Raw genomic sequence first — 60948 nt, 5'->3', positions numbered from 1 at the left:
GGGATTTGCAGTCATTGTTGCTCAATTTACGACACCCGTTTATAAGCTCCCCTGCAATTTGTCTGCTTGGATAAATACATTTAGGTCCAAAAGAGTCTCAGTTGTACAGTTGTCCTCTCCGTTGCAGTCTTTTGGATCATGAAACTCTTTGTGAACAGCCCAAGATACTTATCCAACCAAACTTAAGTAGTCAGGCGTTTTCACTACTTCATTGAATAGAAAATGTATTTTCTGATTTATGTAATGATTCTTTATTAGCTTGAAGTGTCTTCTTCCAGGATGAATTTCCTGAATCTCTGCAACAGAGGTAGCAAGCACAGTTAGCACTGTCAGAACACTGGCTAAAAAAATATTCCAATTTTCCTTCGCTGGGTATTTATGTGTCCCTGGGGGCGATGTGAACACACAGAAGAGGCAGAAAAAGTGTGACAATAATACACGGTGCTATTAACATGATGAGAGTGAAGAGTGGGGGGTCACGAACGTATCCACATAGCGAAAAGTACGTCTGGTGGACCTCCAAGTAAATCTCATCTACCAAAAATCCATAACCCCAACACAGAGTTTTCTTAGCCCAGTCTTCCACACATGTCATCAATTTGTTGTAGTTGCTGCAGAGAAAGAGAGTGAGACTAAAGTCAAGGTGACCCAAAATTACTCAGGCGGTAAAGAATTTCACTTGTAACATTTTTAGGGTGTGTGAAATATGTGCAGCATGAATCTGTAGGCTGAGAATCAGATTCCACGTCAGCACATTCGACATTATTCATACATGTAGCTTTAAGAGTTGGGCCTTAGTCTGCTCGGTGAATCCTTGGAAACCACAAGTCACTAGGGAAAAAGTTATTTTCCACGATTGCAGATTGCTGCAGTCGCCTGTAGCTTTCATAAAACACGCCACCTTTTCATAAAAAGGTTCACTGCTGCTCAGTAGTTGGTAAGTATTTGCACACAAGTCTGTGTCTTCCATGCAAACGGCAGGCAATGGCAACAATCTGCTAGTGACCAAAGTAATCACATGGAAGTTTTTGGTGCAGTAGCATTTTTGCAACCATTTTCACCTAGCGACTAGCAGAGGGATACACATTGTGGTTGTCAGAGGGTCACCGATCAGTCTCTCCACCTGGGTGACTGAGGCCTTAACATTTCAGCTTCCTGTTTCCCGTTTAGCTAACAGTATTGCCAGGCAACAGAGCTGTTATGTGTGTTCTACTGACCACAACACACCCAACTGTCTGCAAACAGACCTTCATTTCATGGGATAACTGAGTAAAGACTTATTAATAAATTAAAAGATCAGGTATGCATGAATTATTTATTTGGCATCATCAGGACAGACCAACCCTCTTTCAGAACCCACCATTAATGCATTTTAAATGGGTCATCAGCACATTTTCATTTATCATTAGGGGAAAATCAGCCATAAGATACCAAATAATATAAACATTGTTTATTTCTTGCAAATGCACTATTAAAATATCCTGATGTCAGTGAAATGTACAGGTGCACTGGTTCAAAAAATGGGAACACATGACTGTGCTGAGTAGGATGTAGCATGAACAAACAACAGCAGATGAATAGAAGCCATGCTTTTTGCCTCAGTTCACCTGGCATGATCATAGATCCATGTCACACAGTTGCATTGCACTTATAGGCGCCTTGTTTATAGGCGCACAAAGCCAAAAACATCAACAGCCTGAGTGTCTTCAAGATTTTTATAAATGGAGAAATCACCCGCTGATGTTTAGGCAGCAGCTTACATTTCAAGTTTAAGCATTAATTTGTCACGTCCTCGGGGCAGAGAAGCAACCGTAGCCTCTCTAAACAAACATAAATCTCGCAACCAGATGTCGCTGCAAAATTTTAGTGTGGAAAAATTCCACCGAGGCTCAATTGAACCTGACAGCCAGAAGCCTGCTCAACAAGCAAGGCTCCTTGTGACGATGGACACTCCACCCTTACACACCATTTAAACTCTACGGTACCTCATCTCCCAAATTATGCTGACAGTAAAATATGGATTATTACAGTCATAATTAAAGTCCACTACCATCCACTCCAGGTAGCATGGCAAAGACTAAAGTCTCCAGAAACAACTGCTGTCTGGAAATATGAGCCCAAGAGCAATGGTCTCACATGTTTTCATTAGAATATGAGTAATTAAAACTTCGACCGGCATCAAATGTAATGAGGAGACTGGAAAGCATCTGATTTTCCCATGACTAAAGGTTATTATACGTCTTTACTGAAAAGGCAGTAAAAAGAAGTGTCTGTATTTCATTGTAGAGTTCAATGAGTGAAAACACAGGAAGGCTGGATCTTTATCCAGCCTTCCTGTGTTTTCACTCATGTTGAGCTCAGCACAGACTCATGCATTAATGCTTGGTTAATCACACACCACTCATTCAAGTCTTGGAAACTCATGGGAGCCTCTTGTCCAGTTAAATATAACTCATTTGTCTCTCTTATATAAACACACAGAAAAAAACCCCCGACAACTTTATATTAGCTAAATTTAAAAAATAAACAAATGAAGAAGAAAAGAAGAGCCTAACATTTACCTTTGAACCATAGGCCACGGGCACATGTTCTGATAGTCACTTGTCTCCATGCTTTTGTTGAAATCCAACAGGCAGTTGTCAACATTGATGTCAAACAGGTCCTCGTTGCATGGTGGACGGACAGCTTCTGCTGTGATTCCTGAAGAAAATGACATTGCACAACATAGGTGAGAGTCAGCACTGCTGACTCAATTCAGGATAGCGCATATTAATGTTAGAAACACCACTGTTTGCCTGTTCATTTTTTTTGTAATAATTTGGATTCAAATTGGCTTTCAGTTAAATGTAATGAAGGGTTCTTGTGAATTAGAAGATGTATCAGGCCTGGATATATCTTGTAATTCCCCAATTTGAAAACATAAACGTAAAAATCTTCCATCTTCAGCTTTTCAGGGTCTCTATATTTATATTTATTTATTTAAATTATATTTATAGTTCATGTGGTGTCCATAAAGGAAACTTCATTCACACCCCTTTTTTATATGACAAATAATTCTGTCTTCACTGAATCTTGCAAATATATGCATGCAGATGAAATGAATGAAATATTCTAGCTGAAAATCTTTTCTGATGTTGTGTAATTTGTTGAAAATCACACAAAACGAAAGGTACAACTGCCATATGAGTATAATGATAAATAATATTGCATGCAGTGAATGCTGCTGGTTTAATTGTGCCCCCTTTACTCTTTCACTTTGCAAACTGTAGCCAAATATGTGTTGATAGACCATGCAGTAAAACTGAAATATATTATTAGCTCCATTAGCTCCCTTTGCCCTTCAGTGTGACTCCAACATTGCTACAAGCAGCTACATCTAATGCATGTTTGTGGAGCATATTAACATTATTAGAACTCATTGAACTTCCAGATGCTTTTATTTGTCCCTGTGAGACATCTCCACCCCCAACCCAGCCACCCGAGGTTCTCCTTTGCCGGCCCATTTAAAAAAAAAACCTGGAAACGCTCCCATTTTCCTGTTGTGAATAACTGCTGTTTTGTCTGTCTTGATACATTTAGCTATAAAAACTTAAAAAAAAAAGATTCCTCTAACCCAAATATACCTTTTAAGTTCTCATTTTTGGTCTGCAATGATTGTGTGATTGACTACACTTACCTGCGCAGATGAAGAAGATTGCCAGCAGGTAAGCAGTCAGCATGATCTATTAAAAGATTGTTATGAGAATTCATTAATACACCGAACAACCACTGGTTTACATCCTCAGCATGCACAGAGTGCAGGTGTTTTCAAACTTCCTTGATGGAGCCATCTGCACCAGCGTGACACTTCTCACTTTTTTTGCAGCAAAGTCTCCGACCACCTTGGCTCCTTCACGTTATCAGGCACCTTTACACAGACCAACAGTCTTGTTGTCTCTGGCTCGTATCGAGTCCCCTGAGGAAGTCCAAGTTGTGAAAGAAGAGGTATTTGGTTACACGGTTCCTGTGTAGCTTACTTGCAGCTTCTGAAGATCACACAGTGGCTTAAGGGCTGTTGACAGCACTCATAAGACAGGTAGTGTTCCTGACACTGCAGTGGTTTTGACATTTTTTAGGTGGTGGGTCATCTACACTTGTTAGTTGTGGTTTGCTTCTGATAAGTGATCCATTTCCTTTCTCCCACATTTTGTTTTCCTCCCCGCTGTCTGTCAGGGCCTTGGGGTCACGGTCCCATAAATCCCACCATTCAGCAACTGTGCAAACAGACTGGGTTTTCCTTTTCAACGTTTTTTACGAGATTATTTTTTAGGACCAATTTGCTTCATGCAGTTGAAATGACTGCTGACAAAGTAGTGATAAGCTAAAATAACATTAATAATGCAAGATGGTTTTCAAATGGGGATTTTGTAACAATGTGCCTACTGTGCATGTGTGTTTTTGCTAGTAGGGATAGTCAGATCACTCCTCAGCTCCCTACAAACCTAAATTCTCCATTCTGTTTTTATTCTGTTAATTTGTCTTGTTGAGCTTTACAAAATGACACTTTCTCCAGTTTTGTTTTCTCTGCTTCCTCCCCTCACTGGAGTGTTAATTCCTTGAAATGCACATAATGGTTTCCACATTTGACATTTCTTGTATTTTCTAGTTATGATGCACAATAACAAAGACAAAGAAAAGAGACCCTTTCCTATTTTGTCAGTCTGCATTTAAAAGGTAGATATACATTTAACATTTAAGGTTCCAACTTTCACCTCAATCCCAAGCATACACCTTGAAAGAAAAAAGGATGTGTATGAAGACATGATGTCCATCTGCTTCCTGGACATTCCCACAAACTAATGAATTTATCTCGTGGGAGGAAAAAGTGAAAACAGATGTTGCCATGGAATGTTGAAAAGCATTTTCTTCTCTTTGTATTTTCCTCTCTTATGTGCACATGTGATGTTTGTCCCTCTATAAAAGCACATATACTGTCAGTGATGTAAATGCACGAATTGTTATATTGCAGTTGGTTTTACAACCTATGCGGCGATCCATCCAGCCAACACTTGTAAATCATTTTACGAAACCCAAAACCTATAAAGATAAAAAGTTCTACAGTCACGTACCTCTGTTGTTAACCAGCTGTCGTAGATCCCTGGTGAAAGCGGAACCTGTTGAAGATGCTGCCGATTGTTTACCAGCCAGCTATTAGACGCACGACTTCTCACACAAAGCTTCTGTAGTGATCTGGTGCTGTTTCTTATCGGTGGAACTCGGAGCTAATTGGATTGTGCAACAGAAATGAACAGCCTGCTCCCTTTCCCAGACCAAGCCTGCCTGTTCCCATGCTACCCAAAGGCGTGTTCCAGTCAGAGCCCCCCTAGAGAGACTTTAGCAAAACTCTAAGAGTCAAGAAGCCAGCGCACAGGCACCACAGACACATATTTAACGTAAATGTTTATGCTTTGTGTTAAATCATATTCTTATCCAGCTTCCCAGCAGTGGAAGATGGGGTGGGGTAGGAATTAAGGGGTGGGTTTGTGTGTGCAAAGTCAGCACACACAAACTGAAAGAGACTCACAATCAGAGGAAATTTGTTATTTCCAACTCCAACACACCCCAAGCTTTATGCTTGGGATCTGTTAGTTTTAACTCTGCTTAGAGCTGCCTTTAGATCCCCAATCTAGAGCCAAATTTATAGTTTACCTCTGCTATTTCAAAATGGTTCCTACATTATGTTTTTATGAAGACCCTGATGAAGGCCACAATGCTCAACGCTTCAGTAAAACAGTAACGCTGCTTTATATACCACTAAGTGTTCTACACTCTTCAGACTTTCCTCTCCTTGGCATCTTGGAAGCAGGTGAAGTTCATCCCTGCACTGTCTCTGTTTTTTTTTATTTTTCTTCCCATAAAATTACCCCAACTTTTCCAGCATAATGCTACGTAACGTGTTCAGTGCTCAAACCTGTTGAAATATAAGCTGGTTCTCAAAAGGCAGCAAGACAGAACTGGCTGCACACCACGTGATGATTAAATGGAAAAGAAGTATGAGAACCCTGCACTGGCAAGACATACATCTTCACAGATGCAACCAGAAACTTGGCTTTGCTTATATAGAGCATTTACTGGAGGCCTGTCTTAAAATCAAAGTTTCTTGGATGAGAGGTGAAACATCTTTAAGTAACTTAAAGAAGTCCAGACGCTTTTCTTTCCAAGCTCCTTAGACTGTCTTAAACGTAGCTACTTTTCTCCCAAATTCAAGGATGGCTGTTAGCTTTGATCCCTGGATCCTCCAGCCTGTGTGTCAAAGGGTCTTGAGGCTACTGTCGTTTTGGTTGTTTGTATACAAATAAAAGTTAATTGAGTAAGATTGTGAAATTCAATATGCATTCACTGCTTCCATTAGCGAGCAATCAATAAAAACGGTATTAACAGCATGAAGTACCTTGCTTTGGGCTTTGAGTAATGATGAAAAAGGCTTCATAAATTCCAGTCCATTTACAAAGATATTGGTTGTATCATATAACCGACAATATCAAAACGACAGTGGCAGGTAATTTTGTGTTGCTTTTGCACACAGAACTGTCTTCTGTACTGCGTGGTGCTGTAGACTCTAGAAACCCCCATACATCAAAAAATTGTTAAATGCATGATTAGTGGGATTCAATAAATGTGGTACAAAAGTTAAACAGAATTTCATTGCATATATAACAATCATATTTAAAGTGAAATATAACTATTGTGTCAATAATGAGAATAAATTGTAGTAATTTTGTCAATAATACTTTTGGAATGAAGGGGTGGAATGGTGGCCATCATCTGATATTTTGAGAACAACTTTTCACGACCTAATTTTTGGCAGAATTGATTTTGATACTATCTTAGTAGACTGTTGTTATCAGGCTACTAGATGCTATGGAGAATTCAGCTGTATGGCAAATCCTTTACCTGCATCTGGAGGATGATTTTTGCAAGAGAATCCTCTAAATCTGATCAAGGGTAAGGCATAGATGGCGCCAGTGACCATCTTTCTCTTGGAAGGAGGCCGCTAGCAGGCATGGCTAATCTTGCCCCTTGGAGCAACTTACCCCAGTCTCTCCCTTCTTCTCCCAGGACTGCCTGGGGAATGTAACAATGCCCCAAAACAGAGTCCACTAAATCCAAAGGATCAACTGCCAGCATCCCAGTGCTCGACACCATGCGACACCCCCAGAGATCTTGGGTCCTGTCCATGACCTGAAGAACTCAGAGATGTTTTGGCAGCACAAAACGGCCCAACACATTAGGGTTTTAATGTTTTGGCTGATGAAAATTTGCAGCATATAAAAAGATCATTAAAAGTGATGTTAACATGTTTAGCTTTGCTAGAATAATTGAAAAAGGAGGATTGTAGGATTTTATTGTCAGTACTGGAGCAAAAGTGTATGAATGCCTATTACACAGTCACACATGATGTAATGGTGGCTTAACACACTGTCATGTGTGGAGCGTATGTTGCACCTCTTGGAGACAGGGCATGGGAAATTTCTCGCCTATGACATGAGAAAGATATTTCCTCTTCTTTGACTGACCCAAGGATGCTAGTTAGGGCTTCCAGGCCTGCGTTGCAGCTCCAGCGTGACGTCAGTGTCGCTCCTTGTGTAACATGCTTCAACTTAGCTGGTCTGGGTGTATGAAGTAATGTCTGTCAGGGCCTTCTATCCTGGAACAAAGCATTCACTGTCGGACCAGTAGTTGAAAGAAATGCTACTGCACTGAAAAAAATGTTTTGTTCAATTTACTCAATTTTTTTATGACAAGTGGTTGCACGAAATAAATTTGTTTGAATCCAGAAATATTTTTTAAGTACACTGAATTTAATTTAAGCGAGTAAAACCAACATATATTTTTAAGCTACTTTAACTTAACTGTTGTGGATACGTCTTAGTCAAATATTATTAGTAAGTCCAACTAAGGTCGTGTTAAATGTACCAGAATAATTTGTTTCCTTTACACTTATGTCCCAAACTTATATTCAAATCAATCAAATTGTTAATTTCTCTCTATTTCAATTAAGTTAAGTTTACTTAAAAAATATTGCTTACCCTGATTTGTAGTTTTTAAAAACGTCAATAATGAAAACTACAACATTCTTTCACATCATTTATTAATGCAAAATTTGTTGCAAACAGAATAAGAATCCACATCTCTAAGGGAAATTGCTGCAATTTGTATAATACAAATTACAAAACTTTTGCCTATGAACTAGTAGCTTTAAAAAGCTGTATTCAAACAAAACAGAAACAACAGACAAGAGAAATGTTAACCAATGTTTCTCTTCCTCTAAAAAAAAAAAAAAAACTCCTTACATAAAAGAATAAAACACTACCAGCAGTATAATGTATCACAATTAGAAACTGATGCATCCACAAACTAACCAGTTTCAGACTTGCTGTTCTGCGATCCATATTTAGAAATTGCATTTTAATAAGGTAATTAGACTTAAAATTAAACTTGTGTTTTCCTTACTGCTTATTGACCACTGTCTTTCCATTCTAGTCCTTCCTTGAAGATTCTGAATGTTTTACATATTTTCTGACCTAACATACTCGCTTCAAAACAATTAATAGTCTTTAAAGTGTTACCAGTGTGCTGCAGTGTGGTAATCATGAATGGTTTTTTTTGTTTTTTTTATCCGGTTGAGTTAACACTGATTATACGCAGGGCAGCAGCTATAACTGAATAATTACAAAGTTGCTCTTCAAGTTACTCAAATGTACCACACGTGAAACATTCATTATTGAAAGTTAAAATGTTCAATCGAAACATAACACAGAACAAATGATGGTTGTACAAGAGTTTCACTCCTATTCACAAGAGCACCAGTCATTGGTAATTTACATAACAGCATTCTCTTGATGTGTTATTTTAGAAATCTTCCTATCCAGTAGCAATTTTGTTCTTCAGCCCAAAGACTTTGGGGGAGAGCTTTTCACCATCGAATCCCATCAACACTTTCTAAATGAATTCATAATAGTCCTTCAATTCCTTGGGGAAGGCTAGGTTTAGTGCATAGATTACTCCAAGCATCAATGCACAAGCTTGCGCCAGAGATCCAATGTTGTCCATGACTATCTCCCCTTCAACAAATATTCCAATGTCATCATAATGTCCATTTTGTCCATCCTCCCTGTTGATGACATAAATGCCCATGGTGTGCTTCTTCAGGTCTCTCTGGATATCATCTCCTTCAATGTCCTAAACATTTAATAAAAAGGTAAAAGAAAAAACAATTAACTCTACAATTAAATTCCAATCTAGTCGTTTGTGTGTGTGTGTGTAATACACACACACACAGATATCTATCTAAAAAGTGTGTGTATAGATGACTTGCTTACAATGACTTAAATGACTTACAAAGAACTCCCGAATAAGGCTTCCGTCCTCTTCACCAAGGTAGAGGCAAAGTGCCCTGAGAACTGCTTCCCTTTTCACTTTAACATCACTTTCAGCCTGTTTAAAGAGAGTTGCTGATTAAACTAATTTGGAAAAAAGAACAATGTCTGACATTCGCAATAAGTAAATTTTATCATATGTCAGTTCAAACATAGTAAATAAAATTTATATATGAAATCTCAAAATTTAGATTGCTTGGCTGGTCACCTAAAACGGCTTATTGGACTCACCAGTGACCTGCCACTTAAGACAAAAGAAATCCAAATAGAATTTGCAATATTCAGATTTACCTCTTGCATGATCTGCAAGTGGTGGGCAAGTTTCTGCCCAGAAACACCGCCCTTCTTCTGGAAAACTGTCATCAACTGAGGTGTAATTCTGCCTAACTGTGCCGCGAAGGTCATCTCCAGTTGAAGTGTTGTAATACACTGGAATTCAGCATTTACCTGTATCACACACACACACACACACACACACACACACACACACACACACACACACACACACACACACACACACACACACACACACACACACACACACAGAAAAAAAGAAGACTGGTGCTTAATCATTGGTATGATTATTTTGTTATTTCTTCATTAAATGCTACAATGCAATTGCCATCACTTCATAAAGCATGATTATCATATGGGTTAGTATACAGTGCATGAAGGATGTTACTACTGTTAATCAAAGAAGAAATGAATGGCATCAGTCCATTTAACGGGTTTAAAGGGTTTTAAAAAGCAGATATTTGTCTGTTTCAGGTGGTTGGCAACACATTTTCCTGTGCTCTTTGTCCACTGGTGGGAGTGTCTCACCTGTGAGGTCAGCGGGGCAGAACTCTGCCATCAGCAACAGAGAGCAGAGAAAATTTAGATGTGCAACTAAAAACATGCTTGCCATGTAAGCCCCAAACATCTCTGAAATTGCTCTGCAAACTTCAGAGTACTTATACTTCAGGAGTCCTGTGGGTACCGTAAAGACTCATGTATGCAAACAAACCACATTTTTTTTTGCAATCTGATCCTTTTTCTCTTGGCTGTTTCCTTCAGGGATCACCACAGTGAATGATCCACCTCCATCTAACCCTATGCTCTGCATCCTCTTAACTCACAAGAACTAAATTCCTGTTTTTCATTTCACTTTCGCAAGTTTTTTTTTCTTTTGTCCTGGATAAAAGAAATTTAATCATATATATTAATTGATATTAATTAATATCAATATTAATAATCACAAGAACCCTTAAGATGAGATAGATAAACTTGTCCCTGCAATACTGTGACAAATACTGTTGTGATAAATATGTAAGGAATTTGCATGTACTTACCAAAATAACACCATCTTCTTGAATAAACAGTAACACATAAGGGGAAGAAAATCTGCCAGAAAAGGAAGACAAATAAAAAAAAAAAAAAAAAAACTTTAGAAAGACAAACAATTACCATTTCCAAGCCATTAGTGCATTACTTCATGATACTCCCTTGTAACAAAACAAATCTTACTTGTGCCTCTGTGCAAACTACAGATGGCACGATACCACTTTTTTATGTCCGATACCGATATCATAAATTTGATTATCTGCCGATGCCGATATGAATCCGATATAGTGTATTTTATAATAAATAAAACTGTTTTTATAAATATTTTGCTGCATTTTGTATAAGTTCATACTCAGTTTTAAAAACAAAACATTAAAGCTATTCTGTTATACCTGTATGCAAAAAATACACTGCACCCAAAATATTTTATACTTCAGCAATACTGATCAACCTAAAAAACTTACACCATCCTCCTTATTCAGGTATTCTAAACAGTACATAGAAATATTAAACTAACTAATAGGACTGCCAACTCCCAGCAAAAATATTAGGAAACCACCCCGCACCCTTCGCCTGATAATGCTTAATTGACGTAATCTACTTTAATGCACAGAAATCAATTATTTTTCTATAATAATTTGATTCAACATTTTTCTTCAATACAGTTGCAGACAGCGCAGACAGCGTACCTTCCCAAAGGAAAAAGTGCTATATGTACTACTATTACTAGGGCATATATTAGACTTAATATTTACTACATACAATAATGGATCTCTATACATTTAACCAGATCACCACTTTGGTAGTAAGATTTAGAATAATTATTTATTAAAAGCTAGACATTTTAAATGAGAATAAGAAAGAAAATTATGTCTTTGTGTCTCCCTTTCCCTGTTAATGCCCTACCTGGCCCCCTGGCAAAACTTTGCTAGATCCGCCCCTGCACAGTTACCAGATGTCAGCTACATAAGAATTTCACTCGCATGTGCTGTGCCAGTGTGCCTGCACATGTGATGTGACAATAAAAGTGATTTGATTTGATTTGATAGAAAAGGATCCTGGTGTTATTTGTCTCTCAGAAACAGTTCATAACTTCCCTTCAACTCATTCATGTGACCTAAAATGTAAACCTGTTTCTTCATTACCTGTTCAGCTCTAATGATTCAGTAAAAACTTCTCCTGGTTTCACCTTCATGTTTCCTTCTCACCACATATCCAAACTATCATGACCAGCAGCTATTACGGCTGTGGCTCCAGAAAACATAAGCGGATACTAGAAGTAATATTAAAAAAATTCTAGCAACAGCTTATCAAGCTTAAACGTGCTGCTGTTGTTTATCTGCCGTTTTCCTCTTTCTAGCGCAAACTGGGTGACTAACAAATGAGAGAGACTTGCAACAGAAAAGCCGATCACCTGATAATCGATCAGTTTCATGATTGAAGTAGCAACAGGAGAGGGAGGGGGGAGAATGAGGGAAGAAGTTTTAGCTGTTCAGCATGAAGACACCGAATAACTCCAGCTTTGTGTCTTTTTTCATTCTAGCTGAAGTATAAAACAAATCGCTTCCTTTCCCCCTCAATACAAAACTCCGACAGCCAGTCCAGCTGTGGCTCCATACATCGGTTGTTAAGCTCAACATGGAAATACTATGCAAACATAAAGAGATGAACTTACACACTTGCTTTACTTCTCTGTGTTAGTTTTCTCTGAGATTAAATGCAGCGGTTTGGAAGCACGTAGCGAGGCTTTAAATGCTAAACCAGACCGCTGACAGGTCTTGCACTCAACAGCTCTATCAAGTGAAGCAACTTCTTTTCTGAGTTAATTTCAGTTCTGACAAACATCACTCTCAGTGCCTTTTGATCTCACATTTTTGGCAACCACTGAGTTATTCTCCTCCACAGTTTACAACCATTATTTTTTTCTGCACAAAAGACGTTGTGCAACGCCAATCCTACTTATTTCCTACTACACCCCTGACTGTGCAGGTGCGTTCAGAAGCCCCCTCCCCCGCCCGACTATTCCTTAATGCCAATGTTGTGGCGGGAGGGACGATTTCTCAACTTAAAACTGCAGGCGACTGTACAGTGAACTTTACAGCTAACTACAGAGAAATTGCCTCGTTCCATAATTTGTTAGTACAAAGTGTGCCACAAGAACTAAGCTAAAAACATATGACATTTTAACGCATCAATACAATTACTCTTTTAATAGAGCAGTAGCTAATAGAGCACATAGCTAGCTTAAGTCAAATTCATGACAAAGTTCAGAGGTGTACAACTACTTAGACTTCTTTCTCCATGTGCACACGTCTTAAAGAGTCAACATGCTTTGACTGAGGTAAAAAAAAATAAAACAAAAACGACCGTAAAAGGTTTACTTACCGAAGCTAGACCACCTTTATATGAAGTTGTGCGATTAACTTGAGCCCGCTTGCAGCACACAAAGAGTCCGCTTCTTCAGTCCGCGTGCAAAATGGTGGCCTGTCCTAACGCATGCGCAAAATGGCCCAGCAGGAGGCTATGAAAAACATACTTAAGCATTTTGAGCTACATTTAATTAACTAAAATTAATTGGATTAAAACGCAGGGAATGTATTCTGGAGTTACTCGAATTATATATGTAGACAGGAATTACTCATTTGAATTGAAAAGATATACCAAAATATAATATGCTATATTTAAAAGGAGACAATATCACTTTTTTCAGTGTGGCCTGTCAAATAGATCATGTAAGTTGAGAGATAAGATATGAAATATCAAACTGAAATATTTTGGTGTCTAGGTTACAGAAAGTCTAATGTCACTACGTCATCACCGGCTTGTATGTAAAACACATTTGAGCTTCATATTAACACTATTGGTAATAAAATAGTTTGGCTTTTGATTAAAGCCACAAAGTGTGGAATAGCTTTGACTTTGAAGCCCCTCTGAGGTAATGTAACAGAACCTTCGTGGCAAACAATGCAGGGAATTACTCTGAAACCCTGATGAGAACATTTCCAATTTTATGGCCTGAATTACAATATGAAGAGGGACAACCACACCCCGCTTGCATTACAAGGGTCTTGCGATTTCTTTTTCAACCATCGTGCATGCTGCATGGTGGCAAAAGTACTAGGTTTCACTTAACAGCTGGTATATCAAATATTCTTTGTTTGAAATTGCCAGCCACTCTGTCCAAGTACATTTTAGTACTGATATTTTCTAATTCACTTTAAAGTAGAGATGGCACGATACCACTTTTTTATGTCCGATACCGATATCATAAATTTGGATATCTGCCGATACCGATATGAATCCGATATAGTGTTTTTTAATCAACAAAACAGTTTTTTAAAATATCTTGCTGCATTTTGTATAAATTCATACTCAAGTTTAAAACAACAACTACACTAAAGCTATTCTGTTATACCTATATGCAAAAAAAAAAAATTTCATAGTTCAGCAATACTGATCAATCTAATAAACTTAAACCTACACCATCCTCCCTATTCTGGTATTTTAAAGAGTACTTAGCGTAAATATTAAGCAACCTAACTAATAGGGTTCCAACTCCCAGCAACAACAAAAATAAATAAATAAAAAATAGGGAACCACCCCTCACACTCCACCTCATGATGCTTAATCAACGTAATCAACCTTAATTTGATGCAGTGTGAAAAACAATGCACAGAAATCAATTATTTTTCAAGAATAATTAAATAGATTCAACATATTTCTTCAACAAAATTGCAGACTGCACAGATGGTACCTTCCCAAAGGAAAAAGTACTATAGCTTACTAGGGTATATTAGACTTACTAGTTACTATATACAGTAATGGACTTCTATTCATTTTACATCAAATTAAAACTTTGGGTGTCAGATAATTATTTATTAAAAGCTCGACATTTTAAATGAGAATAAGAAAGAAAAGTATGTCTTTGTGCCCCCTTTTCCCTGTTCATGCCCTATTGGCCCCCCTGGCTAAACTTTGCTAGATGCGCCCCTGCACAGTTACCAGCGTCAGCTACGTAGAAAAAGATCCTGGAGTAGAAAGTAATAATAAATAAATTCTAACAACAGCTGATCAAGCTTAAACGTGCTGCTGTTGTCTATCCGCTGGTTTCCTCTTTCTGGTGCAAAGTGGGCCAAAAACAAACAAGAGAGACGGACTCGCGACAGAAAAGCCGATCAGCTGATCATTAATCAGTTTCATGATTGAAGTAGCAGTCGCTTGTTAAGCTTAACGCAGGAATGCTTTACAAACATTCAGAGATGGACTTACACACTTGCTTTACTTCTCTCGGGGATAACTTTGTCGGAGATGAAATGCCGGGTTGCTAGCGAAGCTCCAAATGCTATCCAGACCACCGACAGGTCCCGCACGCCACAGCCGCTCTATCACGTGATGCATACTGCTCCGACGTGCTAAAGTTCTGAGGTGAGTTACGGCGTGTTGCAAGTTTTGTGAGGTGCTTTCGTGATATTTAATGGATCGGATTACATTTTTTATTTTTCTCCGATATCCGATCCAGTAATTTAGGTCAGTATCGGACCGATACCGATATGTAATATCGGATCGGTCCATCTCTACTTTAAAGCACATCTGAGCAAATATCTTAGAGCTGCACATCCATGATGTGAATCTACACGTTCTACGACATCCCAAAGTTTCTCTGTTGGACTCATTACAGTGAAGATGACTTGAGTTCAGTGAACTCATTGTCATGTTCAAGCAACCAGTTTGAGCTCTGGTGCATTATCCTGGAAGCAGCCATCAGAAGATGGTAGTGTCTGGGATTTAACTGATGCTAGTACTTCATTACACATCACTCTGAACTCTTGATAAAAGGCAAAGTCGATCCATGTTTTGATCTGTTTACATGAATTCTGCCCTGCCATCCAAATGTTGCAGAAGAAACTGAGACTACTCAGACCAGGCAACATTTTTTCCAATCTCATGTTGTCCAATTTTAGTTAGGCAGTGTGAATTGTAACCTCAGTTTCCTGTTCTTAGCTGACCAAAGTGCCGCCCGGTGTGGTTTCCTGCTGTTTTTCTGCGAGATAGGAAGGCAGCTGGGTGAAATTACTTTTCTGGCATCAACAAGTCATTTCACCCAGAGAAATACCTCTCACTGGTATTTTCTCTTTTTCAGAGAGTTTCTGAAATACTCTGACTGTCCCGTCTGGCCACATTTAAAGTCACTTAAATCACCTTTCTTTGCCATTGCTCAATTTTAACTTCAGCAGGTGGTCTTAAACACATCTACATGCCTAAATACTAGGGGTGCAACGATACTCGTATTGATATTGAACCGTTCGATACAGTGCTTTCGGTACATATATGTATCGAACAATACAAAATTTTTAATTTATTTTATCAACTTTTCTTCTGGCAATGCTGTCTGTGTTGAGTGCTCAGTGGATCTGCGTTCAACTACTCCGCCTAGGCTGCACTGTCGAGCGCAGATCCACTGAGCGCAGCGCAAGCTAGCAAGACAGAAGCTAAGCTCCTTGCAACATGGCAAATTGAACTTCCCCCACCCTCATTCAGATCTGGCCTTTGGAACTATTTTGGTCTTCATGTGAAGTATGACCCTGAAGGTAAGCACGTCATGGACAAAAGTAAAACAGTATGTCGGATGTGCCACGCAATGCTCAGTTACATGGGTGGGAACTACTGCGTTAGCGCAGTTAGCTCGGTAACGTGTTGGCCGTCCAGCCCCAGGCACGGGGCGATCCGCGGTAGCTCGTTAACAGAGATTTGCCCTGTTGTGGCGTTAACGTCATTTCAAATTTAACGCTGACAGCACTAGTGGGAACGCAACGAATATGACTGCACATTTACGCCGACATCATCCTAATGCAAAGGCAAGTGGAAGCAGACAAAAACAACAAGCACGCATGCTACAAACTTTACCCGAGTCATTTAGACAGCCGTTAGCACATGATTCTCCTCATGGGGACCTGATATGTTTAATATGCTGCTGAGAGTATACCCCAGAAGAGGTGTATAGTATAGCTTTTATTTTGGAAAGAGCCATTTCTCTGTAATAAACTCTCTTTTCCAAAGATGAGTGATTTCTCGATCAGATAGATTAATTTTTTTATTACTTTGTTGTTTCAGCAACATTAACCTTTTGAGTTAAAATATTATATATTTATAATTTTAATAAATGATAAATTAAAAAAGCATGATCATTTTTTTGTATCGAAAAAATATCGAACCGTATCGTTGCACCCCTACTAAATACATTCAGCTGTTTCCATCTGACTGGCTCATTTGATATTTGTATATAACAACACTTACTATGCGGCTGTGGCTTAGGAGCAGGTCATCTACTGAGTGACCTAACTGGAGGGTCAGCAGTTTGATCCGTGTGTGTTGGCTTGCCTGTAGGGAAGATATTCCCGGCAGTGAAGCCATCAGATGTACATGTGACAGGCAAAAAACAACACAGAATAAATCGTCAATGAATATGTGTGTCAGTAAGTGTAAATGGGGACTCTACAGTGTGCCTTGTAGGATTCAATTACTATTAGAAATCTTTGAATTTATCTGATAAAATAAGAGTCACATTTATTTAAAAGTAAATGTTAAGTGATAACAGTATAGCAAACTGCTAAACGGGTCTTTAATGTACACAATTTTTCCTACACCATTACCATTTGGGTGATGACATCCTTTTCATTGTCTGTGTCTGTAAATCATCACATTTCCTCCCATACAGCTTTCAAAGCAACTTAACACAAATACCAGTTTGTCACAGAACCTTAAAAAAAATATAAGAGTGTTGGTTATGTACATAACAAATGTGTGGAAAAAGTGTTTTGTCAACTTCTGTCTCCCGAACCTCCCACCTCTCTCATCATCATTCTTCTGCTGGGTTTATCTGTGAAAACATTTTCCACTCCGTTTCATGAGAGACGCTATCCAAACAGCACGTGCGCCGTCTTTAAAAGACGCACAACGTTAACTAAACCGTGTCTACCTGCTGTGTACTCTGTTTGCTCGGTAAACTGTTCCTGAAATGGAAATGTTTTCTTACGACCACTCCTCAATACGATGATATTCTGTGTGTACGTGCTGCTTAGCAACTCTGAATGAATGGGCGACGGCTGAACAATGTCGGGATGTCTAATTTTTTAAGCGGAACAACCTGATATTACGGCGCTGAGAGATATTTTAACTGGGCTCCTGAAAGATCCATCTCCCAAAGAGTCATTTAGCTGAGACAAATGGAATATTACAGAAGGTGGTCACATTTTCCAGAGTCGGTTATTTCCCTCAGTCATGGATAAATTCAAAGGACAGAACTGAAAAGGAGGCTGATATTTAGGAGGATACTGATAGAAAACTATACACACGAGGCTGATGACAATGCAGAATTTAGAATTAGTTTCAGAAAAAGAAAGCATAAAAATCCAACAAAATGTACTGTATTAATATTCTGCACATGAATCTCTAGAAGGAACACACACACACACACACACACCTACATCATCGCAAGTGAAGGTTTATGAAATAAATGGCTATCTGCAATGTTCTCTGTGGGTTTGGAGAAGCAGGCTCTGCAGCAGATCCGTGGAGCAGATTATTATTTGATTACTCCAGAGAGCACCAAATAGGCCCGAAGCAAAACCCAGGACTCTGTTCAACCTTAATTTTATCAAACAGTGGCTGCGCATGAAGCTCTGGGACTGATTATGAATCCGGTGTCCAGCGGTCACATTAATCAGTGTGTAATTAAATGCATGGCGTCCCAGTCATGTCTGTGAATACCTGCCACTGACCGGTGTGGTGCTACAATTACACTCATAGTTTTACTTTTAATAGCAGAGGACTTGTCCTGTTTAAACTGCAAATGCTCAAGTTTACATTAATTATTGCATTTTTAGATTCAATCAGCAGCTTAAATCACTCTTCTTTGTGAAAAGGAATCACATCATTTTCACCTGAATCTGCAATTCTTTGTATTCCTACAGGGTATTTCGCTGGCTTTCAGCCAACTGCATTAGTTTTTACAGCCCTGTTATTTGCTACTCACACCAGCCTCATTTCCAAGCACGGGGTGGATATTTTCTGTGGAAAAAAGCTCTAAAAACCACCTGTACACCCTCAGCACCATCTGCTGGGGGTGGAAAAAGGAAGGTGACTAGGAAGGTGCTTATCAGTATCCTAACATTTGCTTCACTTCCCATCTCTTCCCAACGAAAGTAATAATGGGAGGGAGTGGACACCTTTATACATTCAGATAAATTGATTAACATATTATATATCCTAATTTGTTCAACTGATCACTCAGTGTGATGGTACATTATAGTGAATCAGCTCTACCGCTTGCTTGTTAAATCTTACTTTAAAAATCAAAAATTGCAATGGTCAAAATGTTCAACTAGACGTCAGCCTTTGGGTGGAGTTCTGGAGTGTAAGACAGCAAGATGACTTTACCTCCTTCCTAGCCTGCGTAGTTTCTGTTTGAAGGGTCTGACTTCTGGCTAGATCCTGTGCATGCGGTTTGCCCCTTTTCATATGAATTTGTGGGAGGAGACAAATAAAAGGGTGGTCCCTACTCATCCTGTCCAATACTTAGACAGTCCTTTCCTCACCAACATGGTGGTAATTGTTTAAATTATGGTTCCCATTAAAATGCAAAGAAAAAAAGCAGGATACACTTTAAAGCAAGATTATCATGTCAGTTGGAGTTCATGAGCATGGGATGTTCGGCTTCAGTGTCAAAAACATTCAACATATTCAACTCAAAGCTGATGTTGTGGACCAATGGTGTCACATTGACTGTGTCCACTTTAGCTACATACCTGTTAAAACATCCTTTGAGTAATTCTGCAGTAGATGTCAGAAGGGCTGCTTTCTGCCCTGATGACACACACACACTGAAAATAATGCAAGCTGTGCTGTGTGCAGGTAAAATGGTTGAGCTACTGAGGGGGAAAAAAGAGCACTTTTGGCTCCTTAGTCTTACCTTTAACTGAGTGCTAACTGACACGCAGCAAGTGAGGGAGCCAAATCACAGAAAGAGCACTGACTTTAACATTTCCCAGGAAACATCTGGTTGGACTTTGCTAGTAAGGACATGTAGATGGTGCAATTGGAGTGAAATGGAAAAACACAAATGTTGAAAAATTTCCTCTCTGGTAATCTTGTACTGAGTGACATTATAGCACCTGAAAGCAACAGTTTCAGTTTCTGAACCTTCTTATCAACAGGGATTTATATTTTGATACTTTCAGGGGGGAAAAAAGACTTCTTTCTCCTCAGTCAGTTGGTAATATGAGAGCAGATAGGACCCTGTCAGCGGCACCACAGTGTTTACCCAAACACAGAGGACTGTCAGAGAATCCAGAGGTTCATGCTGTAGGGTCATTTTACCTTTAGTGGTCACTAACAAACCTAGCAAGCGTTATAATGGGCATGTACTTCTTATACGGTTTGCTTTTTGCATATGTTGGGCTGCCTGGACTCTTACTCTGTGATTTAGCTTTCCGATGCCCAAGCTGCACCGCAGAGGATATGATGGCATGCACCAAAGTCGATCCGCTATGTGCAGAGATTGTGAGGGAGCCAGGCTGCGGCTGCTGTCCGGTGTGTGCCCGGCAGGTGGGAGAGCTCTGTGGGGTTTATCTGCCAAGGTGCTCCACCGGTCTGAGGTGCTACCCAAGTATGGATGCTGACTTCCCTTTACAGCAGCTCATTCAGGGTTTGGGACAATGTGGACAAAGAATAGATGTGGATGTCTGGGAACATTTGAACCTGTCGGGGTATGGTAAGTTCTATGAAAAAACTGCTGCAAAGTAGTAGAATAAAGAAAGACCATTAAAGCTGCATTAATCTGTAGTTGCTGTTTTCAATCACTAAATCGCTTTTTATATTTAAATTGAATAAACTGAACAGAGAATAATCCCCCAAGGCTACATTGGCCTTACTTTTTAGACCTGGAGGAGACATGGATCTCTTCCAAACCATTCTACAGGGTAGGGGTTTTACTTTTTAGAACTCCTAGTGTTAAGACTTAAAGTTAGCTCCATGGCTACTTTGACAGGTACCTGGCAGCTACAGCCCATCACTGTCTGGGCTTTACCTCCACTAGTGGGAGCCTCTAATCCGGACTTCTTTTTTCTGCTGTTGGTGCCTTTTTGAACATTTTAACTAAATTATCTAACAGATAATCTGTGGAACTAACCATCTCGGCAATTTGTGCTTTGGCGAGGTATATTCAGTGTTTTGTCTGTTAAATGTTTCTGTGTTTGTGTAATTTAACTGTAAAGTTAATGAACACAGCTCATTAACCAAATTTGCTAGCTTTGCCTTATAGTGCTGCCATCCAAATACGTTCACTTCTTTCTCCAATAAGCCAACACAGTGGTAGCCAAAATGGTGGTGAAACTTCAAAATTCCGAAATCAAAACTAAAGGCTAAGATCAAGTCAAGGGTGATGTCACATCCATCTTTTAAATACAGTACATGATATATTGTTATATATTGAGGGGTCAAAACTAGGGATGGGTACCGGTATCATTATGGCACCGGTTCTGACATAAACGGTAGTAACCAGACCGAAAAGCAGCGCTTTTTTTTCCCCTGAGATGTCATACACTTTGGATTCCAGCCAATCATTTTATCTTTGCGAGCGTAGTAGGCGGGCCCAGGTACGTACATTCTTTTAGAGCAGAGCTACAGATTAAAAATGCCCAAGGCGAAGCTGTCAAAGTCTGGCTGTACTTCTGAGCAAATGATGCAAACTCAGCAGCCTGCAACAAGTGCTTTAAGGTGATACTGTGAAAAGGAGGTAACTCCTCGAATCTGATGAAACACCTAGCGATGTATAGCATTTTGTTAAAAGCCGAGAAATGCGCTGTATTTGATAGCTTGCTGCGAGACCTCACACCGTGCACATCTACTGCGCGTGGTTTGCCTGTTATCTGCAGTGTTGCCAACTCCTCAGTAAGGAAAATCGCTATCGGTTGTCCTAGAAGTCGCTAGAAGTCGCCAAATGACGTCATCGCCTAATTTGCATAATTGGTCATGCTAATGTAATTGTAACCTACGCTGTTGGAGAGAGAAATAACATCGTAGAAGAGACATAAAGTGAGTAAAAAACGTCCTAAATGCAGTTAGAATTTATTTAGAACTACAAATTAAATTTATTTTAGCAATTGTTGTTTTTTAATGTCACAATTCCAACCCTGCTCCTTTATCCAGTCCTGGACCAGCAAAAGTGACCTGAAATGGGCACTCTGGTGGAGTTACTTTGTGTGTGAGAGTGTGTGTTTATAAGTAGTTTTAAACCTTGTGATCCACAAAACAGCATAACATTAAAAGAAGAACTGACTGCGTTACAGTCAGTGCGGGAGCAGCGGCTTCGCTCATGCGCTATTCATTTGCTGTTCGGACGCACAGGTGTGAACGTCTCCTGCTCTGATAGCAGCTGGGGAGGACTATCCTCCGCCTGTGTGCGCTTTGGCACGGGTGAGGTGCCCAAGGCAGCACCCGCTGCTTGTTGAGAGTAAGAGCGATACGCGTTTGCACGTCAAAAAGTCGTCATAAATAAGTCTCCAATAATATCAGAAAAGTCGCCAGATTTGTTGCTAGTCGCTTTTTAGAAAAAAAGTCACTAAGGGGGTCTGAAAACTCGCTAAATATAGAGCGACAAAATTGCTAAGTTGGCAACACTGGTTATCTGACCCGGAGTTAGCAACATTCCCCAAGAACCCGAAGAGGAGAGTTCTGGCCCCTAGCCCTGCCAGTGTAGCAGAAATGATGACGGATGATGATGGCAGCAGCAGCCGTTCTTCTCTGCGTGAGTAGCTTAATGTTGTTCGTGTGTAATTTATGTTGCTAACCACGTTATTAACTTAATGCATGTAAGGTGAACTAGCAAACATCATCATAGCTACATGCGGCTGTCCTCTTGTTTGATGGCAGATACTCCCTTCACCCTGGCCAAAAAGGCTAAAATGACCAAAGAAAAAGTGGAAAACAGCTAAACATGAGAGGTTTTTGGACAAAGTTTGTGTTTTCCATTGTTTAAGCCCTGCTTCCAGCCAAGAGTGATGTCACAAATCCCCTATAGCTGCAGAAAAGGCTAACATTGTTATCTTTTTACAAAAAAACAGCTGAACACGAGAGGTTTTTGGACCAATTTTGTGTTCTCCATTCTTTAAGCACCATTTAAAAAGTACCGGTTTGGTACTGGTATCGGATAAAACCTAAACCATACCCATCCCTATTCAAAACCTGGCATTAAGGGTACAGGGGAGGTCATTGCATATAGTCTTTACAGAGTTAGTACTCATGAGAAGTACTCATGAATCCAGACTAGATTTCTTCTGTCTGTCATGTTGGAGAGAGGACCTAAAAGCAGACGCGTACAATCAGGACTAGACAGTTTATTTAGGCCGGGAGAAAAACAAAAGAAGAATACAAAACAAAAGGGGACTCAGACTTTACTAATCAAACTGGGCAAAGCTAAACATTAAGATCATAGACTGTGAAACCCGGAAAGACACATGGAGGGAGGTGAACTGACATTCCAGTGAGGATGAAGGGGAACTCACACAATTTATACACATGAGGATGATTAGGGAAAGTGGAGGCCCACAGGAGGGACTAATCGGGCATAATAAGTCAGGAGAAATGAAGCTGAACACAATCCACATGAGACAAGGGACTGTCAAAATAAAACAGGAAGTGTCATGCATACCAAGACTCAGAGTAGGACTTGCAGGCAGGGATAAACAGACAGACTGGGGGTGACAAAGGATGAAACACAAAAAGAAGAACATGGAGACAGAGCACAGATACAAGGACAAGTGAGAGAGAGAGAGGGAGGGCGAGAGACATGACAGACAGGAGGGGACACCAAGTAGAAAACAAAGAGACCAGACCAAGGGAGCAGGAACTGAAACTGATAACACTTAAATAACTTGAAAATAAACTAGACACCTCTAACAATATAGCAGGGAAATTACCAGGGATTACCAAGCTCTACTATTTCTAGTCACAGGAACTAAACAAGAAAACAAAACAATATAAAATCCAGGTAATATGATCATTTCTCAAAATCAAAAATGAATTTAACAATATTCAAAAGGTCCAAAACACAGAGAAGTATATTAATTTCCTAGGAGTGGAAATCTAATTCATTATGATGTTAAATCACCTACGTCTGCATCACCACAGCTTAAACTGACACAGTGCTATATGTGATGGTCTGTGTACATCTGTTTTGTACATCCAAAGATTTGTCCTCTGTCAAGTATCTTCTGTACTGTGCTTTAACTGAGACTTCTCCTATATTCTCTTATACCTCAGCATGAAGTTATAACACAGAAGGAAAAACTTCACTGAGAATTAGCAGAGTCGAGACTACAGTTTCACTGCAGAACTCTTTTAATGTCAGAAAAACCACCATCTACATCAAACATATTTGTAACTATCCCAAAAGAAACAACCCAGAAATCCTGCTGGGACAGAGAAATGTTAAGCTTTGCTATCCCACATTACAGTTATTAGGGACAAAGGGTCACTATTGATTCCTGAAAATGAATGTTGACATATGCAATGTGTTTGGCAGGCAGTGGCAGACCCACATCTGTGAGCGCAAACCAGCAGTATCCCTCCAATGAACTCTAACATGTCTATAACCCACGTAGCCTCAAAGCTCTCGTATTGGGAATGCCTTATTTTGATGTAGGCTATTGTATTAAGGAGGAAATTTAATACACATTGAAACTTTTAAGGCTAGCATTCAATCATAAATGTCTCAGTGTCTGTTGTGAGCATCAGTGTCAGTTTGTTATTGGAAAAGAGTTTCTCTGAAGAAGAAGAAGAAGAAGGTGGTGTGACCTATTTATATAAACTGCTTAGAGCTAAATATTTATTTGTTTATCTTGCGTCTCATGGCTACTGACTTAAATGGGAGAGGATAATGAAAACAAACCCATTTCCAATCCTGCAATTTTATCTGAGCACAGTGCACTCGGGATGGGCTCTATGCTGTGATTTATCACCTTTGGTGTTCAGATCAGTTAAAATACAAACAAGCATTGTTTTATAGGGCAGGTTGCACTCTGTTAAGCTTGACTTTTCAAGCATGGCAGCTATTTAATATCAACATCTGTCTTTCTTTGTACCCTTCAACATCCACATTTCGTTAACTGCAGGAAAGATCCTGAAGTTTACACTCTCACTTTTCAGTTCAACAAAAAAACAGTGTTGCTTTTTAGGATATTGTGCTTATTTGATGTGATCCTGGGTTCACGTGGGTCCTTTGGGTCACTGAAATGAGCAGCACATCAGCCTGAGTAAACAGTCTAGAGTTCATAACCTCCTTGAGCTTTGCTGAGACTTGGTGCTTTCAGCAGACAAACATCTGTGTATAAATATGTAAAATGTGTTGACTAGGGACAAGATTTTTCAGTTTCCCAGTTTCAATTTGTTGTCCAAGTAGTACTGATTAATCAACTGAGCACTTTGGTTGCATACAGGTAGGCGCTCCCTGTGAGACGGGAGTATGCTTGCCAAAGTGTTGTCTTTTTATTAACTTATCTAAATGGATAGACAGTAACCAGTGCATGGAATAGGAAGTCTCTGCCAAGATATCCTGTACTACACTGTGGAAACCCTGGAAGTCCACTCCAGGGCGTCAACTTGTGCTGTTTTGTCAAAGCCACTGGGATGGCTCATTTAGGTAGAGTTTGTTCCTCGTCCTTATAATCTATATGACAAGGTGGGTTATAGCATTGGTGAGAGGTACTTTTCACTCCAAAATCATCATTTTTTGAAGTGCACTATAGTTGCACTGGGGTGTTTTGGTTTTTTTTTGTTTTTTTTTAACCAGAACCACAATCCCTTTTTAAATCAAATTAAAGTAGCTTTCACTTCCTAAACCCAACCAGTGAGTGAATGCAGGGTTTAAAAATGACTAAGAAACACGAAGTTAAAAAATTGTGGAAAACAAAGGTCACAACTGGATGGAAACCATAACCTTCTGACTCATAAACCGGTGAGACCCCATGCCATAGACACCTCAAAATATGGATATAGCTTTGGATTTTGAAAACTAAAGCCAGTGCAGAAGTGCCTTTACCATGCCTTTTAAAGTGTCTCTTTAATTGCCACCAGGAGGGTATCTCCTGTGGTTGCAAAAAGACTCATAGACTTCATATCCGTAGAAGTCTGTGAGAAAACCAGTCTTCCCTCACCTCTGCACAAACTGTCCTGATGAGTTTACGGGCTCGGTCATTTAAGCTATAAATCCAAGAAAGGAGGTCTAATCAGACTATGTTCATTAATGACTGAATGAGGAATTAGCCAATCAGTGAGGAGTTTTAAGCCCATTTCCATCACCCAAAAGGAAAATAAGAGAGATGGCAGAGGCTTCAGAAGAGAACTTCATAGACCATCTTTCAAACCGTCTAAATTCCCGTCCAGGATACAGCAGAGGTTAAAGATATCAGGCATGATGATGATGTCAGAAAGGAGAAGTAAAGGTCGGTTGTAAGCATTTTACAGACATGCAGCAGCCAGTATTTGGTGCACTAAGGTTTTAGTCTGGTGATGATTGTGAGCTCCAGTCTTGACATCAAACCAAATATTCCCTTCCTTTAAATTCTGGACAAAGGAAATGAATTCACTGACTCCGATGAGGTGCTGAAGTCTATGGCAGGTGTGGAAGATCTGTCAGAAACATGGATACATCATTATGCAGCAATATTTGGATTAGCCATTAACATTTCAGCATCCACTGTATTTATGCAGGGACGATCTGTTGAGCAGCACAGAATGTTTGCTCAAAACAAATTCGCTTGACTTACTTGAAAGGCTGAAAGTCTGCGCTTACACTCCACAACATTATTTTAAGTCTGCTGCTGCCAACGGTTTGGGGAATTGTACAAGGGAGGGTTTCTCTAGTGGCCAGTCAATCAGTGATTGGGCTTGGCCTGAATGCGTTGCATCGAATCCAGCTTAAAAAACAGGCCAGAAAATGATGCATGATTTGCATTTAAACAAATTGAATTTCCATTGACATACTAGAGTTACTAGCAGTGTGTATGGTGGATACTGGATTTTAATTTTGATTTCTGCTAGCCTTCCCACAAATATACCAGCATACTTGCTCTTTCTTTTGCCTGTCTCTTTGATAGACTAGCAAATTTACAGACGAGGAAATAACTGAATCGATCACATATTCTGCTTGGCAGTGGTAAATAAAGTACCGGTTAAGTGCTCCAGTAAACTCAGAGAATGATTACATTTAAAACTCTTTAGATATGATTTTATGACCTAACAATACTGTGTAGAGAAACCCAGCAATCCCTTCAAGCACAATGGGAGGACCACAGAGATGAGCAGCTAAATGAAATTCACCCATTAATTAGAGCTAATTTGTCAGCCTGCAGTGCAGGGCCAAACATGTCTTCTGAGAATAAGGCCTGCTGCTACACGGTACACAGTTCTCTGAAGACAGTACAAAATCTAAATCTGTACATAGAGCTTGGACTTGGGGTGAAACCCTCCATGCATGGACAGGAGCTTCCTTGTCTTGATGTCAGTGGCTTCTATTTCCTCCTTTGGCCATCTTATTATCCTAGCAGGGTACCTGATCACCGGCAGGGAGTAGGTGTTGATAGAGAGAGATAATATATATTGTATAATATACTGAGATGGATGATTGTTTGTATGCATAAGCTAAAAATAAATGATTAAAGTACAGATGATTAAGATGGATAAAATTATATTATTTACAAATACGGGAAGTCATTGCATTAAGCTCATAGATGTGATGTGTGTTCTACTTGCTAGTCTGTCTATAAGGTGCAGTACTATACTGTAGCAGGCGGGGGAGCATACAGTCAGAACAATCCGGTTGTTCAGTCTGACGTCACTAGCCGTGTCTGGATCTAAACTCCGCTGCAGGTTCATATATCAAACGATCACTATGGCATTACTGAGAGTTGAAAAACTGTCTAAAGTCTTTCATCTTTAATAAAATGATCAGCGTTCTGCTCTACCAGGTGTAACAATTGAGTTTAACATCCAGGCATCCATGAAAACGTAATTTATGACATTTAACGGAGTTAGAAGTTAGCAGGAAGTTAGCTCGCTAGCTTCTATCTAAATACAATATAGCATGTCCTGACTGCAGGGTTTTGGAAACAAATTAAAACGTACAGCTCTGCTATCACTTCCAGCATAAATGAAGACAGAAAACTAAACAGCAGTGACGTTTGTAGGGTTACTGAAGTTGGGCTAGCTGGTATATAATGATGTGCTACGTGACCGCTAGTGACACAGCTATGTTAGCATAATATAAACAAGCTAACTTTTTTTCCACTCGATAAAACTTAACGTGAGTTTTCTTGGTGGTCAGAAACAAATGTAATCGCATGGCAGGATGCTGTAAAAGGACCAAACTTCAGCCAGGAGAACAACTGAGATAATCCATCCACAATACGAGGTTAGTCATTCATATACTGTTGCATGGGCTGGGCTGTAGTTACATCCTAAGGTTTTAAAAACTGAGCTTAAATAAATGATTAGCGGTAATAAAAGCCGAGGGAGGTCAACAGTGATCACTGACTGTTTTAGGAGCTTTTTGAGATCAAATAGAAGAAAATACATAACATTAAACATGTTAACAGCACAAAAGCCATATTAAACGCAGGCTACTTTAGACCCGGAAGTAGGATTCGTCGCGTCATCACTGAACAACCGGATAGCAGACACCTGGCTCCATTGTTTCCTCACTTTAACACCTCTACTCTTCCTAATTTCATTTTTGATTTTTGTCCCATGTCCAACAGCATACTGTCAACAATATCTTTTTGTTAAAATAAATATTTAATGACCACCAATTTGCAATGATTAAGCTGCACTCAACCAGGAAGAGAAACTCGTGAGATTGGAATCTTTTTACTAGAGTGCTACACAGCAAATCCAGCATGTCCAAATTAACACTGTCGGATTTGATTTCAACACTATTAAAGTGTCTATATGGGTCCACACCAGAGAGTGTTAATTTAACTCTTTTTGGAGAGTTGGTACGTTAACTCTGATTTAGTGTTAAACACCAAATCTGTCTGGAGTTGATAATTTAACACTTGGTGTTAAGAGTTTATATATTAACTCTCAAAGAGTATTTTAGTTTAACTACGTAAGAGTTATTTTCTAATTCATTCTTAAAAGCGGGAATTTTACTGTTCTGAACTTCTAGAAATTTCTTTTGGAACTAAACATTTACTAAAAAGATGCAATGGTTTTTGAAAAACATTTATTCTGAACTGTGCACCACAATTTCAAAACATTTTCTGAAAGATGTAACAGTATACATGTTCTCACTTTCATTAGAATTGTGTTTATCAAAAGGTCTGACATGGTAAATGCAAATAACAGCATTCTCATCACTTATTTCTTCAATACAATTTGCATGTCCTTCATTCATCCCTTTGTGGAACTTCAACGCACTTCTGCTCTCCCCCATATTCCATCTTCACAAGCATATCCTGTGCGGAGATTGAATAAAAATTAGTTGACACTAATTAATGGCACAAATAATCCAGTAAACAATTGCAGCACAGTAAAAAAGAAAAAGGAATCCTCTTTGAGCCATTACTTGTGTAAAGTATTTTCCCAAAAGACAAGGACACAGGCAACAGGTAATACTGAACTAAATGTAAAACCTCAACCTTTTTCATTTTTACCTAAACCGTGTGCACAAAACTCTGGAGGGATCTATGCTAACGTAGAATCCAGTCAGGACGTCTGCTACTGCTGTTTGCTCGTTTTTTTTATTTTTATGGGCGATCGGTTTCAGGCTTCAAGCAGCACCGTTATACCAACATTTCACATTCTACACATTGTTTTAGGTGTATTTGACCAAAAGTTTGACTGAAAATTCACATGCAAGCTTTTTTCAAGGCTGTGGTATTTGCCCGCAAACAATACCTTTCAGCTAGCTAAAACAGAATATTATGCTATCACCGAGCAACATGGCTAATGCCTTCCACACAGCTTTGTCTCAACTCCAACATCCTGCATCGTCCCGGTCCCCAAAAAGAACCGGCCCAATGAGCTGAATGACTTCCGACCGGTGGCACTGACGTCACATCTTATGAAGACTCTAGAGCGGCTCTTCCTCAACCTCCTCCGACCACAGGTACAACATGCCCAGGACCCACTACAGTTTGCATACAAGGCGGGTGTCGGAGTGGAGGATGCCATCCTGTACCTCCTACACAGAGCCCACTCACACCTGGATGGGGGAAAAGGCACGGTCAGGATCCTGTTTCTTGACTTTTCCAGTGCCTTTAATACCATCCGGCCCTGTATGCTTCAGGAAAAACTGAACAGGATGGAGGTGGACCCCTGCCTGGTGGCTTGGATCTCCGACTACCTCACCGACAGACCACAGTACGTCAGGCTGAAGGACATCACGTCTGACACTGTGGTCAGCAGCACAGGAGCACCACAGGGAACTGTGCTGTCCCCTCTTCTCTTCACCCTGTACACCTCTGACTTCTGCTACAACTCTGAATTATGCCATATTCAGAAGTTTGCAGATGACACGGCCATCATGGGGTGTATCTGGGATGATCAGGAAGAGGAGTACAGAAGTCTGGTGAGGAACTTTGTCGCATGGAGTCACACAAACCACCTGCAACTCAACACCTCAAAGACTAAGGAACTGGTTGTGGACTTCGGGAGGTCCAGAGAAGGTCCACTGCCGGTTCAGATAGAGGGGGAGGAGGTGGAGGTGGTCAACAAGTACAAGTACCTCGGGCTGTGGGTGGACAATAAACTGGACTGGTCATGCAACACAGAGCACCTGTATAAAAAAGCCCAAAGCCGACTGTACTTCCTCAGGAGGCTGAGGTCTTTTAACATCTGCAGGAAGCTCCTGAGGATGTTTTACCAGTCAGTGGTTGCTGGAGTACTTTTCTATGCTGTGGTGTGCTGGGGGAGCAGCACAGCAAAGAGGGACTCATCCAGGCTGGAGAAACTGATCAGGAAGGCTAGCTCTGTGGTCGGCATGAAGCTGGACACTCTGGTGACAGTGGCAGAGAAAAGGACATTAAAGAAACTGCTGGACATTATGAACAATGCTGGGCATCCTCTGCACACGGCCATAAACAATCAGAAGAGTCTGTTCAGTGACAGGTTGCTTCTCCCCAAGACAAGAACTAACAGACTTAAAAACTCCTTTGTCCCACACGCCATCAGACTGTTTAACTCCTCTCTGGAGGGGAGAGGGAGGGGAAACAGGAGGACAAAGGAGGGGGGAACAACTAAGCTGTAGTGCCTCTTCACCTCACTGTACAATACCTTGTGCAATACTTTTTGTAAATAGTCAACAGTGCAATAGACTCAATACTTGAAATGTGCAATTCACTTGTATTTTTATTTTTTATTCCTATTTATTCTATGTATCCCCTTTGTATATTTTATTTATATTTGTCTCTGTATTTATATATGTGTGTGTGTGTGTGTGTGTGTGTGTGTGTGTGTGTGTGTGTGTGTGTGTGTGTGTGTGTATGTATATATATATATATATATATATATATATATATATATATATATATATATATATATATATAACAATTCTGTAACTGTAACTTCGGTCGTTGCTGTGCTTTTTTTGGAAGTCGAATTTCCCAGAGGAACCCACCCGAGGGATTAATAAAGTTCTATCTTATCTTATCTTATCTTATCTTATCTCTTAAAGAGCCACAGAAGTAAAAGCTCATAATAATAATTGAAACAATCTTTGAAAGAATGACTTACCAAGCATGGCAAACAACTCAAATATGTAGAGCAAAATGTTCTGAAACGGCTTCACTTCAGCTTCGATTGGAGCCGTGCTGGAGGCGGAGTCTGTGAATTTACTCTATTGGTGTCATAGCCCCTCTAGGAGTTCAGAGTTAAGAGGTCAAGAGTTAATGTTTCCATTGTAACACCTCCAGATTTGACAGAGAAACACTCATTTTTAACACTCGATTTTAACTACTATCCTTTTACACCTCAGAGTTACATTAAAAGAATGTGACTCTGCTTAGAGTAAAATTAACTCTACTTTTGCAAGAAGACTATTAACATCAAAACATTTAACACTTTTGAATTTGCTGTGTATTATTTTGGTGATGCAAAAAATATAAAAATGTTGTTATACTTTATTCTAATCTGAGTGTTTTACACTGCTGTAACTGCAGCTGATAGGACACGTAGAGAACACAGTGGAGGGTAGAACACACAGCAGGAATACCTGTTCAATCAACACTGATTTGACTTTGATCTTTGATTTCCATGTCTCCCTCATCAGGTTGTGGCATCCAGTTTAAAGTTTCAGAGTTCTGATGTGTAGCCAGAGTTCTCATGTTGGCAGCCAAAACCTTCCCCTAACCACAACCATGAATTAACCATTGTTTTATTATCATAACCATCTACCCCTACCCATTCATTCAACACATCGGTGGGTTGGACAGAATCATCCAATAGTGACGTTCATAAAACCACTCAGACCGCTAGTCGTCAACTGAAAAATCCCCACTGCGCAAAGCACAAACCTGTTTTGCACTTTCCTTGTGCTTCTGTTTATTTCTCTCTCCTTGTCTCTTCTTTGTGGCGTCGGTGGTCTTAGACTGCCCTTTATGGCCTGAAGGGGTTCCTCTGCTGAGACTTGCTGCTTCTCCTTCACTCACACTCTATGGTCTTTAATTATTCTGTGTCGATTTGTGCTGCACACAGTAGAATGTGTGAAAAGTTAAAGCTATAACACATCACTTTGGGTGGGAGTTGCATGTGGGTGCCTGCAAACCTGAGAAAACTCCCTCTGAGGTGTAAATAGCCCTCTCTCCTTCTCTTTCATATCTTAAAGCACATTGAGAAGTTGCAGGTTGCATACTGCATTAATTATCAGATTAAGATTCAGAAAACATATAAAGTTTGTCAAACATAATATTCTGATGTCTTCAGATTAAACTATGCAATAGATGCATCTTCACCAGCAACATTCTGCCTCCAAATGAATGCTCACAGCACTGCCTGTATAGCAATATATTATACTGCACTTTGAACTAAAGTGTTTGCAAAAGGTTGCCTCTGTGTTTGCATGGAGGCACACAGAGTGATGTTAACATTTGCTTCTGACTACCAGGCAAAAAGAAGTCCGAAGTTCATTCTTTTAATCTGTTTTTTGTTAAACCTGAGAACCTTCTCCACCTTGCCCTACCACAGCAGTAATGTGCAGCTTCCACAATGACTGACTGAAGTGCTTGTTTAAACACTGCCTAAGCTCACAGGCTATGGAACAACAAGGCGAGGGATACTTTTCCCCCCTAAGTCTGTACAGAGTTAGTGTAATTTTTAAAAAATCAGCCACAAAATTAAAATCTCATCCCTGATATTTTGTTGGTCACGCTGCCAAAACCACTCTGAGCAATTGCATTGAGAACCGCACCTCTGGAGTTTGTGGTGGTGTTCTGCACTAAAACATTGTCAACAAATAGTTTATTTGTTGGGGTTGGGGTGGGGACTCCATGAATCTGCATACTCTAGCTGTTCCATCAGATTAGAAGCAGGGAGGCCAGGTTAATGTCTTGGGGTATTTTTCATGTGCTTTTTCATGATTTTCTGCATTGCTCTGCTGTGGGAAAGTGCTGCTGCTGCAGAATATGGCACAATCAAGAAGTGTGTGTTTGGACTGCAAGACCGACAAAGGAGCATTCGCACATCTTCAGATCGCTCTCAGTGTAAAATGTAATTGTTCCCAGAACTTAAAAAGTACAGCATACTTAAGATGACTAAGTTTAGGCAACCTAGTCATTGTGAGCTTGGTAAGTTTCATGTATAGTGGGGTCTTTTATTTTGAAACATGATTATTCCTGTGTCTGACTTCCTGCCTTGCTCATCTGCTCTGTGCATCTTGGTGTGGCTTCTCTCAAAACTAGAACTGGTCCAGTTTGATTGATAAAATGGTGCATTTGATAGAGTGAAGAGCTGCTTCTGGAATACATTGCATTCGGTGAAATTGTAAGCGTTTTGTTGTGTTGGTATTGTCAGCTCAGAGTTCAGGGATGGAATATAAGCCTGCAGTTATTCAACAAACGTATCTTAAGCTTTAATGTCTTGGATATTAGTTGTATTTAGTAAAGTTACTTAAAACAAAACAAAACAAAAACAAACATGTCACACTGGCATAAAGACTATAACATGTCTCTGGCCTTTCTCTGCAAGATACATTTTGGTAAGAACTGACCTAAAACCTCTTTAACGGAAGTGACCAGTAGATATATTGGATCACACCACCTGCACATGAGCGTATGCATGCAACACAACTGCATAAAAAATCTGCCAAACCCTCCGTGTTACTGGAGTCTTGAGCAGTGAAATGCTCTCACGCCTCCTCACCTGCATAGTTTCTCTGCTGTCTGGTGGGTTTTCTCAGAGTTTTTTCCACCGTTAAACAGAGTTAATGAGAAGCTGTGAAAAAGTGAAGCCGCAGGTTCTACTTCTTAATTAATGGCATCAAGTATATTTAGTAAAGCTCCTGGAGAAACTGAAGAGTTGGGCATCAACTGAAATGAGTTTTAAGGTTATTTCTTAAATGCAATTTTTAAATAAATGATAAATATTCTTGAAGCAATCACATATAAACAACATTCTGGGGGTAAGTTTACAATGAATATATCAGCACCCGAGAGCCTGTTTTGAAAAATAATTGACTTTGACCTTTTTGCCTCTTAAGCCTGACAATCAGTGTAGAAGCACCAAAAGTTTCCTGTTAACAACTACAAAGGCAGCTTCATTGCTTAAAATGACACACAGCCACATAGAAGAGTTGAAAGAGAGAGCTTACTGTAAAAGGTCTGAAGGGGATCTTCATTATTCTGTTTCTTTTTGTACATTTGCCAGCTGTAAAGTGTTTGAAGTGGTTGGGGCTTAAGAGGAACCATTTACACAGACAGTGGGTTTAAAGTAGTCCACTTTCTTGGACGTCAAAGCCCAGTCAATTTGAGACCAGCTCTGCTGTATATGATAACAGGACAAATACATTAAGCAACTCTGGAAAGACATTACTCATTCTGTGCTATGAGAGGACTGTGAAAGCTTCACATCGAGGCAATACCCAAAGCCAACACTGCAAACAGCTCGAGACAGGTAGTTTCTATGGCGCTGAAGACAGAATCAACAACACAGTATTGTGATGACAGCTGTTGGCTAAAGACAAGTTTGGGGTTTTTTCTGCTTGAAAATGCAGTCATGAGTTCCTATAAGTGTCTGTAGAGGCAGTTCAAACACAACCGCAGAAAAGTGTTTACAAGCTGTGTATCTACCTTATTTAACTCAACCACAACACAGCATTCCTGCTTCATTCACTTTTGCATTGCTAAGGGGAAATAATGCTTTACATTACCCATCCATCCATTTTCTTCCACTAACATTTATGTTGTGAAGCTATAAAATGCTTTTATGTGTTTCTGACGGCAGATATCATTTCTTCTTAAAAGCAAGCCCTTGCTTGATGTGCCCTGCAAAACCTTCCCAAGTCAAAGATTCCTTCGCAGTTCATGAATATCTTAACAAAACTTGGAACAAAAGTCTGAATTTGTATGCTGAAGTGGAGGTTGGAAGCTTTTACATGTAGTCAACACTGACAGATTGTAGGGAATTTAATTTGACCGCTTGAAACTTAAGGACTCATTTATGGTCACAGTCTGTCCATGTGGAGCTCACATGTGAATCTTTCCAATCTCGATAAGAAGACGATTTTGGCTTGAGGGATAGTAACGCTGGTCAACCTGTCTGTCCAGTACTGTTGCAAATAAAAATATACCACTAAAGATTGGATGGATTACAGTGAAATTTGGTCCATCCATCCACCCTTCCACTTATTCCGTTTTGTTTACAAGCCAGTGGATGTTTTTGCTGGTCTAAGGTCTTCCCCAGGGTTTCCTCTTGGTTGGACATCTCACTTTGGAAGCACGCTAGAGAGATTCCCAAACAGCCTCAGCTGGCTCCCTTTGACATAGAGTATCACAGGCTTTACCTCCAGCCCCTCTTGAACAACTGAGCTCTGCCTCACTGCACTATCCCAAACCACAAAATTGAACACTTTGGCTTCTCTCAGAAATTCTGTCCGTAGAACTTATGAACATAATTGTTGACAAAGGGCAGCCTTGGCAGGGTCTATGGCCATTGTCCACCATTTGCCTCTGTTAACTGACATGATATGCAAAGCTAAATGAAAAACTAGCCATAATTATTGGTATCCTTTTCCTTTAGAAAATAACAGGTCCCTGACACTGGATAGTGCTTCTCTGAAGAATGTCTTGGAGATCATCTAATTTCATTGTTCTCATTTCTTTTTTTTCTTTTTTCTTTTTTTTTTTTTTTCTTAAATGACATCAGAAACAGCAGTATGCGACATTACGTGATGGCAGAGCTTCAGTTCATCCTTTGTCTTTTTTTTTTTTTTTTTTTTTTTTTTTTTTTTTTTAATAAATAGGACAGGGGGAATGAATGAGAGAAAGAGGGGGAGAGAAAGAAAGAAAACCAAAGGGGAGAAGAGACGGTGAGAAGGGGGGGGGGAAGAGAGAGAGAGAGAAAAAAAAAAAAAGAACTCCTGGGTCACCTGTATGGAGAAAAAAAAAAAACAAACAAAAAAAACAAACAGAGGAGACAGCAAACAACAAAGAGCAACATAATAATAGAGAAAACAAAGCACCATCACAATAAACTAGCTAGCCATAGATATCAATATTTACTAAATAATAAACGATATTGTGCAGCACGCAAGATAGACAGTTGTTGTTCTCATTTCATTGTGTCCCAGATGCATCAAACTGAGCCTCTTCCATGTTTTACAGTGGGGGTGGGGTTCATTCTACATTCCTCTGTGACCAAAGAGCAGATGTGTCTTACAAAAACACTTCCAGAAGCATTGTGACTTGTCATCTTAGATTTTTGCTAATTTCTATCAACTTTAAAATGCTTTCTTTCCAAATCAGGATTTTCTTTCATTCAGGACGCAACATGTGATTTGACAAGACCCTGTAAAACTATGAACCCGGGGGGTTAGCTTCCACGTACCTATTGAACCTTTCCTTGGTCCTTTTTCCACCGCTCAGACTATCTTCCTGATTAACCTGGAGTCAGTGTTTTACTAGGAACACATCTAGAGAGAATGGGTACTGACCTTCAAATTTCTAGTAATTCTCCAAACCTGATGATTACTTCTCATTGTATGATATACACAGGAGTACTATAGGTTCAGTGATTGTAGGAGTGAAGACAGTGGCGGTAGAACGCTGTCATTTGGGAAACTATGAACACATTTTTATGTTTCTTGCATGTTAAATGTTGGTCCTTTTAAAATGCTTCTTTCATCCAAAGTCTTGTATAATCAGGCTCTATCCTATCACAAAGACTGCATGTATGATACTAACCCAACCTAAAAATTTGCTCCCAGGCTTCAGGCTCACTTGTGGTTCCTTGAGTTTCTAAAAGTAGACTGGGCTCTAAAAGTAGAGCCTTCAGGTATCAAACCCCTTTCCCATGGAAACAGCTCCCAGTCTGGGTTTGAGAGACAGACACCATCTCTACTTTTAAGGCTAGGGTTCATACTTTAAGCTTTGCTTTCTGGTAAAGCTTAAGTCTGGATCAGGTGACCCTGAACCATCCCTTAGTTATGCTGCTGCTGCTGGGGGACTTCCCATGATGCACTGAGCATCTCTTCTTCCCCTTTGTAACCAACTGCTTCTCCATAGGGAATTAACTGATTTGGGGTTATCACTCTAATATAGTAGGATCTTTACTTTGTAATACAGGTGGAGTACAAAGCGCCTTAAGGCAAGTGTTTATGTAAACTGATGCTACATAAAATAAAAATTAGCGTAACTGTGTTGAAAACATTTGTTGGTCAAATAATTCACTTTTGTTTTTTTAGTTATGATTTATTTTTGTTTTTCTTTAATTGCTTTAATTTTCTTTCAAGAGGAAATTTCCAAATTTGCCAGAAAGGGATTTGTAAGACACAAGTTTCTAGCAACATAGAAGCCGGACTTGCTCATTTTGCACACCTGGCAGAGCGTGCACCAGCACACATGAGCACAGACACATTCAGACAGTGCCATGGCATGTGTAAGGAGCTCCCAAGATTTGGGGGAAGGCTTCCTTCTCAGGCTTGATTTACAACCTCTTCTGCTTCAGTGCTAATTACAGACACACACGGTCTTACACAAATACACACACTCTCACACACCCACAAAGCCTCTGGCAGGAAAGTTAGATGCCATAAAAAATCCTTACTCAGCATGAAAAGCCTTCATCAGATGTGCATCCTCACGAGTCTGGACTCACCTTCACTGACTGCCACTCTACCTTAGGACTATAATTCATGACTGTTTTGACTGCTACGCTGATGAAAGTCCATACAGTTTTAACCCCCTGATGTAGTTCTGTTTTAAAGTTACAGTCATCAGCATCGTTAAATTCACTGTCTGGATCTGCCCTGAATGACCTCAGTGGATTGTTTTGTTGTTTGTGCTTTGTTTCTCCTGTCGCCACCAAATGATGAACATACTTTGCTATAACAGTCAACAGTAACTGCTCTCACAGAGACCCCCACTGCTCAGTGTAGCTCAGTATTTTAAACCTAAATGGGCTGGATGTAGCACTTGGCCATTTCACAAAAAACATCTTAGCACGGTTTGGTCCACACAACGGCTGGCTGCACAGAATTAGTCACATGAAGCAGGAGGGTCACAGGATGCCTTGAGGACACAGAATGACTTTGTCCTTTAATTCTAGGATTAAGACAACTTTTCAAAGGGCCTGTTATTAGATAAATAATTACTTTTAATAGTAGCTTTGATTACTGAATAGATAAATATAGATGAGTCTTGAGCATTTTAGTAAGCACAGATGTTGTACACACTAAAAACTGTGAGGCAATTTTTAGTGTGTACAACATCTGTTTGTTAACTAAAGAAACCACAAGAAAACTTTCATACTCAAACAAATGACTCAAAATAAGGTTTTCTAGGAACCTAACAAGTATTGAATGTTACACAAGGATCGAAACCAAAAAGCCATGAAGTCTGAATGTTTATCTGGACATATGCTACACATTAACTGCATTTGCTTTGTGTGTTTATTTGCTGCAGAGGTGCATGGGACTGAAAATCCACTCACCGGGAGACCGCCTCTAAACCCATGGATTTGGCAGAAGACCGCCCTCGAACAATACCTTCAGGACCGCAGAACAAGGATGAAGATAAATCAGAGAGTATCTCAGGTCAGGGTTAAATCTTTTTCCTATAATTTAGCTACAGGTAAACAATTCAGGGTTCATTTCACTGGGATTTGTTTTTGTTGACTAACTGGTAACCTGAAGTATATTGGCTCCATGTCTGACATAATTGGATCCACAAGTTATTATAAATCATACGAGCAAAACTGTTGTAATTATATATTGTAACCTCCCCTGCAGCTCATCTGCCTGACATGGAAACAAAGAAGCATGTCGTTAAAAAGAAACAGCTGAAAAGAAAAAAAAAAATCTCAGCAGTGTGTAATGTAGGGGCCTATTCGTTACCTGCCTATGTTACATCTTCTTTCTAGGCCTACAAAAGATAATCATTACAGGATACAGCGAAATGTTTGCCCATCAAAAGAAGCAGTGACACAAGGTCAAAAATGTGCTGTGTGAGCAATAATGTCTGGTACAGTGGTGCCCTCCTCTGGGCACTGTTTTACTCAGACAAACAGATTAATATGTGCACACAATAAACACACACTCACTTTTTAATCCTTGACATTCTCTATATTTTTATGCGTTTTACAGGCCCAGCTCAATCTCAGTTCATAGCTTACTTGGTAGGCTCCACATTTTCCACCCTGTACCATGCTTTAATATAAGCGCTCATTTATGTGCTTTAATAGAAACTGTGAGTGTTGAAAAATACACCAGTTGATATGAGCTGAGGTGACAGTTACAGTGACATCAGATTCTTAATGCAACGACTATTTGTTTGTAGAGAAATTCTTTGTATAGCTTTGGCAGCTGAAGGCCTTGTGTTTGAAATGCTTTCAAACATAATGACACATTTCCACTCTGATGATTTACTGATGCGTTTGTTAATTAAATAGAAAGTTGCAGAAGCAACAGTGCCCCTATTCAGCCACAGGCGTCTTCAGTAACTGCTCATAATGAGCACCTTTACTATGAAAAGTGATCTTGTTTTTCTCACCACAGTGGAGTGGCAGTTGGCAGTTTGATGCAGTCTTTACATTAAAACCCCGCCCCCTTCCATTCTTTAGCACTCACTCATCATTTCACAGTGCAACACCGCAAAAAATTAAAAACAGTTCCTAGAAAGTCGTCAATGGGCTGGCGTGCAAGCACACATATCCTGTTTCATGCAAATGAGCTTGGGCCTGAAGGGGGCTACGCATATGGACGCCCATATATGTCTCAATTAGACAAACAATGATATGCTTTTGCTCATTTTCTCCCTCATTTAACAACCTCGCTTGCAGCCAAATAAAACAAAGTACACCAAGAAATAATAAGCGGGGCGGTACAATACAATCATTAGATCATTAGAAGCAACAAAGGAGACAGTGCAGTAAAAGGAGTCGTGCAGCTGGGCAAGGGGAGGGACTTCAAATGACTAGTGTTGAGTATATGCACTTTGTTGTGAATAGTCATTGGAGATCATAGAGCTATATGCTGAACACAGGCTTCACTGTCAGAGCTCTGGTTGTGACAGATTTCTCTCTCTTTTTGTCTCTCTCAATTTTCTTTTTGACAAAAAAAAAAAAAAAAACTGTGACAGCCATATTCATTCAGTACATGCAGACATGTAAGAGGGAACCAGCCCATTTTTATAGAAAAAGATACCAATGGGCGAGTCTGTGGCTCCACAGTACAGAGAGGGACACAGGGAAGAGTGGTGTCCATAACTTCCAAAGCCAATAACAAAATGTAAGATATAATGTATCCAACTTAATTCATAAAGATTAAATTACTGCAATCCAATAATCCAATAACAAGTATAATAGTCAGGTTCTCATCAGTGTACCCTAGTTCCCTAACACATGATGCAGACCTCATTAAGCCAGCTCACTCATATTCCAACATAGGCTCAAGTAGCATTGGGTGCCTAGGCTGACCTGGAATCAAACCACTGATCCAATGTTGCTACCAGACTATCCAGCTGTTATTTTGTTGACTGTTGACCTAATGAGAGAGGTTATATGCAACAAGTGGGAATTATAGAAGAGCCCAAGACCAAAGATCCACTCTGGTACCTCAGTGCTCTAACATCTGTAAAAGAAAGCTACTGCTGAAGATAGTGATTCAGCGGCTACAGCGCACTGGGAACCGTCGTTGACTGCCGCCATGATTCTAGCCTACGTCACAGCGTCATGTGCGCTTTTTACATCCAACACAAAAACTGCAGTCGTGGTGCTTTGACTGTACTCAGAACTCGGAAATTCTGCCTTCTGAATAGGAAGATGTAGGTAACACCAGACTGCACATGAGCTGCATACAGGGCTGGACTGTGACAAAAAATCGGCCTGGGCATTTTGACTCTGGGCCCACCATTATAGGAAAAATCATAAAGCCTTTGAATGAAAACAAACACTGTTGTGACAGTGATGTACACTGTCTTGATGGTATATATGCGTTAATCTATCAATCGTTTGTTGTAAGGCTCAAATAATTATTTTTTAAAAGCTAGACATTTTAAATGAGAATAAGAAAGAAAAGTATTTCTTTGTGCGCCCCTCTCCCTGTTAAGGCCCTACCTTGCCCCCCCTGCACAGTAACCAGCTGATCAGTTTCATGATTGAAGTAGAAACGGGAGAGGGAGAGAATGAGAGAAGAAGAGGCAGCTGACAGCAAAAGACAGAATAACTCCAGCTTTGTGTCTTTTTCATTGTAGCTGAAGTCTGGGACAAACTGTGTTCCTTTTCACCTCAATACTAAACGCGTAATATTTTGTCTGAATACGGAACGATTCCGTTTTTTACGGGACGGTTGGCAACTCTACTAATTAACCTTATGAACAAAATAAAGTTCAACATCAGTAACATCATAGCACCCACCCCGCTGTATAGAAACCCCGTCATGCTAGCTAGTACGCAGTACGAAAAACTCAGCATAACGAAAATAAACTCCACCTAAACTTGGTTTATATCTGACCCAGATAGACTGCAGGTCATAACTTCTTACCTGAAGTTCAGTTCACCTGACAGTCAGACCGGCGGCCGCTACGAGGCTAACAGTGCACTGATAACATTCATCAGGAAGTACATGGGGCTGTGGAAGAGAACACTATAGACCCATTCCAGGGAATTTCACAAGTTACCATCAAGTGCAGGATATACCAAGGTGACGCGGTTCTGCATAGGCCTCCCCCTAAACCAGCTCATAACAAAGAGTGAACACAGATATACTGTAGATTCAGGAGTGGTGAAACCATCAGCTGTCAGTCATAAGTGAGTGAGACATGAATTTACTGATCCACCTACTTGGGGTTAACAGGCGGGATTGAAGAGGATTAGAACACTATTATGGAAGACCAAGGCCCTGCATGGGATGTATCATAGACAGACAGAAGATGTGGCTAAGATAGTGTACTGGCACATCTGTACCATATACAGATTAGAAGTCCGTAACTCCCAATCAGAGATACCACCACAGGATGTTGAGAACAACAGTGCAGTGGGACTTCGAGTTCCAGACAGACAAGTTGCTGGCCAACCAATCAGACATAGTGGTGGTTGACAATGAAGACCACAATTTTAATAGATGTGGCAATCTCAGTGGACAGCAACATCAGGAAGAAGGAGCACAAGAAAATAAAGAAGTGCCAGGAACAACTGGAGCAGATGTGGAGGTTAAAGTCCTAAGTGGTAATAGAAGTATTAGGAGCTGAACTCCCAAACTGGAAGAGAAACTCCAGGCACATCATCAGGTCAGTCGTGGTGACAGGCTGCAGTAAATAAAAATAAAAAGATAAAGACTATTACACCAAACCACTTCTGTAAAAGGGGTGTCTAAATTACAACTTAAGGACTGCTTGTCCAATCTTGAGACATCAATCTCAACACGAGTCTTTCAAGAACACACATGGGCAAAATACAGCCCAGAATCAGTCCAGGGACCATCTTAATCTGGCCACTAACATCCCAATATGTAGGAGCAGGGACTCTGCTCTGAAACTAAAAGTTGTCTTTGACATGTTGGTTTATGTATGTCTTTATTAGGAAAAAGAAAAGGAGTCTAACACAGAGAGAGGGGGAGAGGGCTTTTCATCTATATGTTCAGATGTCTGATAAAGTTCGTGGCAGACTGTGCCTCCTCCCGCTCCCTTCTCTCATCCTCAGCCAACTAATCATAAGAACAGACCCCTTTGATCCCACGGGTAGACTGGCACTCGGTGTGTGTGTCTGCATTACAGTGCACACTTGAATACACTGTAAATGTGCAGAACAAGAAGAGTAAGTACAGGAAAAGTGTGCTAAGAATTTTGTGCGTGCATGAAAGCACAGGTTTGTGTGTGTCTGTGTGGTCATGGTCGTGGCCACCAGTTGAGTTAAGCAGCCCAGTCAGTTACGTTCCGCTCCAGCAGACTCACATCAATAATATTGGCTGAACTGCTGCTTGTCTAACTGTGGCTCATAAAAATGTTAACTATAAATGTGTATATTTGTGACATTTTTACAAGATGCACAGATGTATTTTATTTCACTGTTCTTTTTTTTTTGTTGGAGAACATTTTGCTCGGCCTCCAGCACAAGTCAAATTTAACCTACCTCTCTTTTTTGCCTCGCCTAAAAGTGACTACAGGTGTATTTGTACATGTTAATTACTCACTGTTGTTTTTCTCCCTCATCATGTAGAGTGCCTGTCAGCAGGAGTTGGACAGGGTCTTAGAGGAGATTGCTAAAATGACTTCAGAGGATAACAGAGGCCCACTGGAGAACCTGTATCAGCTCAAGTTTCCAAACTGTGACAAACATGGACTGTATAACCTCAAGCAGGTGAGCTGCTGGCATATCACCTGTCCTACGTCACATTATTTTACAAAAGAGAACATTTGGGTCAGATAAATTCACAAGAGACCCATCCATGATATATGTATGGTAAGACTTTTCACGTTTTTGTTATTTTATGTTTTAGATTCTTACAGGATATAATTTGAAGCATAATAAAGAAAGAATTGAGACTTCCCATTGACGAGAGGGTAGACATAAAAGGAAGAAAGAAATAGCCCTTGTTGCAAAAAGCCTGCCAAACAATGCTGGAAAACCTGAGAAGCAAACAAAAAATATCTCCAAATTTGGTCAAGTAAATTAAAAAAAATGGCTTTAGATGATCTTCTCTTCAAGTTAAATTCCGGTAGAACTTTCTGTGTCTGTGGACCTCAGCCACCCGTGCGTCAAACTGATGTTACTTTCTTTTAAAGGATAATTATTGGTCATGTCAGCTGTCTTCAGCTAAGACCGAGAATCCAAGCATGAACATGATGCATCAGGTCATGAGTGCAACCAGCAGGATGATGGGCTGCTATTATTTAGTCTCTCAGGGTCAGACTGTCAGTGTGGATTCCACTGATATCTTCACAACAGTATAATTGACTGCCTCTCCAGTGAGTTTCTTATTCCACATATTGTCCAGCCTTGATGTGGTCAGTGTAGCCAAACTGCTGTAAGCTGTGACTTGAGTAGCTTTCTACTTTAAGATCGATCTGCCCCAACAGCAACTAGCAAGAGAGCCAGGCAACAAAATCTCCAAAAGGATATTAGTTAAGTTACTAGAATTGAGAACCTTTTTGATCACAAGCAGAAGCAAAGATGTTTAATAATGCGAGTTTTATGATACACATCTTAAAGCCATGTCTTAGACTCCTGGTTGGGGGTTGTTGTGTGATGAGTCCATCAGTCATCTTACCTAAATGTGATCTATTGCATATTTATGTTCATCCTCTCACTGGAAATCAGACTCAAAAGAGATGATAGAAGGTTATACTGTTATGTATCTACTGCTGGGTAATGTGTCAATCAGCATTACCTTACACACTCATTGGTACTTGCTTCAATCACCGAACTGGAAGTTGAGAAAAGTTTAAAAAAGTTTATCTAGGGTACCAAGCAGTTATCTTGCCAAGTTGAAGGTGCCATATGTCATTAGTTTTTATGATCTCTGTTCACCTTGAATTAATTCCTGCATGGACACAGCCTAATGTGGTAGCATTTTCATTTAATTTTGAGTACAGGTATCCTGGAATAGGATTTTTGAACTGAATGCCTGAGCAGAAAGGCACAACAAAGAATATAGTTTTGAGGAAACTTTCATCCATCAAGGGGAAATCTAAATTGCTGCCCCTGTTGTTCAGAAAACCAGATCCAAACTATCTTTCATTCATCAAACCATCAAAACTCTGAACATGTGCAACACATACTGGTATGCCCAAAATGATCTCTAAAATTCAAGGAGAGTGCAAGTGACTGAGTATTGTGTGCTTATGGCTTATTTTGATGTGATTCTGTTTATGGGGTGTATACAAATGTCAGGTGAGTCACTAAATGTATCTATCTATTTTTAGAGTAACAATCTCATGTAAATCCGTAACCAGTTTGAAGGTGGAAACAGAAAGTAGCAAGCCCAAACAGGTCACCTTTGTTGTCCAAGTAATAATAATAATAATAATAATAATAATGGATTGGATTTTATATAGCGCGTTTCAAGGCACCCAAAGCGCTTTACAATGCCACGTGCCTCGTTTTCCATTCTTTGCCCAGGGTAGTCTAAAAGTTCAGTTTGAGAGACATCATTTCTTGACCAGTTACCCTTTTGTTTATCAAATCTTCCACTGCTGAGCACCATTTACAGTGCTCAGAGCCGCACTCTGCTTATACAAAAAGCCAAAGGACACGGAAGACACAGGTTATACAGTTGTGGCCACATTTCAGTTTCAGAATGGCAATAAAATCTTTTACAGTTATTGTTAAGTAAAACTGAAAATCATAGAAAATTACAAACCACCAAACCAAATGAAAACACTGGTGTCTAAGCAGTGTTTCACATTGTTCCACTGAATTTCACGCCTCATCCTTCATTTGAACTACTCAAAAAAAACAACAAAAAACGTTCTCGTCGTTGGACTAATTCCATTATTCAGATCTACTCACATGTACTGTAAACTCGTTTGTCATCTTTGCTGAATAATACGAACACTGAATCACGCATCAGGAAACTCACGAGTTTCACAATAACGGCCACACCCCAGTCAGTGCTGTCACAGCAGGTGTTTTCCATCTGCTGTCAAAAAGCAGCACACCTGCTGTGACATCACTCCTACGGTTCCTGCTATTGCTGTGGCATGTTTTGGTGATTCAGCCCATAGTGAGCAGATACATGGCGGTTTTATGCTCTGTGGGATTTGCTGGTGACTTACTGTTTCGTGGTGATCTGTAACACAAGACCATAACAAACTCAAGTGGTTGCAGATGTCAACAGGTTTTAAACTTTGCTGGTGGTTATGTAAGTAATGACCGCTGACTTTGATGATGGGAAAGAGCTTCTGTGGCTTTCGGTATCGGTGGAGATTCTTGTGCCTATACATGTGTAACGCATTAAAGTTTTGAGTGCATTTATGTTTCCTCCTTCGCTTTTCACATTTTCATTTCAGTTCCTCAGACTTTCTTTTTGGTTTTTCCTCTTTCACCCACGTATTACTTTGTGGGGTTTCCCCTCTCTTTTCTCTCATTGTCTGAGTCACACTCACACAATTCCTTTGTATCAGCCTGGCAAAATCACCCTGGCAAAAGTATAACTTCCTTCTCACTCCTGCCACCTGCCTCCTCCCCCTGTCTTTTTTCTTAATAAACTCTCACACCCGCCTCTTCCTTAGCGTTCTGCTCTTAAACACACACACAAACGCACAAATGCATGGGGAGATGTTGTCATCAGCTTCTTCCGGAACAGCTTCTTCCCCACAGCTGTCAGACTCCTGAACTCTGCCTCCTGACATCTGACCCACGTTAAACTCATGGACTGAACATACACACACCCACAATGGACAACTGTACCCTCAAACACAATAATAACATGGACTGAACCACCACTCACAACCACTAGCACTTTATATAGCCTCTGTAGAAACTATCTACACCCTCACTTATCTTAACTGCACTACTGTATAGCTCTGTGTAAATAATCATTCTGTACATTCGATAATTTTTAATCCTACAACTGTTTACAACTTGCATAGTTCCCATTTCTGTATAGCTGTATATCCCAGATTCTGTAAAGTTATTTATTTCATATTCTGTATAGTTTTTCATATTTATATCCTGTTCATATCCTGTACATAGCTTGTACTCACTACAGCCTGTACATACTTATAGTTATAGAATATTCACAACATACTTCATACCGTGTACATTATAACATACCATAATAGACCCATTTCTGTAATATACTCACATATCTATATTATTGCTAATATATATTGTAATATATCTATATCACTAAAGCACTTCTGGATGGATGCAAACTGCATTTCGTTGCCCTGTACCTGTGCATGTGCAATGACAATAAAGTTGAATTCTATTCTATTCTATTCTATCATGAATGAGGCAACAAGCTTCTGAGCTCAAGGTTACAAGGCAATAAAACTGTTTGGCGTACTTCATGGGAAGACTTTTGTTAAGCCGAGGAACGAACTGTGCTTCCGACTGGGGGCTTGAATTTGTATTATGCCCATCCATAGACATCAGACAGGGGAGGACAAACAAGGTCACATATCCAGTGTTTTCTTACGAGGATAGTAGAGCAGAAAAGAAGATTTGAATAGGCGCCACCGTTTCCTAAAGCAGGGCTCTCAACCACTCAGCCAATTTTCATCACCGGTCACAAACAACAGCATTGTTTTGGACTAGAGTCCACGGTTCCCAGGGAGGAACACTGTACCTCCTCAACACTCGGCTCCCTTTTGGAGTTGTCCCTCCTTGTCGCGCGGTAATTACTGTAACTGTCACTTTTTTTGTTCTTTCTCATCGAAGGAAGAAAATGGAAAGTCTTTTCTTTCCCCCCAGCTCTTCATTCTTTTCGCCATCCCCTACCCGGCCGCCCCGCACGCACTGTGTCCACTTCAATTATGACCTCATTTCAGGGGGTTGGGGGGGAAGGGTGGGCTCTGCAGGGGAGCTAGTCTGCTGGCATGCCTCCGTTTGTGCGTGTATGTGTGGGAGTGTTTGCGATCACATGTGTGGCTGTGGATGGGTTGTGTGTAGGGGGCATAACCTGAGGACAGGCTGTTATTGGGTGAGTGTTGTCCCACCCGAATCACAGTCCTCACTCTCATCCAATGACCCCCCGCCGCCAGAAGATCCTCGCACACACACACACATGAACACAAATCTCAAGCCACCCTACGCCATGCTTCATTAATGCATCCCCTGCTTTCACTGTGTTTCCTTACCCTCCCGCCTCTTTTTCCCAGTGTTTTCCATCTTGCCTAGTTTGTGTTTTTCTTCTCTCCTTCCAGTGCAACATGTCCACCCACGGCCAGCGGGGAGAATGCTGGTGTGTTGACCCCTTAACAGGAGTCCAGATATCAGAGACACCTAAAGTCAGAGGGGATCCCAACTGTAACCAGTTTCAGGAGGTGCACAGAGCAATGCCCACTGCAGAAGCATCTCACTAGCGCACCATCAAAATGGGGCTGGGTTTTCTTCACAATTCCAAATTTATGAGGATTATTCATCAACAGGTGATGACTAAGCTCATACTCGTATGATATAATACTTTTTTAGGAAAGTGGCTTCAGTAAAAGAGCATAAATGCAGAGTGAACTACAGTATTTTTGCTGGTAAATGGACATTTTTCAGCAGTATGATATGTATTATAATCCACTCAAACTACAGTGCTCATTCTAGTCAAAAAACATGCATAAGCAACAACAGTTCGAGGCAGGGGGACATAAATACATTCTGATGTGTGTTAGGCTTAGGGTCGTCACCAAGTTAGATCATGATAAGTGTCCATCTAATACACACAGAAAAAATCTGGATTTCTTTTAATATTCATCCTCAGTGTCATTATAACTTCTGAAAATAACATGCTGAGGTCTTTAAATGATAGCTTGTTATCAGCTCTGTCAGTCCATCATTCTGGTGATTTTCAGCTAATGTAAAGCTGTCCGAAAGTAAAGCTTTTTAAGGAATATAAGGCAAACGCATAACTTTTAGGGCTACAAGTAAAGAGGCCATTCAGAGACAAGAAAAGCAAAATAACCATCTAAAAGGGGCTAAAATGGTTTGCAATGCTAAGGGGAACTGCAGAGTCAGCTCATTTTCTGCTTTTTTTTTTTTCATTTTAAGAAAGCTCTTTGACATTACACCTAGTCTGATGAAATCAGCATTAATCTGTTAATTATATAGACTTTCAGCCTAAACCTACTAAGGATTTTATCTGCATTTAAATGTCTCATGTAGGATCTCAGTAAGTGCAGTTAGTCTTTTTTAAGAGACTAAATATTATATTGGTTGTGCCTCCATATCAGAAGTCTTACACTGCTCAGTGATCGAAGCCCAAAGCTGGCAATTTTAGAAATTGAAGATGAGAGTCTACCATTATAAATACTGTCTAAGAATCAACCAATAGGAATGGAGCATTAAAATTCTAAACTTACCAGCGATCAAGGAGAATAAATGAAAAACTAAACGTGCAAAACAAAATGTTTGTGCTTCTGATAGAGCAGAAAATGCAGCTGAATTGTGATAGCAAAAGCTTGTTTGTAAGATGCTTCTAGTAGCTGTTTCCACAACGGCGTCATGGTGGACACCCCACAACAGGGATATAAACCTCATTTTAAATATCGTGCCACATACAGCCCACTTTGATCTTAAGTGTTAAGAATTGGTGTCTTTGCTGGGCCATTTCTGGCCCTCAGGCCTTATCTTGACACCACTGGTCTACAAGCATCAGACTCGATGTCCCACTCAAATTTATTCCTTCCATATCGCACAGTTGTAGCTCGCAATGAGCAGCAATGACATCCTAATGTGCTGGTGCATTTAGACTCACAGTGTAGCATTTTGGATAACTTTACATTTATGTTTATTAATCTACACTGCTACTGTTGTATAAATCAATAAATTATTATTAATTTATATAAATATAATAAATGACACAGATTAAATGTTATTCTAATGGCAAAATGGGGACAAACCCCCACTTATTCTTTAGCTGAGTGGAGAATCTTTGAATCGCTGAAGATGATGTGTGCACTATCTATACTCATACATTTTTTAGCAGTAATACTTGGTGAACACTGTTTTAATTAAGATAATTAAGTTTTTATTTCAAGTAATGCTTTCTCTGATTACCTTTTGCAAAATTTCATGTTGATGTGCAAAATGAAATAAAATGCTCTGCCCATGACTGGAACAGACTTGTTTGCAGTTTTTGGTTGTCATTTTTTTTTTTTTTTTTTTTTTAAGATTTTGCAGTGAAAATGTTGTGTTAATTTAACTTTGACTGTAAAATCTGACATCATCCATGTTTTTCTTGGAATCCACACCCATCCGTATAATAAACTGCAGAGAGCTGTTGTTGTTTTTCAGCAGTTTGCCTGTCAACACTTACGATAATAACCCTGGAAACCGCTGTGTGGCCATTCCTATCGATACTGTGGACTGACGTGTGTGTGTGTGTGTGTGTGTGTGTGTGTGTGTGTGTGTGTGTGTGTGTTGCCAGGGTTACTAATTAAGTGTTGACATGAGGAGGGATTAGGCTGACATTGACAAATGTGATACTAAGTGGTAAAGGTGTCTATGAATAAACCAGCCCATTCATACACACACATACACACAAACACCTACACACACAAAACCCCATGCACACACACTTTTGTACTGCTGCACATCATGACTTTAAGAGCGGAAACCAGTGTAAATGTAAGGATAATACTTATTACATGATTTGTAACTTACTGTACAGTGCTGTCTCACTCATACACGCTGAGAGGAAGAATGTTTGCAGACAGTTTTTGGCCCTTAAGGCAAGTGCTCTCATTGATTTCATGTAATCACCGTATTTCAGTCTCTGTTGCACTGTCACTGTAAAAATAGCAGTGCGTGAATCAAAAAAGTTGCAGGATAGTGAAGTTGTTATCTACGTTTAATTTGACACTTTAACTACATGAATGAATAGCTTTTGTGTAAGTGGAAATCTTTTTGCCATGTCAGTAGATATCTTTTTAAGTCAGGATAGCTGTGCCAATTTGGTACTGGTTAGTGTATTAGGAATGAAAGGATGCCACAATGTTTGATGAAAAATTTAAATGGGCAACATAAAGAGGATTGAATTCAAAGACACCCTGAAAATCAAAGTGGAAGGCTAGCCCATTCTGATGAAATTTCACTCATGCCTAATGACAGTCAGGGCGTTGCTGCCACGCCTATAGAGGTCTGTGTGTCTCTCCATGGATGTGCCTCCCATCGCCATGCCTTACGATGTTACAGGCAGCATAACCTTCTCCAGAGCTTCTCCAGACCCTTTCACGTCTGTCACATGTGCTCAGGGTGAACCTACTCTCATCTGTGAAAAGCACAGGGAGGCAAAATCCAAACTGGCTCCATGGTGCAGTGGACATGAGCACAGGGCACACTAGAGGATGTTTGGGCCCTAAAGCTACCCTCATGAAATCTTTCTCTGATTGTTTGGTCAGGGATATTTACACAAGTGACCTGAAGGATCTAATTTTGTGGCTCTTGCTGTTCCTGAGTAGATACTGGTCCTGCTGATGGGTTAAGGAGCTTCTGGAGTCCTGTCCAAGAGTATCTGCTTGTCTCAAGGCATCTCCTCTATGCTCTTGAGACTGTGCTGAGAGACATAGCAAACCTGACAAAGGTATGTATTGATGTGCCATCCTAGGGGAGTTGGACACTGACCCTGGTCAAATACAGAGCTAGTGAAAAAACAGTCAGAAAAGATGGGCTGGAAAATGTCAGTGCCCTCCACCTGCCAAACTGTTCTTGTTTTGAGGTTGTTTCATTGTTGCCCCTCTAGTGTACCTGCTGTTCATTTCATTAACACCAACGCAGTTAAAACCGAATACCAACCTCCTCTGCTACTAACTATTTAATTAATTTGACACTATACTCTGTGTTCCTTTAAGTTTTTGTTTGCTTTATACTCACCTTGTCTTGTTTTACCGAAAGTGTAAAAAAGTTGACCAACTGCACTGTCATAGAGTAGCAACTAGTCACTCATGAGGTAGGCCTGCCTAAAACATAATCTATCATACTTTTTGACTCTACTGGGGACAATAATTTACTAAAATTCAGTTTGTACTTAATAAGAAGTGAAACTCCCGAGCAATAAACTTATCAAGTGTTTACTGGGATTGAATCTCAATCTGTATTTTTTTTTTTTATTTGCTCCTGATTAGAATGAATATGAGTTGATCCCTTTGGAAGCCAAGGGACAAATTTTGAGCATCAAAGCTGTGCTGAAGCTAATTGTGGAGCGACAGAATTTAGACACTACTTTGATAATATCGAATAAGATTTATCAAGTATTCACAGCAGGTACTTTTAGTGGCTTGATCAAAAACAACTCTGTTGTGATATATTTTGATATTTTAGTTCCAAATGTAATATTTGTGTCTACATCAGCCACATTTACTTCTTTCTTCTAGTCAAATTGAAGGTTTCTAGCCAAAAAGTGGCATTGGCAAAAACCTCCAAGCAGCTGCCACTTAGAAGATGGTCCTTTGATTTGTGGCACTCAGGCTCTTAAACTTCATGTCAGCTCCAGCTAAATGTAATTTTACACTCAACAAGCAGGATGGGTGTTTTTTGCAGATTGCTCATCTGCAGGTATATACTTTATGTTCCTCAGCAGTCAATCACTCTTTTCTCCCTTTGACTTACATTTGACTTTGATTTACTTCTTTATTTACTTACCCTGGCCATCTGCAGCCATTCAGACATAACAGATTACTTAATTACTTATTTTACTTTTCATACAAGTGATATGTGTTCTCCATATTTTGTCTTTCCCTTTGAGCCTGGTTCGTGACACCATCTGGAGTAATTTATCCTTGGTGGCATGGCTCCATTCTGAGGCCTGGCAATTCACACCTCCCTGCTTTTTCATGTGCATACATGGAAAGCCAGAGGCGGCGAGAGCACCAGCAAGAGCCTGGCACAAAACAGAGCGGCAGTGACAATGGATATCAGGCTGGTTAAGATAGACACAGCAGAAAAGGAAGAGCAGGTGGGTTGAAAAGTGGCTTGCAGATGTGCAACAAATGTATACAGGATTTAAAAGCCTAAATAATTTGCATATATATGATTTGCTCAATAAATGAAATATTTGTTTGCTAATAAAAGTTGCACTGAATGATTGGGCTTCCTTGAACATCTGTTAAGTTTTTATTTTTGAAGTACATGTGACATCAAGTAGAAATTGCAAACACTGGGAAATGTCCCCAAGAACAGTCACCAGTGATTTGCCATCAAAATGATTCAAGACTTGGGTGTAAAAAGAGACTTCTTTGAAGTCCAGGCCAAAAGTGTATCATATGAGACCACTCCTGACTGGCTTTGGCCACGTAACCTTATACTTGTGCCCATGTGCCAGTTACTGTAGCTGAACACCAGTCCAATGCTGTATTTAATCACACTCCTGCTCCTTTAGCTACAGCCTCACAGCTTTGTTCAGTTTTTGTGACATATTTTATCTATTTTTTTTTATTTATGCCTTGTTTTGGAAGAGAGTTTGTCATAAATGTTTGACAGCTTGGCTCAGTGTCGTCCGTGGATCCTCGGATCCTTCGCCACATCTGATGGTAGTTCGAGGCTGGTCTTTTGCAAAAACACGAATCAAAACAAGTGTCTTTTGTTTGGGCTTTAATAGATCTGGCACAATGAGCTAAGGAGGGTAGTTTTGCAGAAGGATTGAGAGTGGGAGTGAGAATCTCTGCTTGCTTGGTGTTTTTGAGTGTGTGAGTGCATGTGTATGTGCAAAAGCACACGTACTGTATGTGTGTATTGGCACAGAGAGTCCAAGATCCGCCCTACTTTCAGGCTACTATTTCTTTTGTTAGCATTCAACAAACTTCCCTTGATATGTTGATGGTGGGTCTGTTACTAAGACTCCCAGAAGCTGTACTTGTTGAATGTTAACAAAATAATTGTTGTTTTATCTGTGCTGAAATGATAAGGTGCTCCCATGTTAGCAGGAAGTAGAAACATTAACTCTCAATATGGACAAAAAAGCCAATTATTATGTTTCAGCTCAGCAGGGCAGGGAAGCCAGTAACAGTGCTGAATCTGCACAGATGTGGTTATGCAGGGGCACGAATAGAGGAACAGATAATGAAGCTGTATCTTAAAGGGGAATTACACTTTATCCACTACCTTCACACAATACCAGAGTTCCTGAACACTCTGGTATTGCATGAAGTGGATTCAATAAGGCCAAAACAAGAGGAAGTTAGCTTTCTGCTAAATACAAGAAACAAGGCTTTTGGCAATTAGCTTCCACTTACCGCTTATTCAGGGTCATACGGGACTGGAGAAATCCAGTTATCATGGTGAGAGAGGTAAGGTACACTAAAGACTAGGGAACACGTTGGTACAGTGTTTATAACATCAAGGCATGATTATCTTGGATTTGGATTCACCACCAGGCCTTTCTGTGTGGAGTTCACGTATTCTCCCTGCACCTGCATGGGCTCTTGGTGAGTACTCTGGCTTCCTCTCACAGTCCAAAGACATGCATGCTGTGGCAATATGTGTGAGAAAAATGGTTGTCTTCTTCCTACTGTGTTAGCCTTGTAATAGACTGGTGACCTGACCAGGCTGTACCTCTCCTAGCAGCGCTGATCTGCCGCTCTGTTAGGTTGAATTTAAAATCCTTTCTCGTACAAAGAAAGTCCTAAATGATCAGGCCCATCATATCTTGAGCACCTCATGGTGCCATATCATCACAACTAAGCACTTCACCTTCAGTGTGAATGCTGTGGTTCCTCGAATTTCAAACAGGCAGCATCTTTACTTTTTACTCTCTACAAACTTTCCTTTTTAACAAAGATGGTAGTTAAGCTTGATCACGTGACCCCGAACAATCCCTTAGTTCAAGTTGTTGGGGAATTTTCCATGATGCGTTGAGCATTTTGTATCCTCTCCCTCTTTTTTTCTTGCTTCCCATGCATTTGCACGCAACTGTTGCATGCAATAATAATAATGGGTCTTCAGGTTTTTAAAAAAAAAAAAAACTTTACGTAAACATAACAATCTAATATCAGGCAGAAGATTCATCCGGCTCTTATCATCTCTGTAATCTGAATGTCAAATAAAAAAGTGTTTGATTAAAAAATACACCTATTTTTTTACCTTACTGGTAGCAAGTTGCCACACACAAGTTAGGCGATTTAGTTAGTGCTGGTTTATTTACACATGTGCTCAGCTTATAGCAGTTTGTCTTTTCAGACGTCATCCAATGTTACCCTGGTAATCCGTGTTCTAGCTTCTCCACATACACACACTGCGGTCCCTGCATGTTACTGTGTAAAATAGGAGAATCATGATTAGATGATGGCTGACAGATGTACCAGCCAGCCTCTCCTGGTGCTGCCCCTGAACCCTCTGCTCCACCCCTCCCCTGCAGCTGAGCCAAAACCCCACCCCACTGCTATACTACCGTTACAGTGAACCGTGCAGTCTTCAAGAGACAAATAGGTAAGTTTTGCCTTTTGCATTCTGTGTTTTGTCCTGGTTATTGCCAATTGTTTCTCCATGCTCCTCTTTCTGTCTTCTGTTTCCACTCCCTCACTAACCAGTCGTAGAAGATTTCTGCCCATCCATGAGGTCTGGTTCTGATGGAAGTCTTTTCCTGTATAAAGGGAGTTTGTTCTCCCCACCAACACCAAGCACTTATTCTCTCTATAACATTGTAGGGTTTTTTGCTTTATGATATAAATAACTCTAGACAACTCTTTTTGTGACTTGGTACTATAAACTGAACAATATAATAGAAACGACTTGAACTTCATAGTAACCCCATTCTACCACCCTCAGCTGTAAGTGACTGTTACGTTCCCCCCGAAGGGGTCTAGGCATGTGAGAGAGGGGACCAGTAACAAATGAGTCCGGAATCAGAATGAAAAAGGAAAACAAACAGAGTTGTTCTGCATCAATAAAACTTTATTACAAAATGGTACAGGTTAACATTAACTTAAAGGGCCGGCAACGCCGTCTTACCAATAACGCCAAAGAAACAAAGAAAACGCTCGCAGCCACGAAAGGCAGGAGGACTACCAAACAAACACAATAAAAAAGGAGGCACTTCCCACACTTCCTACCCTACTCCCCACCACGGGGAGACACTCTCAGGGCCCACAAGCCCGTCTGCTCACTGGTCAGAAAGAGGCTGTCTGTCCAAAATCTAGCACAGAACCGCGTAGAGCCACCGAGGAAAAAGCCACCCTGCTCACAGCTCATCCCCAGTTTAAATAGCCTCAGAGGATGATTGCTGACTGGAGTCAGGTGGCAAACGAGGCTAATCAGCAGCAGCTGTGTCCTGGGGAGAGAGGAGAGTGAGAGAGACAGAGAGGGGTAGGAGTGGCAAGAGGGGTGGAGGCAGGGAGAGTGGGCAAACACCCCACCCACACACTCCCACAGCCTCACAGAACGTAACATTCCCCCCCCCTTACATTGAAGCCCTACCAAAACAACAACAACAACAACAACAACAACAACCTATTGCGAGCTGCGTGAGAGTGCATCAGCCACTATATTGTCAGTACCTTTCTTGTGTATGATCATCAGATTGTAATCCTGGGCCAGGAGTGCCCAGCGCATCAGTCGCTGGTTGTGATTGTACATCCGGTTCAGAAAAACAAGGGGGTTGTGGTCTGTGAACACGGTCACCGGGGAAGCGCTGGAGCCCACATACACTTCAAAGTGCTGCAGAGCTAGAAGCAGAGCTAAGGCTTCCTTCTCTATGGTAGAGTAGTTCAGTTGATGGGGTTTGAACTTTGCAGAGAAATAACAGACCGGATGGCACACACCTTCCTCATCATCCTGCAGCAGGACTGCCCCGGCTCCGGTGGCACTGGCATCGACCTCTAGCTTAAAGGGGCGAGAGAAGTTTGGAGCTGCCAATACAGGGGTGCTGCACAGAAGAGATTTTGCCGACTCAAAGGCATGCTGGCATTCAACTGACCATTCAAAAGGCACCTTTGGGCTACACAGTTTGGTTAGCGGGGTCACGACCACAGAAAAGTTCTTACAGAAACACCGGTAATATCCGGTCATCCCTAGGAACCGCCTTAGTTCCCGTCTGGTGGCTGGACTCGGGTAGTCCAGGATTGCAGCAACCTTCGCCTCCACTGGGCGGACCTGCCCAAACCCCACCTGCTTACCTAGGTAAGTGACGGTTGCCTTACCAAACTCACACTTAGCGAGATTGAGGGTCAACGAGGCCTCGGCTAGCCGCTGAAACACTGTCCTCAGAAGGGACATATGATCTGCCCATGTGTCTGTGTATAGCACCACGTCATCTAGATACACATTGCACTGGGGCACATCTCCCAACACCAACTGCATCAGTCGTTGAAAAGTAGCTGGAGCATTTTTCATGCCAAAGGCCATTACTGTGTATTGCATGAAGTGGTCAGGGGTGACAAATGCAGAAATCTCTGAAGCTCTGGGAGTGAGAGGCACCTGCCAGTAGCCTTTAAGGAGATCGAGTTTGGTGATGAATTTGGCAGGGCCGATGCTGTCAATGCAGTCTTCCATACGAGGAAGCGGAAAAGAGTCAGAGACCGTTACAGCGTTTACCTTCCGATAATCTGTGCAGAAACGGGGTGTGCCATCAGACTTAGGTGTTAGTAGACATGGGGAGCTCCAGGGGCTACAACTAGGTTGTGCCAAGCCGTTTTCTACTAAGTACTCAACTTCTTCTTTCATGACCTCACGTTTGGCGAAGGGGCAACGATATGCATGCTGCTTGATTGGGACTGCGTCTCCAACGTCAATGTCATGCTCACAAACGTGGGTACGCGAGGGTACGTCACTAAAAAGAGACAGGTAGGAGTGCAGCAAGTCAAGTACCTCTTTACACTGGGACGGAGGAAGGTGAGATAGGTTGGCCTCGGCCTTAGCTAAAAAAACAGAATTTGACAACCGCCCACATTGCTGTCCCTCAGAAAGGGTACCCAGATCATCATCACCCTTAACTTCAACACTTAGCAGGGCAACAGGGACTGAACCGGGGACAGCCGTCCCAGCAGTGTCTGATGATTCTGTCATGCTGGTGTCTCTGGTATGGTATGGTTTCAACATGTTGACATGGCATAGGCGAGTCTTCCTTCTGCGTTCTGGGGTGTTGAGAATATAGTTGGTGTCAGACACTTTTTTCACTATCACATAGGGGCCTGAGAAACGAGCCATGAGGGCAGAACTGGGCACGGGCAACAACACAAGAACTTTGTCCCCAGGCTGGAACTGTCTTTCCACTGCTTTTTGATCACATCGTTTTTTCATGTTTGCCTGGGATACACAGAGAGCCTCTTTTGCTAACAAAGTAGCCCGTTGCCACCTGTCCTTGCATGTTTTTACAAACTCCATCACAGTAGTTTTAGGCACACAACCACTGAGAAAACTCTCCTTCAACACCTTTAGCGGACCCCGCACGTCGTGTCCAAACACCAGGGTAGCTGGGCTGAACCCCAAAGACTCCTGCTTCACATCACGTATAGCGAACAATACAAACGGGACCCCGTCATCCCAGCTTTTTCCGGTGTCGTGGCAATACTTACTCAACATCGCCTTGAGAGTTTGATGCCACCGCTCCAGTGCACCTTGTGACTCTGGGTGGTAAGCACTAGACACAGAATGAGAAACTCCAAGGGACCGTAGAGTCCAATTAAAATCCCTGGACATGAAATTGGTACCCTGATCTGTCTGCACGGTTTTCGGGAGGCCAAAGGTGGTAAAGAATTTGACTAGTGCTTTGGTAATGCTTGCTGTCGTGATTTTCCGCAGAGGAATCGCCTCTGGGTATCGAGTGGACACACACATTATGGTTAACAAGAACTGATTCCCTGCCCGCGTCTTTGGTAAGGGGCCAACACAGTCTACCAGGATATGCTCAAAAGGTTCACCGACAGCAGGGATAGGACGTAGGGGGGCGGGGGGCACCGCCTGGTTCGGTTTACCCACAAGCTGGCAAGTGTGACAGGTGTTACAAAACTGCACTACATCTGCTTTCATTGCCGGCCAAAAGAAATGCTGCAGTATACGGTCATATGTTTTAGTGACACCCAAATGACCTGACCATGCGTGATCATGTGCTAACTGCAGCACATGCCACCGCAGACTGGTCGGAACCACCAACTGCCGCACTACGCTCCAGTCTTCTCCAGGCCTTGGGGTCCACTTGCGCATCAATAAACCTTCCCAAACGAAAAATGTCTGCCTCTTGCTCCCCTCACCTCCCTTATCCTGAGCTGCTGCGGTAAAACACTGAACTAATGAAGGGTCTTCTTTCTGAGCCTTCACAAGTGCTTCCCGGGTGAGCAGAAAAGGAGCTCCAGACACAGGAGCTGGCTCAACCACACTGTGAGCTAACTCTAGGGCTCCATTATCTCCCTCATCGGTGCAGGGCATCACATCCTTCTCTAGAATAGAGCCGATCACTGAATCTGACAAATCAACCCCCCCACCTTGTTGCTGGGCACGTGAACGAGTCAGAACGCTCACCGGGAACACATCCGGGTGCTGCAGGCTGAGGGCATCTAACACAGGCTCTATAACAGGATTGTTGGTCACCTCAGGGGTAGGGTAAACTTTCCCACCCGCGATATCATTTCCCATTATAAAATCCACCCCATTAATCGGGAGAGAAGGCCGCACACCCACTGAGAAGAAACCACTCACCAGCTCACTCTGTACCCAGATACGATGGAGGGGAGCAGGCACAAAACTCATCCCAACACCTCTTACAATGATGCTAGAGTCACAGTCAGACTTCTCATTAAATTCAAGCACACTAGCTAGTATGAGGGACTGTGAGCCACCAGTATCACGCAGAATGGTCACTTCACGCTTATCCTCGGTCTTACCAGAAAGCGAAACTATCCCCTTAAAAATGAAAGGCTTAAAACACTCATCCGGGGTCTCAGGGGAAGGGGGCCTACTGACAGGAGGCATGGTTTTAATCAGCCCAACCCCTTTTGGTTTACGTGAAGACGAGACTGATTGTTTCCGTCTGTAAGCTTCACAATCTGCGATCAGGTGGCCAGACTTAAAACAGAAAAAACACTTTCGGTCTGCCTTGGGACGAAACACAAGTACCTCACTCTTTGGGTGCTGTGCAACTGGCACCTCGCTAGCCTTCACTGGGGCATCGCGCCGGTCATACCTACTGACACTGGTTTTATGGACGAGCGCGAACTCATCAGCCAGCGTCGCAGCCTGCTGTAGCGAGGAAACCTTCTGTTCATTAATATATACCGCGATGCGCTCAGCAATGCAGTTCTTAAATTCCTCTATGAGCATTAGTTCCCGGATCGAAGCCAGGTCAGTGGCTTTGCAGGCCGCACACCACCGATCGAAAAGAACACCTTTTTCCCTGGCGAAATCAAGATAGGACTGACCCTGACCTCTTCTCAACCCCCGGAAACGCTGCCTATAGGCTTCTGGGACCAGCTCATAGGCCAGCAGGATAGCCCTTTTCAGCTTGTCATAGTCCAAGCTGTCCTCAGCTGACAACGAGGAACAAACTTCTTGAGCCTTACCCGCCAGCTTACATTGGAGCAAAATGGCCCATGAATCCCGTGGCCAGTGCAAGGCCGTGGCTATTCGTTCAAACGACTCGAAGTAGCTGTCGACCTCAGTGTCACGGAACATCGGAACCAGACGACTGTTTTTCCCTACGTCAAACGGGGTGTCCGCCTGACGAATGGAGGCGGTCGGAGGAAGGGAAACCTGCCGGAGTTCCAGCTGTCGCAACCTCACAGCTGTCTCTGCCTCCACCTCCACCTTCCTCAATTCGACCTCTCTGGCTCTAGCAAGCTCTGCGTCTAAACGCCTAAGCTCCAGCTCTTTCTTTAGCTGGAACTCCCTCTCACGGTCCTCCTTCTCTAACTGGAGACGAGCCAGGCGT

General features: G+C 41.0%; 2 protein-coding genes across 2 annotated transcripts; one reads left to right on the top strand and one right to left on the bottom strand.

Moving 5' to 3' along the window:
• Window positions 1-258: 258 nt before the first annotated feature.
• Window positions 259-5242, bottom strand: LOC146616578 (receptor activity-modifying protein 1). The gene is made up of 4 exons (XM_085374849.1): window positions 5109-5242; window positions 3677-3722; window positions 2562-2700; window positions 259-611 (listed from the first exon to the last, which is right to left on the bottom strand). The coding sequence occupies exons 2-4, from the start codon at window positions 3717-3719 to the stop codon at window positions 377-379; spliced, it is 417 nt and encodes a 138-aa protein (XP_085230975.1). The 5' UTR covers window positions 3720-3722; window positions 5109-5242; the 3' UTR covers window positions 259-376.
• Window positions 5243-20038: 14796 nt separating this feature from the next.
• igfbp2b (insulin-like growth factor binding protein 2b) lies at window positions 20039-50208 on the top strand. Its single transcript, XM_085374957.1, has 4 exons — window positions 20039-20511; window positions 38909-39039; window positions 43659-43799; window positions 48311-50208. Exons 1-4 carry the CDS (start codon window positions 20154-20156, stop codon window positions 48467-48469), a joined length of 789 nt encoding a protein of 262 aa, XP_085231083.1. The 5' UTR covers window positions 20039-20153; the 3' UTR covers window positions 48470-50208.
• Window positions 50209-60948: the final 10740 nt, after the last annotated feature.

Source organism: Diplotaxodon limnothrissa, linkage group LG16, assembly GCF_057381915.1.
Source record: "Diplotaxodon limnothrissa isolate DT_005_m linkage group LG16, D_limnothrissa_male_GT1.1, whole genome shotgun sequence".
Classification (NCBI taxonomy): domain Eukaryota; kingdom Metazoa; phylum Chordata; class Actinopteri; order Cichliformes; family Cichlidae; genus Diplotaxodon; species Diplotaxodon limnothrissa.
This window is presented reverse-complemented; position numbering and strand designations above follow the sequence as displayed.

What these genes read in the sequence shown, in the direction of transcription:
- LOC146616578 (XM_085374849.1), bottom strand. Translation starts at nt 3,719, where the DNA reads ATGCTGACTGCTTACCTGCTGGCAATCTTCTTCATCTGCGCAG. An exon ending in AATCTTCTTCATCTGCGCAG is followed by an intron (nt 2,701 to 3,676) that starts GTAAGTGTAGTC and finishes CATTTTCTTCAG; the next exon opens with GAATCACAGCAGAAGCTGTC. An exon ending in CCGTGGCCTATGGTTCAAAG is followed by an intron (nt 612 to 2,561) that starts GTAAATGTTAGG and finishes CTTTCTCTGCAG; the next exon opens with CAACTACAACAAATTGATGA.
- igfbp2b (XM_085374957.1), top strand. Translation starts at nt 20,154, where the DNA reads ATGGGCATGTACTTCTTATACGGTTTGCTTTTTGCATATGTTGGGCTG. An exon ending in TAAATCAGAGAGTATCTCAG is followed by an intron (nt 39,040 to 43,658) that starts GTCAGGGTTAAA and finishes CTCATCATGTAG; the next exon opens with AGTGCCTGTCAGCAGGAGTT. An exon ending in GACTGTATAACCTCAAGCAG is followed by an intron (nt 43,800 to 48,310) that starts GTGAGCTGCTGG and finishes CTCTCCTTCCAG; the next exon opens with TGCAACATGTCCACCCACGG.